Source organism: Carassius carassius, chromosome 37, assembly GCF_963082965.1.
Source record: "Carassius carassius chromosome 37, fCarCar2.1, whole genome shotgun sequence".
Taxonomy (NCBI): Eukaryota; Metazoa; Chordata; class Actinopteri; order Cypriniformes; family Cyprinidae; genus Carassius; species Carassius carassius.
Genome location: NC_081791.1, coordinates 535,909 through 606,511, shown reverse-complemented (window position 1 = coordinate 606,511; position 70,603 = coordinate 535,909). Strand labels below are relative to the sequence as shown.

The 70,603-nt window shown below is 51.2% G+C and overlaps 2 protein-coding genes and 5 non-coding genes across 7 annotated transcripts; 6 read left to right on the top strand and 1 right to left on the bottom strand.

Moving 5' to 3' along the window:
- The first annotated feature begins 53,256 nt into the window (after nt 1-53,256).
- LOC132118807 (U2 spliceosomal RNA) lies at nt 53,257-53,447 on the top strand. Its single transcript, XR_009426026.1, has one exon. It is a non-coding gene; the product is annotated as a U2 spliceosomal RNA (small nuclear RNA).
- Nucleotides 53,448-53,799: 352 nt separating this feature from the next.
- Nucleotides 53,800-53,963, top strand: LOC132118717 (U1 spliceosomal RNA). Its single transcript, XR_009425945.1, has one exon. It is a non-coding gene; the product is annotated as a U1 spliceosomal RNA (small nuclear RNA).
- Nucleotides 53,964-55,431: 1,468 nt separating this feature from the next.
- On the top strand, nt 55,432-55,622 carry LOC132118798 (U2 spliceosomal RNA). Its single transcript, XR_009426018.1, has one exon. It is a non-coding gene; the product is annotated as a U2 spliceosomal RNA (small nuclear RNA).
- Nucleotides 55,623-55,974: 352 nt separating this feature from the next.
- On the top strand, nt 55,975-56,136 carry LOC132118754 (U1 spliceosomal RNA). Its single transcript, XR_009425981.1, has one exon. It is a non-coding gene; the product is annotated as a U1 spliceosomal RNA (small nuclear RNA).
- A 5,340-nt stretch (nt 56,137-61,476) lies between these two features.
- LOC132117823 (putative uncharacterized protein DDB_G0287113) lies at nt 61,477-62,842 on the top strand. The gene is made up of 2 exons (XM_059527128.1): nt 61,477-62,339; nt 62,702-62,842. The coding sequence occupies exons 1-2, from the start codon at nt 62,071-62,073 to the stop codon at nt 62,706-62,708; spliced, it is 276 nt and encodes a 91-aa protein (XP_059383111.1). The 5' UTR covers nt 61,477-62,070; the 3' UTR covers nt 62,709-62,842.
- Nucleotides 62,430-63,486, bottom strand: LOC132117822 (uncharacterized). The gene is made up of 4 exons (XM_059527127.1): nt 63,333-63,486; nt 62,894-63,257; nt 62,688-62,814; nt 62,430-62,570 (listed from the first exon to the last, which is right to left on the bottom strand). Exons 1-4 carry the CDS (start codon nt 63,359-63,361, stop codon nt 62,461-62,463), a joined length of 630 nt encoding a protein of 209 aa, XP_059383110.1. The 5' UTR covers nt 63,362-63,486; the 3' UTR covers nt 62,430-62,460.
- A 1,695-nt stretch (nt 63,487-65,181) lies between these two features.
- On the top strand, nt 65,182-65,346 carry LOC132118765 (U1 spliceosomal RNA). The gene has a single exon (XR_009425987.1). It is a non-coding gene; the product is annotated as a U1 spliceosomal RNA (small nuclear RNA).
- The last annotated feature ends 5,257 nt before the right edge of the window (nt 65,347-70,603 follow it).

The following is a 70,603-nucleotide window of genomic DNA, read 5'->3' as shown; positions in this document are numbered from 1 at the left end:
CTTTTACACCTGACCGCTGACTGAGCCCCTGCACAGGTGTGCCGATTTGGGTGAAGGGATCTCACTCCTTCCTGGAGTTATAGCCATTTGAGCCACCTCGGCCACACCACCTTGGCACGTTTTGAGGTCCCCTCGCCAAGGTGAATGGAAATTTCCACTTTTTTTGGATGATTATTGACAGTCAGACTCCAGAGAAGCATTCTGTGCTGATCTGGGTGGGACTGGGCCAAATACCTGCCGCTAGTTTGCAAAAGAAGGTTTTCGACAAAATCCCAAATACCCGAAAATTTCGTCAGAGCGACGAGCCAATCTGAGACCTGCATCTCGTTCGGCTCGAGCCAAGGATTCCGATGACATAAGGCACGTGGCTCTGCGACGAACCGTTTGGGAGTTACGAGCGATGCCGTACTCTCTGTCGCCGCAGAGCCAGCGTCAGGCTGATCGGGGCGAGGCCCGGTGACGTTGCAGACAGGGGAGGGTACTACCATCACACAGCGTTTCAGGTGTTTCCATCTTTGTTTGATGGTCCTTTTACATTTCATTTTTCTTATTTTTACGCTTACAGCGCCACCTAGTGGCCTGTCGCAGCGCCCTTTTACACCTGACCGCTGACTGAGCCCCTGCACAGGTGTGCCGATTTGGGTGAAGGGATCTCACTCCTTCCTGGAGTTATAGCCATTTGAGTCACCTCGGCCACACCACCTTGGCACGTTTTGAGGTCCCCTCGCCAAGGTGAATGGAAATTTCCACTTTTTTTGGATGATTATTGACAGTCAGACTCCAGAGAAGCATTCTGTGCTGATCTGGGTGGGACTGGGCCAAATACCTGCCGCTAGTTTGCAAAAGAAGGTTTTCGACAAAATCCCAAATACCCGAAAATTTCGTAAGAGCGACGAGCCAAGCTGAGACCTGCATCTCGTTCGGCTCGAGCCAAGGATTCTGATGACATAAGGCACGTGGCTCTGCGACGAACCGTTTGGGAGTTACGAGCAATGCCGTACTCTCTGTCGCCGCAGAGCCAGCGTCAGGCTGATCGGGGTGAGGCCCGGTGACGTTGCAGACAGGGGAGGGTACTACCATCACACAGCGTTTCAGGTGTTTCCATCTTTGTTTGATGGTCCTTTTACATTTCATTTTTCTTATTTTTACGCTTACAGCGCCACCTAGTGGCCTGTCGCAGCGCCCTTTTACACCTGACCGCTGACTGAGCCCCTGCACAGGTGTGCCGATTTGGGTGAAGGGATCTCACTCCTTCCTGGAGTTATAGCCATTTGAGCCACCTCGGCCACACCACCTTGGCACGTTTTGAGGTCCCCTCGCCAAGGTGAATGGAAATTTCCACTTTTTTTGGATGATTATTGACAGTCAGACTCCAGAGAAGCATTCTGTGCTGATCTGGGTGGGACTGGGCCAAATACCTGCCGCTAGTTTGCAAAAGAAGGTTTTCGACAAAATCCCAAATACCCGAAAATTTCGTCAGAGCGACGAGCCAATCTGAGACCTGCATCTCGTTCGGCTCGAGCCAAGGATTCCGATGACATAAGGCACGTGGCTCTGCGACGAACCGTTTGGGAGTTACGAGCGATGCCGTACTCTCTGTCGCCGCAGAGCCAGCGTCAGGCTGATCGGGGCGAGGCCCGGTGACGTTGCAGACAGGGGAGGGTACTACCATCACACAGCGTTTCAGGTGTTTCCATCTTTGTTTGATGGTCCTTTTACATTTCATTTTTCTTATTTTTACGCTTACAGCGCCACCTAGTGGCCTGTCGCAGCGCCCTTTTACACCTGACCGCTGACTGAGCCCCTGCACAGGTGTGCCGATTTGGGTGAAGGGATCTCACTCCTTCCTGGAGTTATAGCCATTTGAGCCACCTCGGCCACACCACCTTGGCACGTTTTGAGGTCCCCTCGCCAAGGTGAATGGAAATTTCCACTTTTTTTGGATGATTATTGACAGTCAGACTCCAGAGAAGCATTCTGTGCTGATCTGGGTGGGACTGGGCCAAATACCTGCCGCTAGTTTGCAAAAGAAGGTTTTCGACAAAATCCCAAATACCCGAAAATTTCGTCAGAGCGACGAGCCAATCTGAGACCTGCATCTCGTTCGGCTCGAGTCAAGGATTCCGATGACATAAGGCACGTGGCTCTGCGACGAACCGTTTGGGAGTTACGAGCCATGCCGTACTCTCTGTCGCCGCAGAGCCAGCGTCAGGCCGATCGGGGCGAGGCCCGGTGACGTTGCAGACAGGGGAGGGTACTACCATCACACAGCGTTTCAGGTGTTTCCATCTTTGTTTGATGGTCCTTTTACATTTCATTTTTCTTATTTTTCCGCTTACAGCGCCACCTAGTGGCCTGTCGCAGCGCCCTTTTACACCTGACCGCTGACTGAGCCCCTGCACAGGTGTGCCGATTTGGGTGAAGGGATCTCACTCCTTCCTGGAGTTATAGCCATTTGAGCCACCTCGGCCACACCACCTTGGCACGTTTTGAGGTCCCCTCGCCAAGGTGAATGGAAATTTCCACTTTTTTTGGATGATTATTGACAGTCAGACTCCAGAGAAGCATTCTGTGCTGATCTGGGTGGGACTGGGCCAAATACCTGCCGCTAGTTTGCAAAAGAAGGTTTTCGACAAAATCCCAAATACCCGAAAATTTCGTCAGAGCGACGAGCCAATCTGAGACCTGCATCTCGTTCGGCTCGAGTCAAGGATTCCGATGACATAAGGCATGTGGCTCTGCGACGAACCGTTTGGGAGTTACGAGCGATTTCGTACTCTCTGTCGCCGCAGAGCCAGCGTCAGGCCGATCGGGGCGAGGCCCGGTGACGTTGCAGACAGGGGAGGGTACTACCATCACACAGCGTTTCAGGTGTTTCCATCTTTGTTTGATGGTCCTTTTACATTTCATTTTTCTTATTTTTCCGCTTACAGCGCCACCTAGTGGCCTGTCGCAGCGCCCTTTTACACCTGACCGCTGACTGAGCCCCTGCACAGGTGTGCCGATTTGGGTGAAGGGATCTCACTCCTTCCTGGAGTTATAGCCATTTGAGCCACCTCGGCCACACCACCTTGGCACGTTTTGAGGTCCCCTCGCCAAGGTGAATGGAAATTTCCACTTTTTTTGGATGATAATTGACAGTCAGACTCCAGAGAAGCATTCTGTGCTGATTTGGGTGGGACTGGGCCAAATACCTGCCGCTAGTTTGCAAAAGAAGGTTTTCGACAAAATCCCAAATACCCGAAAATTTCGTAAGAGCGACGAGCCAATCTGAGACCTGCATCTCGTTCGGCTCGAGCCAAGGATTCCGATGACATAAGGCACGTGGCTCTGCGACGAACCGTTTGGGAGTTACGAGCGATGCCGTACTCTCTGTCGCCGCAGAGCCAGCGTCAGGCTGATCGGGGCGAGGCCCGGTGACGTTGCAGACAGGGGAGGGTACTACCATCACACAGCGTTTCAGGTGTTTCCATCTTTGTTTGATGGTCCTTTTACATTTCATTTTTCTTATTTTTACGCTTACAGCGCCACCTAGTGGCCTGTCGCAGCGCCCTTTTACACCTGACCGCTGACTGAGCCCCTGCACAGGTGTGCCGATTTGGGTGAAGGGATCTCACTCCTTCCTGGAGTTATAGCCATTTGAGCCACCTCGGCCACACCACCTTGGCACGTTTTGAGGTCCCCTCGCCAAGGTGAATGGAAATTTCCACTTTTTTTGGATGATTATTGACAGTCAGACTCCAGAGAAGCATTCTGTGCTGATCTGGGTGGGACTGGGCCAAATACCTGCCGCTAGTTTGCAAAAGAAGGTTTTCGACAAAATCCCAAATACTCGAAAATTTCGTCAGAGCGACGAGCCAATCTGAGACCTGCATCTCGTTCGGCTCGAGTCAAGGATTCCGATGACATAAGGCACGTGGCTCTGCGACGAACCGTTTGGGAGTTACGAGCGATGCCGTACTCTCTGTCGCCGCAGAGCCAGCGTCAGGCTGATCGGGGTGAGGCCCGGTGACGTTGCAGACAGGGGAGGGTACTACCATCACACAGCGTTTCAGGTGTTTCCATCTTTGTTTGATGGTCCTTTTACATTTCATTTTTCTTATTTTTACGCTTACAGCGCCACCTAGTGGCCTGTCGCAGCGCCCTTTTACACCTGACCGCTGACTGAGCCCCTGCACAGGTGTGCCGATTTGGGTGAAGGGATCTCACTCCTTCCTGGAGTTATAGCCATTTGAGCCACCTCGGCCACACCACCTTGGCACGTTTTGAGGTCCCCTCGCCAAGGTGAATGGAAATTTCCACTTTTTTTGGATGATTATTGACAGTCAGACTCCAGAGAAGCATTCTGTGCTGATCTGGGTGGGACTGGGCCAAATACCTGCCGCTAGTTTGCAAAAGAAGGTTTTCGACAAAATCCCAAATACCCGAAAATTTCGTCAGAGCGACGAGCCAATCTGAGACCTGCATCTCGTTCGGCTCGAGCCAAGGATTCCGATGACATAAGGCACGTGGCTCTGCGACGAACCGTTTGGGAGTTACGAGCGATGCCGTACTCTCTGTCGCCGCAGAGCCAGCGTCAGGCTGATCGGGGCGAGGCCCGGTGACGTTGCAGACAGGGGAGGGTACTACCATCACACAGCGTTTCAGGTGTTTCCATCTTTGTTTGATGGTCCTTTTACATTTCATTTTTCTTATTTTTACGCTTACAGCGCCACCTAGTGGCCTGTCGCAGCGCCCTTTTACACCTGACCGCTGACTGAGCCCCTGCACAGGTGTGCCGATTTGGGTGAAGGGATCTCACTCCTTCCTGGAGTTATAGCCATTTGAGCCACCTCGGCCACACCACCTTGGCACGTTTTGAGGTCCCCTCGCCAAGGTGAATGGAAATTTCCACTTTTTTTGGATGATTATTGACAGTCAGACTCCAGAGAAGCATTCTGTGCTGATCTGGGTGGGACTGGGCCAAATACCTGCCGCTAGTTTGCAAAAGAAGGTTTTCGACAAAATCCCAAATACCCGAAAATTTCGTCAGAGCGACGAGCCAATCTGAGACCTGCATCTCGTTCGGCTCGAGTCAAGGATTCCGATGACATAAGGCACGTGGCTCTGCGACGAACCGTTTGGGAGTTACGAGCCATGCCGTACTCTCTGTCGCCGCAGAGCCAGCGTCAGGCCGATCGGGGCGAGGCCCGGTGACGTTGCAGACAGGGGAGGGTACTACCATCACACAGCGTTTCAGGTGTTTCCATCTTTGTTTGATGGTCCTTTTACATTTCATTTTTCTTATTTTTCCGCTTACAGCGCCACCTAGTGGCCTGTCGCAGCGCCCTTTTACACCTGACCGCTGACTGAGCCCCTGCACAGGTGTGCCGATTTGGGTGAAGGGATCTCACTCCTTCCTGGAGTTATAGCCATTTGAGCCACCTCGGCCACACCACCTTGGCACGTTTTGAGGTCCCCTCGCCAAGGTGAATGGAAATTTCCACTTTTTTTGGATGATTATTGACAGTCAGACTCCAGAGAAGCATTCTGTGCTGATCTGGGTGGGACTGGGCCAAATACCTGCCGCTAGTTTGCAAAAGAAGGTTTTCGACAAAATCCCAAATACCCGAAAATTTCGTCAGAGCGACGAGCCAATCTGAGACCTGCATCTCGTTCGGCTCGAGTCAAGGATTCCGATGACATAAGGCATGTGGCTCTGCGACGAACCGTTTGGGAGTTACGAGCGATTTCGTACTCTCTGTCGCCGCAGAGCCAGCGTCAGGCCGATCGGGGCGAGGCCCGGTGACGTTGCAGACAGGGGAGGGTACTACCATCACACAGCGTTTCAGGTGTTTCCATCTTTGTTTGATGGTCCTTTTACATTTCATTTTTCTTATTTTTCCGCTTACAGCGCCACCTAGTGGCCTGTCGCAGCGCCCTTTTACACCTGACCGCTGACTGAGCCCCTGCACAGGTGTGCCGATTTGGGTGAAGGGATCTCACTCCTTCCTGGAGTTATAGCCATTTGAGCCACCTCGGCCACACCACCTTGGCACGTTTTGAGGTCCCCTCGCCAAGGTGAATGGAAATTTCCACTTTTTTTGGATGATTATTGACAGTCAGACTCCAGAGAAGCATTCTGTGCTGATCTGGGTGGGACTGGGCCAAATACCTGCCGCTAGTTTGCAAAAGAAGGTTTTCGACAAAATCCCAAATACCCGAAAATTTCGTAAGAGCGACGAGCCAATCTGAGACCTGCATCTCGTTCGGCTCGAGTCAAGGATTCCGATGACATAAGGCACGTGGCTCTGCGACGAACCGTTTGGGAGTTACGAGCGATGCCGTACTCTCTGTCGCCGCAGAGCCAGCGTCAGGCTGATCGGGGCGAGGCCCGGTGACGTTGCAGACAGGGGAGGGTACTACCATCACACAGCGTTTCAGGTGTTTCCATCTTTGTTTGATGGTCCTTTTACATTTCATTTTTCTTATTTTTACGCTTACAGCGCCACCTAGTGGCCTGTCGCAGCGCCCTTTTACACCTGACCGCTGACTGAGCCCCTGCACAGGTGTGCCGATTTGGGTGAAGGGATCTCACTCCTTCCTGGAGTTATAGCCATTTGAGCCACCTCGGCCACACCACCTTGGCACGTTTTGAGGTCCCCTCGCCAAGGTGAATGGAAATTTCCACTTTTTTTGGATGATTATTGACAGTCAGACTCCAGAGAAGCATTCTGTGCTGATCTGGGTGGGACTGGGCCAAATACCTGCCGCTAGTTTGCAAAAGAAGGTTTTCGACAAAATCCCAAATACTCGAAAATTTCGTCAGAGCGACGAGCCAATCTGAGACCTGCATCTCGTTCGGCTCGAGTCAAGGATTCCGATGACATAAGGCACGTGGCTCTGCGACGAACCGTTTGGGAGTTACGAGCGATGCCGTACTCTCTGTCGCCGCAGAGCCAGCGTCAGGCTGATCGGGGCGAGGCCCGGTGACGTTGCAGACAGGGGAGGGTACTACCATCACACAGCGTTTCAGGTGTTTCCATCTTTGTTTGATGGTCCTTTTACATTTCATTTTTCTTATTTTTACGCTTACAGCGCCACCTAGTGGCCTGTCGCAGCGCCCTTTTACACCTGACCGCTGACTGAGCCCCTGCACAGGTGTGCCGATTTGGGTGAAGGGATCTCACTCCTTCCTGGAGTTATAGCCATTTGAGCCACCTCGGCCACACCACCTTGGCACGTTTTGAGGTCCCCTCGCCAAGGTGAATGGAAATTTCCACTTTTTTTGGATGATTATTGACAGTCAGACTCCAGAGAAGCATTCTGTGCTGATCTGGGTGGGACTGGGCCAAATACCTGCCGCTAGTTTGCAAAAGAAGGTTTTCGACAAAATCCCAAATACCCGAAAATTTCGTCAGAGCGACGAGCCAATCTGAGACCTGCATCTCGTTCGGCTCGAGCCAAGGATTCCGATGACATAAGGCACGTGGCTCTGCGACGAACCGTTTGGGAGTTACGAGCGATTTCGTACTCTCTGTCGCCGCAGAGCCAGCGTCAGGCCGATCGGGGCGAGGCCCGGTGACGTTGCAGACGGGGGAGGGTACTACCATCACACAGCGTTTCAGGTGTTTCCATCTTTGTTTGATGGTCCTTTTACATTTCATTTTTCTTATTTTTCCGCTTACAGCGCCACCTAGTGGCCTGTCGCAGCGCCCTTTTACACCTGACCGCTGACTGAGCCCCTGCACAGGTGTGCCGATTTGGGTGAAGGGATCTCACTCCTTCCTGGAGTTATAGCCATTTGAGCCACCACGGCCACACCACCTTGGCACGTTTTGAGGTCCCCTCGCCAAGGTGAATGGAAATTTCCACTTTTTTTGGATGATTATTGACAGTCAGACTCCAGAGAAGCATTCTGTGCTGATCTGGGTGGGACTGGGCCAAATACCTGCCGCTAGTTTGCAAAAGAAGGTTTTCGACAAAATCCCAAATACCCGAAAATTTCGTAAGAGCGACGAGCCAATCTGAGACCTGCATCTCGTTCGGCTCGAGCCAAGGATTCCGATGACATAAGGCACGTGGCTCTGCGACGAACCGTTTGGGAGTTACGAGCAATGCCGTACTCTCTGTCGCCGCAGAGCCAGCGTCAGGCTGATCGGGGCGAGGCCCGGTGACGTTGCAGACAGGGGAGGGTACTACCATCACACAGCGTTTCAGGTGTTTCCATCTTTGTTTGATGGTCCTTTTACATTTCATTTTTCTTATTTTTACGCTTACAGCGCCACCTAGTGGCCTGTCGCAGCGCCCTTTTACACCTGACCGCTGACTGAGCCCCTGCACAGGTGTGCCGATTTGGGTGAAGGGATCTCACTCCTTCCTGGAGTTATAGCCATTTGAGCCACCTCGGCCACACCACCTTGGCACGTTTTGAGGTCCCCTCGCCAAGGTGAATGGAAATTTCCACTTTTTTTGGATGATTATTGACAGTCAGACTCCAGAGAAGCATTCTGTGCTGATCTGGGTGGGACTGGGCCAAATACCTGCCGCTAGTTTGCAAAAGAAGGTTTTCGACAAAATCCCAAATACCCGAAAATTTCGTAAGAGCGACGAGCCAATCTGAGACCTGCATCTCGTTCGGCTCGAGCCAAGGATTCCGATGACATAAGGCACGTGGCTCTGCGACGAACCGTTTGGGAGTTACGAGCGATGCCGTACTCTCTGTCGCCGCAGAGCCAGCGTCAGGCTGATCGGGGCGAGGCCCGGTGACGTTGCAGACAGGGGAGGGTACTACCATCACACAGCGTTTCAGGTGTTTCCATCTTTGTTTGATGGTCCTTTTACATTTCATTTTTCTTATTTTTACGCTTACAGCGCCACCTAGTGGCCTGTCGCAGCGCCCTTTTACACCTGACCGCTGACTGAGCCCCTGCACAGGTGTGCCGATTTGGGTGAAGGGATCTCACTCCTTCCTGGAGTTATAGCCATTTGAGCCACCTCGGCCACACCACCTTGGCACGTTTTGAGGTCCCCTCGCCAAGGTGAATGGAAATTTCCACTTTTTTTGGATGATTATTGACAGTCAGACTCCAGAGAAGCATTCTGTGCTGATCTGGGTGGGACTGGGCCAAATACCTGCCGCTAGTTTGCAAAAGAAGGTTTTCGACAAAATCCCAAATACCCGAAAATTTCGTAAGAGCGACGAGCCAATCTGAGACCTTCATCTCGTTCGGCTCGAGCCAAGGATTCCGATGACATAAGGCACGTGGCTCTGCGACGAACCGTTTGGGAGTTACGAGCGATGCCGTACTCTCTGTCGCCGCAGAGCCAGCGTCAGGCTGATCGGGGCGAGGCCCGGTGACGTTGCAGACAGGGGAGGGTACTACCATCACACAGCGTTTCAGGTGTTTTCATCTTTGTTTGATGGTCCTTTTACATTTCATTTTTCTTATTTTTACGCTTACAGCGCCACCTAGTGGCCTGTCGCAGCGCCCTTTTACACCTGACCGCTGACTGAGCCCCTGCACAGGTGTGCCGATTTGGGTGAAGGGATCTCACTCCTTCCTGGAGTTATAGCCATTTGAGCCACCTCGGCCACACCACCTTGGCACGTTTTGAGGTCCCCTCGCCAAGGTGAATGGAAATTTCCACTTTTTTTGGATGATTATTGACAGTCAGACTCCAGAGAAGCATTCTGTGCTGATCTGGGTGGGACTGGGCCAAATACCTGCCGCTAGTTTGCAAAAGAAGGTTTTCGACAAAATCCCAAATACCCGAAAATTTCGTAAGAGCGACGAGCCAATCTGAGACCTTCATCTCGTTCGGCTCGAGCCAAGGATTCCGATGACATAAGGCACGTGGCTCTGCGACGAACCGTTTGGGAGTTACGAGCGATGCCGTACTCTCTGTCGCCGCAGAGCCAGCGTCAGGCTGATCGGGGCGAGGCCCGGTGACGTTGCAGACAGGGGAGGGTACTACCATCACACAGCGTTTCAGGTGTTTTCATCTTTGTTTGATGGTCCTTTTACATTTCATTTTTCTTATTTTTACGCTTACAGCGCCACCTAGTGGCCTGTCGCAGCGCCCTTTTACACCTGACCGCTGACTGAGCCCCTGCACAGGTGTGCCGATTTGGGTGAAGGGATCTCACTCCTTCCTGGAGTTATAGCCATTTGAGCCACCTCGGCCACACCACCTTGGCACGTTTTGAGGTCCCCTCGCCAAGGTGAATGGAAATTTCCACTTTTTTTGGATGATTATTGACAGTCAGACTCCAGAGAAGCATTCTGTGCTGATCTGGGTGGGACTGGGCCAAATACCTGCCGCTAGTTTGCAAAAGAAGGTTTTCGACAAAATCCCAAATACCCGAAAATTTCGTCAGAGCGACGAGCCAATCTGAGACCTGCATCTCGTTCGGCTCGAGCCAAGGATTCCGATGACATAAGGCACGTGGCTCTGCGACGAACCGTTTGGGAGTTACGAGCGATTTCGTACTCTCTGTCGCCGCAGAGCCAGCGTCAGGCCGATCGGGGCGAGGCCCGGTGACGTTGCAGACAGGGGAGGGTACTACCATCACACAGCGTTTCAGGTGTTTCCATCTTTGTTTGATGGTCCTTTTACATTTCATTTTTCTTATTTTTCCGCTTACAGCGCCACCTAGTGGCCTGTCGCAGCGCCCTTTTACACCTGACCGCTGACTGAGCCCCTGCACAGGTATGCCGATTTGGGTGAAGGGATCTCACTCCTTCCTGGAGTTATAGCCATTTGAGCCACCTCGGCCACACCACCTTGGCACGTTTTGAGGTCCCCTCGCCAAGGTGAATGGAAATTTCCACTTTTTTTGGATGATTATTGACAGTCAGACTCCAGAGAAGCATTCTGTGCTGATCTGGGTGGGACTGGGCCAAATACCTGCCGCTAGTTTGCAAAAGAAGGTTTTCGACAAAATCCCAAATACCCGAAAATTTCGTAAGAGCGACGAGCCAATCTGAGACCTTCATCTCGTTCGGCTCGAGCCAAGGATTCCGATGACATAAGGCACGTGGCTCTGCGACGAACCGTTTGGGAGTTACGAGCGATGCCGTACTCTCTGTCGCCGCAGAGCCAGCGTCAGGCTGATCGGGGCGAGGCCCAGTGACGTTGCAGACAGGGGAGGGTACTACCATCACACAGCGTTTCAGGTGTTTTCATCTTTGTTTGATGGTCCTTTTACATTTCATTTTTCTTATTTTTACGCTTACAGCGCCACCTAGTGGCCTGTCGCAGGGCCCTTTCACACCTGACCGCTGACTGAGCCCCTGCACAGGTGTGCCGATTTGGGTGAAGGGATCTCACTCCTTCCTGGAGTTATAGCCATTTGAGCCACCTCGGCCACACCACCTTGGCACGTTTTGAGGTCCCCTCGCCAAGGTGAATGGAAATTTCCACTTTTTTTGGATGATTATTGACAGTCAGACTCCAGAGAAGCATTCTGTGCTGATCTGGGTGGGACTGGGCCAAATACCTGCCGCTAGTTTGCAAAAGAAGGTTTTCGACAAAATCCCAAATACCCGAAAATTTCGTCAGAGCGACGAGCCAATCTGAGACCTGCATCTCGTTCGGCTCGAGCCAAGGATTCCGATGACATAAGGCACGTGGCTCTGCGACGAACCGTTTGGGAGTTACGAGCGATTTCGTACTCTCTGTCGCCGCAGAGCCAGCGTCAGGCCGATCGGGGCGAGGCCCGGTGACGTTGCAGACAGGGGAGGGTACTACCATCACACAGCGTTTCAGGTGTTTCCATCTTTGTTTGATGGTCCTTTTACATTTCATTTTTCTTATTTTTCCGCTTACAGCGCCACCTAGTGGCCTGTCGCAGCGCCCTTTTACACCTGACCGCTGACTGAGCCCCTGCACAGGTGTGCCGATTTGGGTGAAGGGATCTCACTCCTTCCTGGAGTTATAGCCATTTGAGCCACCTCGGCCACACCACCTTGGCACGTTTTGAGGTCCCCTCGCCAAGGTGAATGGAAATTTCCACTTTTTTTGGATGATAATTGACAGTCAGACTCCAGAGAAGCATTCTGTGCTGATCTGGGTGGGACTGGGCCAAATACCTGCCGCTAGTTTGCAAAAGAAGGTTTTCGACAAAATCCCAAATACCCGAAAATTTCGTAAGAGCGACGAGCCAATCTGAGACCTGCATCTCGTTCGGCTCGAGCCAAGGATTCCGATGACATAAGGCACGTGGCTCTGCGACGAACCGTTTGGGAGTTACGAGCGATGCCGTACTCTCTGTCGCCGCAGAGACAGCGTCAGGCTGATCGGGGCGAGGCCCGGTGACGTTGCAGACAGGGGAGGGTACTACCATCACACAGCGTTTCAGGTGTTTCCATCTTTGTTTGATGGTCCTTTTACATTTCATTTTTCTTATTTTTACGCTTACAGCGCCACCTAGTGGCCTGTCGCAGCGCCCTTTTACACCTGACCGCTGACTGAGCCCCTGCACAGGTGTGCCGATTTGGGTGAAGGGATCTCACTCCTTCCTGGAGTTATAGCCATTTGAGCCACCTCGGCCACACCACCTTGGCACGTTTTGAGGTCCCCTCGCCAAGGTGAATGGAAATTTCCACTTTTTTTGGATGATTATTGACAGTCAGACTCCAGAGAAGCATTCTGTGCTGATCTGGGTGGGACTGGGCCAAATACCTGCCGCTAGTTTGCAAAAGAAGGTTTTCGACAAAATCCCAAATACCCGAAAATTTCGTCAGAGCGACGAGCCAATCTGAGACCTGCATCTCGTTCGGCTCGAGCCAAGGATTCCGATGACATAAGGCACGTGGCTCTGCGACGAACCGTTTGGGAGTTACGAGCGATTTCGTACTCTCTGTCGCCGCAGAGCCAGCGTCAGGCCGATCGGGGCGAGGCCCGGTGACGTTGCAGACAGGGGAGGGTACTACCATCACACAGCGTTTCAGGTGTTTCCATCTTTGTTTGATGGTCCTTTTACATTTCATTTTTCTTATTTTTCCGCTTACAGCGCCACCTAGTGGCCTGTCGCAGCGCCCTTTTACACCTGACCGCTGACTGAGACCCTGCACAGGTGTGCCGATTTGGGTGAAGGGATCTCACTCCTTCCTGGAGTTATAGCCATTTGAGCCACCTCGGCCACACCACCTTGGCACGTTTTGAGGTCCCCTCGCCAAGGTGAATGGAAATTTCCACTTTTTTTGGATGATAATTGACAGTCAGACTCCAGAGAAGCATTCTGTGCTGATCTGGGTGGGACTGGGCCAAATACCTGCCGCTAGTTTGCAAAAGAAGGTTTTCGACAAAATCCCAAATACCCGAAAATTTCGTCAGAGCGACGAGCCAATCTGAGACCTGCATCTCGTTCGGCTCGAGCCAAGGATTCCGATGACATAAGGCACGTGGCTCTGCGACGAACCGTTTGGGAGTTACGAGCGATGCCGTACTCTCTGTCGCCGCAGAGACAGCGTCAGGCTGATCGGGGCGAGGCCCGGTGACGTTGCAGACAGGGGAGGGTACTACCATCACACAGCGTTTCAGGTGTTTCCATCTTTGTTTGATGGTCCTTTTACATTTCATTTTTCTTATTTTTACGCTTACAGCGCCACCTAGTGGCCTGTCGCAGCGCCCTTTTACACCTGACCGCTGACTGAGCCCCTGCACAGGTGTGCCGATTTGGGTGAAGGGATCTCACTCCTTCCTGGAGTTATAGCCATTTGAGCCACCTCGGCCACACCACCTTGGCACGTTTTGAGGTCCCCTCGCCAAGGTGAATGGAAATTTCCACTTTTTTTGGATGATAATTGACAGTCAGACTCCAGAGAAGCATTCTGTGCTGATCTGGGTGGGACTGGGCCAAATACCTGCCGCTAGTTTGCAAAAGAAGGTTTTCGACAAAATCCCAAATACCCGAAAATTTCGTCAGAGCGACGAGCCAATCTGAGACCTGCATCTCGTTCGGCTCGAGCCAAGGATTCCGATGACATAAGGCACGTGGCTCTGCGACGAACCGTTTGGGAGTTACGAGCGATGCCGTACTCTCTGTCGCCGCAGAGACAGCGTCAGGCTGATCGGGGCGAGGCCCGGTGACGTTGCAGACAGGGGAGGGTACTACCATCACACAGCGTTTCAGGTGTTTCCATCTTTGTTTGATGGTCCTTTTACATTTCATTTTTCTTATTTTTACGCTTACAGCGCCACCTAGTGGCCTGTCGCAGCGCCCTTTTACACCTGACCGCTGACTGAGCCCCTGCACAGGTGTGCCGATTTGGGTGAAGGGATCTCACTCCTTCCTGGAGTTATAGCCATTTGAGCCACCTCGGCCACACCACCTTGGCACGTTTTGAGGTCCCCTCGCCAAGGTGAATGGAAATTTCCACTTTTTTTGGATGATTATTGACAGTCAGACTCCAGAGAAGCATTCTGTGCTGATCTGGGTGGGACTGGGCCAAATACCTGCCGCTAGTTTGCAAAAGAAGGTTTTCGACAAAATCCCAAATACCCGAAAATTTCGTCAGAGCGACGAGCCAATCTGAGACCTGCATCTCGTTCGGCTCGAGTCAAGGATTCCGATGACATAAGGCACGTGGCTCTGCGACGAACCGTTTGGGAGTTACGAGCCATGCCGTACTCTCTGTCGCCGCAGAGCCAGCGTCAGGCCGATCGGGGCGAGGCCCGGTGACGTTGCAGACGGGGGAGGGTACTACCATCACACAGCGTTTCAGGTGTTTCCATCTTTGTTTGATGGTCCTTTTACATTTCATTTTTCTTATTTTTCCGCTTACAGCGCCACCTAGTGGCCTGTCGCAGCGCCCTTTTACACCTGACCGCTGACTGAGCCCCTGCACAGGTGTGCCGATTTGGGTGAAGGGATCTCACTCCTTCCTAGAGTTATAGCCATTTGAGCCACCTCGGCCACACCACCTTGGCACGTTTTGAGGTCCCCTCGCCAAGGTGAATGGAAATTTCCACTTTTTTTGGATGATTATTGACAGTCAGACTCCAGAGAAGCATTCTGTGCTGATCTGGGTGGGACTGGGCCAAATACCTGCCGCTAGTTTGCAAAAGAAGGTTTTCGACAAAATCCCAAATACCCGAAAATTTCGTCAGAGCGACGAGCCAATCTGAGACCTGCATCTCGTTCGGCTCGAGTCAAGGATTCCGATGACATAAGGCACGTGGCTCTGCGACGAACCGTTTGGGAGTTACGAGCGATTTCGTACTCTCTGTCGCCGCAGAGCCAGCGTCAGGCCGATCGGGGCGAGGCCCGGTGACGTTGCAGACAGGGGAGGGTACTACCATCACACAGCGTTTCAGGTGTTTCCATCTTTGTTTGATGGTCCTTTTACATTTCATTTTTCTTATTTTTCCGCTTACAGTGCCACCTAGTGGCCTGTCGCAGCGCCCTTTTACACCTGACCGCTGACTGAGCCCCTGCACAGGTGTGCCGATTTGGGTGAAGGGATCTCACTCCTTCCTGGAGTTATAGCCATTTGAGCCACCTCGGCCACACCACCTTGGCACGTTTTGAGGTCCCCTCGCCAAGGTGAATGGAAATTTCCACTTTTTTTGGATGATAATTGACAGTCAGACTCCAGAGAAGCATTCTGTGCTGATCTGGGTGGGACTGGGCCAAATACCTGCCGCTAGTTTGCAAAAGAAGGTTTTCGACAAAATCCCAAATACCCGAAAATTTCGTAAGAGCGACGAGCCAATCTGAGACCTGCATCTCGTTCGGCTCGAGCCAAGGATTCCGATGACATAAGGCACGTGGCTCTGCGACGAACCGTTTGTGAGTTACGAGCGATGCCGTACTCTCTGTCGCCGCAGAGCCAGCGTCAGGCCGATCGGGGCGAGGCCCGGTGACGTTGCAGACGGGGGAGGGTACTACCATCACACAGCGTTTCAGGTGTTTCCATCTTTGTTTGATGGTCCTTTTACATTTCATTTTTCTTATTTTTCCGCTTAAAGCGCCACCTAGTGGCCTGTCGCAGCGCCCTTTTACACCTGACCGCTGACTGAGCCCCTGCACAGGTGTGCCGATTTGGGTGAAGGGATCTCACTCCTTCCTGGAGTTATAGCCATTTGAGCCACCTCGGCCACACCACCTTGGCACGTTTTGAGGTCCCCTCGCCAAGGTGAATGGAAATTTCCACTTTTTTTGGATGATTATTGACAGTCAGAATCCAGAGAAGCATTCTGTGCTGATCTGGGTGGGACTGGGCCAAATACCTGCCGCTAGTTTGCAAAAGAAGGTTTTCGACAAAATCCCAAATACCCGAAAATTTCGTCAGAGCGACGAGCCAATCTGAGACCTGCATCTCGTTCGGCTCGAGCCAAGGATTCCGATGACATAAGGCACGTGGCTCTGCGACGAACCGTTTGGGAGTTACGAGCGATGCCGTACTCTCTGTCGCCGCAGAGCCAGCGTCAGGCCGATCGGGGCGAGGCCCGGTGACGTTGCAGACGGGGGAGGGTACTACCATCACACAGCGTTTCAGGTGTTTCCATCTTTGTTTGATGGTCCTTTTACATTTCATTTTTCTTATTTTACCGCTTACAGCGCCACCTAGTGGCCTGTCGCAGCGCCCTTTTACACCTGACCGCTGACTGAGCCCCTGCACAGGTGTGCCGATTTGGGTGAAGGGATCTCACTCCTTCCTGGAGTTATAGCCATTTGAGCCACCTCGGCCACACCACCTTGGCACGTTTTGAGGTCCCCTCGCCAAGGTGAATGGAAATTTCCACTTTTTTTGGATGATTATTGACAGTCAGACTCCAGAGAAGCATTCTGTGCTGATCTGGGTGGGACTGGGCCAAATACCTGCCGCTAGTTTGCAAAAGAAGGTTTTCGACAAAATCCCAAATACCCGAAAATTTCGTTAGAGCGACGAGCCAATCTGAGACCTGCATCTCGTTCGGCTCGAGCCAAGGATTCCGATGACATAAGGCACGTGGCTCTGCGACGAACCGTTTGGGAGTTACGAGCGATGCCGTACTCTCTGTCGCCGCAGAGCCAGCATCAGGCCGATCGGGGCGAGGCCCGGTGACGTTGCAGAAGGGGGAGGGTACTACCATCACACAGCGTTTCAGGTGTTTCCATCTTTGTTTGATGGTCCTTTTACATTTCATTTTTCTTATTTTCCGCTTACAGCGCCACCTAGTGGCCTGTCGCAGCGCCCTTTTACACCTGACCGCTGACTGAGCCCCTGCACAGGTGTGCCGATTTGGGTGAAGGGATCTCACTCCTTCCTGGAGTTATAGCCATTTGAGCCACCTCGAACACCACCTTGGCACGTTTTGAGGTCCCCTCGCCAAGGTGAATGGAAATTTCCACTTTTTTTGGATGATTATTGACAGTCAGACTCCAGAGAAGCATTCTGTGCTGATCTGGGTGGGACTGGGCCAAATACCTGCCGCTAGTTTGCAAAAGAAGGTTTTCGACATAATCCCAAATACCCGAAAATTTCGTCAGAGCGACGAGCCAATCTGAGACCTGCATCTCGTTCGGCTCGAGCCAAGGATTCCGATGACATAAGGCACGTGGCTCTGCGACGAACCGTTTGGGAGTTACGAGCGATGCCGTACTCTCTGTCGCCGCAGAGCCAGCGTCAGGCCGATCGGGGCGAGGCCCAGTGACGTTGCAGACGGGGGAGGGTACTACCATCACACAGCGTTTCAGTTGTTTCCATCTTTGTTTGATGGTCCTTTTACATTTCATTTTTCTTATTTTACCGCTTACAGCGCCACCTAGTGGCCTGTCGCAGCGCCCTTTTACACCTGACCGCTGACTGAGCCCCTGCACAGGTGTGCCGATTTGGGTGAAGGGATCTCACTCCTTCCTGGAGTTATAGCCATTTGAGCCACCTCGGCCACACCACCTTGGCACGTTTTGAGGTCCCCTCGCCAAGGTGAATGGAAATTTCCACTTCTTTTGGATGATTATTGACAGTCAGAATCCAGAGAAGCATTCTGTGCTGATCTGGGTGGGACTGGGCCAAATACCTGCCGCTAGTTTGCAAAAGAAGGTTTTCGACATAATCCCAAATACCCGAAAATTTCGTCAGAGCGACGAGCCAATCTGAGACCTGCATCTCGTTCGGCTCGAGCCAAGGATTCCGATGACATAAGGCACGTGGCTCTGCGACGAACCGTTTGGGAGTTACGAGCGATGCCGTACTCTCTGTCGCCGCAGAGCCAGCGTCAGGCCGATCGGGGCGAGGCCCAGTGACGTTGCAGACGGGGGAGGGTACTACCATCACACAGCGTTTCAGTTGTTTCCATCTTTGTTTGATGGTCCTTTTACATTTCATTTTTCTTATTTTACCGCTTACAGCGCCACCTAGTGGCCTGTCGCAGCGCCCTTTTACACCTGACCGCTGACTGAGCCCCTGCACAGGTGTGCCGATTTGTGTGAAGGGATCTCACTCCTTCCTGGAGTTATAGCCATTTGAGCCACCTCGGCCACACCACCTTGGCACGTTTTGAGGTCCCCTCGCCAAGGTGAATGGAAATTTCCACTTCTTTTGGATGATTATTGACAGTCAGACTCCAGAGAAGCATTCTGTGCTGATCTGGGTGGGACTGGGCCAAATACCTGCCGCTAGTTTGCAAAAGAAGGTTTTCGACAAAATCCCAAATACCCGAAAATTTCGTCAGAGCGACGAGCCAATCTGAGACCTGCATCTCGTTCGGCTCGAGTCAAGGATTCCGATGACATAAGGCACGTGGCTCTGCGACGAACCGTTTGGGAGTTACGAGCCATGCCGTACTCTCTGTCGCCGCAGAGCCAGCGTCAGGCCGATCGGGGCGAGGCCCGGTGACGTTGCAGACGGGGGAGGGTACTACCATCACACAGCGTTTCAGGTGTTTCCATCTTTGTTTGATGGTCCTTTTACATTTCATTTTTCTTATTTTTCCGCTTACAGCGCCACCTAGTGGCCTGTCGCAGCGCCCTTTTACACCTGACCGCTGACTGAGCCCCTGCACAGGTGTGCCGATTTGGGTGAAGGGATCTCACTCCTTCCTGGAGTTATAGCCATTTGAGCCACCTCGGCCACACCACCTTGGCACGTTTTGAGGTCCCCTCGCCAAGGTGAATGGAAATTTCCACTTTTTTTGGATGATTATTGACAGTCAGACTCCAGAGAAGCATTCTGTGCTGATCTGGGTGGGACTGGGCCAAATACCTGCCGCTAGTTTGCAAAAGAAGGTTTTCGACAAAATCCCAAATACCCGAAAATTTCGTCAGAGCGACGAGCCAATCTGAGACCTGCATCTCGTTCGGCTCGAGCCAAGGATTCCGATGACATAAGGCACGTGGCTCTGCGACGAACCGTTTGGGAGTTACGAGCGATGCCGTACTCTCTGTCGCCGCAGAGCCAGCGTCAGGCCGATCGGGGCGAGGCCCGGTGACGTTGCAGACGGGGGAGGGTACTACCATCACACAGCGTTTCAGGTGTTTCCATCTTTGTTTGATGGTCCTTTTACATTTCATTTTTCTTATTTTTACGCTTACAGCGCCACCTAGTGGCCTGTCGCAGCGCCCTTTTACACCTGACCGCTGACTGAGCCCCTGCACAGGTGTGCCGATTTGGGTGAAGGGATCTCACTCCTTCCTGGAATTATAGCCATTTGAGCCACCTCGGCCACACCACCTTGGCACGTTTTGAGGTCCCCTCGCCAAGGTGAATGGAAATTTCCACTTTTTTTGGATGATTATTGACAGTCAGACTCCAGAGAAGCATTCTGTGCTGATCTGGGTGGGACTGGGCCAAATACCTGCCGCTAGTTTGCAAAAGAAGGTTTTCGACAAAATCCCAAATACCCGAAAATTTCGTCAGAGCGACGAGCCAATCTGAGACCTGCATCTCGTTCGGCTCGAGCCAAGGATTCCGATGACATAAGGCACGTGGCTCTGCGACGAACCGTTTGGGAGTTACGAGCGATTTCGTACTCTCTGTCGCCGCAGAGCCAGCGTCAGGCCGATCGGGGCGAGGCCCGGTGACGTTGCAGACAGGGGAGGGTACTACCATCACACAGCGTTTCAGGTGTTTCCATCTTTGTTTGATGGTCCTTTTACATTTCATTTTTCTTATTTTTCCGCTTACAGCGCCACCTAGTGGCCTGTCGCAGCGCCCTTTTACACCTGACCGCTGACTGAGACCCTGCACAGGTGTGCCGATTTGGGTGAAGGGATCTCACTCCTTCCTGGAGTTATAGCCATTTGAGCCACCTCGGCCACACCACCTTGGCACGTTTTGAGGTCCCCTCGCCAAGGTGAATGGAAATTTCCACTTTTTTTGGATGATAATTGACAGTCAGACTCCAGAGAAGCATTCTGTGCTGATCTGGGTGGGACTGGGCCAAATACCTGCCGCTAGTTTGCAAAAGAAGGTTTTCGACAAAATCCCAAATACCCGAAAATTTCGTCAGAGCGACGAGCCAATCTGAGACCTGCATCTCGTTCGGCTCGAGTCAAGGATTCCGATGACATAAGGCACGTGGCTCTGCGACGAACCGTTTGGGAGTTACGAGCCATGCCGTACTCTCTGTCGCCGCAGAGACAGCGTCAGGCTGATCGGGGCGAGGCCCGGTGACGTTGCAGACAGGGGAGGGTACTACCATCACACAGCGTTTCAGGTGTTTCCATATTTGTTTGATGGTCCTTTTACATTTCATTTTTCTTATTTTTACGCTTACAGCGCCACCTAGTGGCCTGTCGCAGCGCCCTTTTACACCTGACCGCTGACTGAGCCCCTGCACAGGTGTGCCGATTTGGGTGAAGGGATCTCACTCCTTCCTGGAGTTATAGCCATTTGAGCCACCTCGGCCACACCACCTTGGCACGTTTTGAGGTCCCCTCGCCAAGGTGAATGGAAATTTCCACTTTTTTTGGATGATTATTGACAGTCAGACTCCAGAGAAGCATTCTGTGCTGATCTGGGTGGGACTGGGCCAAATACCTGCCGCTAGTTTGCAAAAGAAGGTTTTCGACAAAATCCCAAATACCCGAAAATTTCGTCAGAGCGACGAGCCAATCTGAGACCTGCATCTCGTTCGGCTCGAGTCAAGGATTCCGATGACATAAGGCACGTGGCTCTGCGACGAACCGTTTGGGAGTTACGAGCCATGCCGTACTCTCTGTCGCCGCAGAGCCAGCGTCAGGCCGATCGGGGCGAGGCCCGGTGACGTTGCAGACGGGGGAGGGTACTACCATCACACAGCGTTTCAGGTGTTTCCATCTTTGTTTGATGGTCCTTTTACATTTCATTTTTCTTATTTTTCCGCTTACAGCGCCACCTAGTGGCCTGTCGCAGCGCCCTTTTACACCTGACCGCTGACTGAGCCCCTGCACAGGTGTGCCGATTTGGGTGAAGGGATCTCACTCCTTCCTAGAGTTATAGCCATTTGAGCCACCTCGGCCACACCACCTTGGCACGTTTTGAGGTCCCCTCGCCAAGGTGAATGGAAATTTCCACTTTTTTTGGATGATTATTGACAGTCAGACTCCAGAGAAGCATTCTGTGCTGATCTGGGTGGGACTGGGCCAAATACCTGCCGCTAGTTTGCAAAAGAAGGTTTTCGACAAAATCCCAAATACCCGAAAATTTCGTCAGAGCGACGAGCCAATCTGAGACCTGCATCTCGTTCGGCTCGAGTCAAGGATTCCGATGACATAAGGCACGTGGCTCTGCGACGAACCGTTTGGGAGTTACGAGCGATTTCGTACTCTCTGTCGCCGCAGAGCCAGCGTCAGGCCGATCGGGGCGAGGCCCGGTGACGTTGCAGACAGGGGAGGGTACTACCATCACACAGCGTTTCAGGTGTTTCCATCTTTGTTTGATGGTCCTTTTACATTTCATTTTTCTTATTTTTCCGCTTACAGTGCCACCTAGTGGCCTGTCGCAGCGCCCTTTTACACCTGACCGCTGACTGAGACCCTGCACAGGTGTGCCGATTTGGGTGAAGGGATCTCACTCCTTCCTGGAGTTATAGCCATTTGAGCCACCTCGGCCACACCACCTTGGCACGTTTTGAGGTCCCCTCGCCAAGGTGAATGGAAATTTCCACTTTTTTTGGATGATAATTGACAGTCAGACTCCAGAGAAGCATTCTGTGCTGATCTGGGTGGGACTGGGCCAAATACCTGCCGCTAGTTTGCAAAAGAAGGTTTTCGACAAAATCCCAAATACCCGAAAATTTCGTCAGAGCGACGAGCCAATCTGAGACCTGCATCTCGTTCGGCTCGAGTCAAGGATTCCGATGACATAAGGCACGTGGCTCTGCGACGAACCGTTTGGGAGTTACGAGCGATTTCGTACTCTCTGTCGCCGCAGAGCCAGCGTCAGGCCGATCGGGGCGAGGCCCGGTGACGTTGCAGACAGGGGAGGGTACTACCATCACACAGCGTTTCAGGTGTTTCCATCTTTGTTTGATGGTCCTTTTACATTTCATTTTTCTTATTTTTCCGCTTACAGTGCCACCTAGTGGCCTGTCGCAGCGCCCTTTTACACCTGACCGCTGACTGAGCCCCTGCACAGGTGTGCCGATTTGGGTGAAGGGATCTCACTCCTTCCTGGAGTTATAGCCATTTGAGCCACCTCGGCCACACCACCTTGGCACGTTTTGAGGTCCCCTCGCCAAGGTGAATGGAAATTTCCACTTTTTTTGGATGATAATTGACAGTCAGACTCCAGAGAAGCATTCTGTGCTGATCTGGGTGGGACTGGGCCAAATACCTGCCGCTAGTTTGCAAAAGAAGGTTTTCGACAAAATCCCAAATACCCGAAAATTTCGTAAGAGCGACGAGCCAATCTGAGACCTGCATCTCGTTCGGCTCGAGCCAAGGATTCCGATGACATAAGGCACGTGGCTCTGCGACGAACCGTTTGGGAGTTACGAGCGATGCCGTACTCTCTGTCGCCGCAGAGCCAGCGTCAGGCCGATCGGGGCGAGGCCCGGTGACGTTGCAGACGGGGGAGGGTACTACCATCACACAGCGTTTCAGGTGTTTCCATCTTTGTTTGATGGTCCTTTTACATTTCATTTCTCTTATTTTTCCGCTTACAGCGCCACCTAGTGGCCTGTCGCAGCGCCCTTTTACACCTGACCGCTGACTGAGCCCCTGCACAGGTGTGCCGATTTGGGTGAAGGGATCTCACTCCTTCCTGGAGTTATAGCCATTTGAGCCACCTCGGCCACACCACCTTGGCACGTTTTGAGGTCCCCTCGCCAAGGTGAATGGAAATTTCCACTTTTTTTGGATGATTATTGACAGTCAGACTCCAGAGAAGCATTCTGTGCTGATCTGGGTGGGACTGGGCCAAATACCTGCCGCTAGTTTGCAAAAGAAGGTTTTCGACAAAATCCCAAATACCCGAAAATTTCGTTAGAGCGACGAGCCAATCTGAGACCTGCATCTCGTTCGGCTCGAGCCAAGGATTCCGATGACATAAGGCACGTGGCTCTGCGACGAACCGTTTGGGAGTTACGAGCGATGCCGTACTCTCTGTCGCCGCAGAGCCAGCGTCAGGCTGATCGGGGCGAGGCCCGGTGACGTTGCAGACAGGGGAGGGTACTACCATCACACAGCGTTTCAGGTGTTTTCATCTTTGTTTGATGGTCCTTTTACATTTCATTTTTCTTATTTTTACGCTTACAGCGCCACCTAGTGGCCTGTCGCAGCGCCCTTTTACACCTGACCGCTGACTGAGCCCCTGCACAGGTGTGCCGATTTGGGTGAAGGGATCTCACTCCTTCCTGGAGTTATAGCCATTTGAGCCACCTCGGCCACACCACCTTGGCACGTTTTGAGGTCCCCTCGCCAAGGTGAATGGAAATTTCCACTTTTTTTGGATGATTATTGACAGTCAGACTCCAGAGAAGCATTCTGTGCTGATCTGGGTGGGACTGGGCCAAATACCTGCCGCTAGTTTGCAAAAGAAGGTTTTCGACAAAATCCCAAATACCCGAAAATTTCGTCAGAGCGACGAGCCAATCTGAGACCTGCATCTCGTTCGGCTCGAGCCAAGGATTCCGATGACATAAGGCACGTGGCTCTGCGACGAACCGTTTGGGAGTTACGAGCGATGCCGTACTCTCTGTCGCCGCAGAGCCAGCGTCAGGCCGATCGGGGCGAGACCCGGTGACGTTGCAGACGGGGGAGGGTACTACCATCACACAGCGTTTCAGGTGTTTCCATCTTTGTTTGATGGTCCTTTTACATTTCATTTTTCATATTTTTCCGCTTACAGCGCCACCTAGTGGCCTGTCGCAGCGCCCTTTTACACCTGACCGCTGACTGAGCCCCTGCACAGGTGTGCCGATTTGGGTGAAGGGATCTCACTCCTTCCTGGAGTTATAGCCATTTGAGCCACCTCGGCCACACCACCTTGGCACGTTTTGAGGTCCCCTCGCCAAGGTGAATGGAAATTTCCACTTTTTTTGGATGATTATTGACAGTCAGACTCCAGAGAAGCATTCTGTGCTGATCTGGGTGGGACTTGGCCAAATACCTGCCGCTAGTTTGCAAAAGAAGGTTTTCGACAAAATCCCAAATACCCGAAAATTTCGTCAGAGCGACGAGCCAATCTGAGACCTGCATCTCGTTCGGCTCGAGCCAAGGATTCCGATGACATAAGGCACGTGGCTCTGCGACGAACCGTTTGGGAGTTACGAGGGATGCCGTACTCTCTGTCGCCGCAGAGCCAGCGTCAGGCCGATCGGGGCGAGGCCCGGTGACGTTGCAGACGGGGGAGGGTACTACCATCACACAGCGTTTCAGGTGTTTCCATCTTTGTTTGATGGTCCTTTTACATTTCATTTTTCTTATTTTTCCGCTTACAGCGCCACCTAGTGGCCTGTCGCAGCGCCCTTTTACACCTGACCGCTGACTGAGCCCCTGCACAGGTGTGCCGATTTGGGTGAAGGGATCTCACTCCTTCCTGGAGTTATAGCCATTTGAGCCACCTCGGCCACACCACCTTGGCACGTTTTGAGGTCCCCTCGCCAAGGTGAATGGAAATTTCCACTTTTTTTGGATGATTATTGACAGTCAGACTCCAGAGAAGCATTCTGTGCTGATCTGGGTGGGACTTGGCCAAATACCTGCCGCTAGTTTGCAAAAGAAGGTTTTCGACAAAATCCCAAATACCCGAAAATTTCGTCAGAGCGACGAGCCAATCTGAGACCTGCATCTCGTTCGGCTCGAGCCAAGGATTCCGATGACATAAGGCACGTGGCTCTGCGACGAACCGTTTGGGAGTTACGAGGGATGCCGTACTCTCTGTCGCCGCAGAGCCAGCGTCAGGCCGATCGGGGCGAGGCCCGGTGACGTTGCAGACGGGGGAGGGTACTACCATCACACAGCGTTTCAGGTGTTTCCATCTTTGTTTGATGGTCCTTTTACATTTCATTTTTCTTATTTTTCCGCTTACAGCGCCAACTAGTGGCCTGTCGCAGCGCCCTTTTACACCTGACCGCTGACTGAGCCCCTGCACAGGTGTGCCGATTTGGGTGAAGGGATCTCACTCCTTCCTGGAGTTATAGCCATTTGAGCCACCTCGGCCACACCACCTTGGCACGTTTTGAGGTCCCCTCGCCAAGGTGAATGGAAATTTCCACTTTTTTTGGATGATTATTGACAGTCAGACTCCAGAGAAGCATTCTGTGCTGATCTGGGTGGGACTGGGCCAAATACCTGCCGCTAGTTTGCAAAAGAAGGTTTTCGACAAAATCCCAAATACCCGAAAATTTCGTCAGAGCGACGAGCCAATCTGAGACCTGCATCTCGTTCGGCTCGAGCCAAGGATTCCGATGACATAAGGCACGTGGCTCTGCGACGAACCGTTTGGGAGTTACGAGCGATGCCGTACTCTCTGTCGCCGCAGAGCCAGCGTCAGGCCGATCGGGGCGAGGCCCGGTGACGTTGCAGACGGGGGAGGGTACTACCATCACACAGCGTTTCAGGTGTTTCCATCTTTGTTTGATGGTCCTTTTACATTTCATTTTTCTTATTTTTCCGCTTACAGCGCCACCTAGTGGCCTGTCGCAGCGCCCTTTTACACCTGACCGCTGACTGAGCCCCTGCACAGGTGTGCCGATTTGGGTGAAGGGATCTCACTCCTTCCTGGAGTTATAGCCATTTGAGCCACCTCGGCCACACCACCTTGGCACGTTTTGAGGTCCCCTCGCCAAGGTGAATGGAAATTTCCACTTTTTTTGGATGATTATTGACAGTCAGACTCCAGAGAAGCATTCTGTGCTGATCTGGGTGGGACTGGGCCAAATACCTGCCGCTAGTTTGCAAAAGAAGGTTTTCGACAAAATCCCAAATACCCGAAAATTTCGTCAGAGCGACGAGCCAATCTGAGACCTGCATCTCGTTCGGCTCGAGCCAAGGATTCCGATGACATAAGGCACGTGGCTCTGCGACGAACCGTTTGGGAGTTACGAGGGATGCCGTACTCTCTGTCGCCGCAGAGCCAGCGTCAGGCCGATCGGGGCGAGGCCCGGTGACGTTGCAGACGGGGGAGGGTACTACCATCACACAGCGTTTCAGGTGTTTCCATCTTTGTTTGATGGTCCTTTTACATTTCATTTTTCTTATTTTTCCGCTTACAGCGCCACCTAGTGGCCTGTCGCAGCGCCCTTTTACACCTGACCGCTGACTGAGCCCCTGCACAGGTGTGCCGATTTGGGTGAAGGGATCTCACTCCTTCCTGGAGTTATAGCCATTTGAGCCACCTCGGCCACACCACCTTGGCACGTTTTGAGGTCCCCTCGCCAAGGTGAATGGAAATTTCCACTTTTTTGGATGATTATTGACAGTCAGACTCCAGAGAAGCATTCTGTGCTGATCTGGGTGGGACTGGGCCAAATACCTGCCGCTAGTTTGCAAAAGAAGGTTTTCGACAAAATCCCAAATACCCGAAAATTTCGTCAGAGCGACGAGCCAATCTGAGACCTGCATCTCGTTCGGCTCGAGCCAAGGATTCCGATGACATAAGGCACGTGGCTCTGCGACGAACCGTTTGGGAGTTACGAGCGATGCCGTACTCTCTGTCGCCGCAGAGCCAGCGTCAGGCCGATCGGGGCGAGGCCCGGTGACGTTGCAGACGGGGGAGGGTACTACCATCACACAGCGTTTCAGGTGTTTCCATCTTTGTTTGATGGTCCTTTTACATTTCAATTTTCTTATTTTTCCGCTTACAGCGCCACCTAGTGGCCTGTCGCAGCGCCCTTTTACACCTGACCGCTGACTGAGCCCCTGCACAGGTGTGCCGATTTGGGTGAAGGGATCTCACTCCTTCCTGGAGTTATAGCCATTTGAGCCACCTCGGCCACACCACCTTGGCACGTTTTGAGGTCCCCTCGCCAAGGTGAATGGAAATTTCCACTTTTTTTGGATGATTATTGACAGTCAGACTCCAGAGAAGCATTCTGTGCTGATCTGGGTGGGACTGGGCCAAATACCTGCCGCTAGTTTGCAAAAGAAGGTTTTCGACAAAATCCCAAATACCCGAAAATTTCGTCAGAGCGACGAGCCAATCTGAGACCTGCATCTCGTTCGGCTCGAGCCAAGGATTCCGATGACATAAGGCACGTGGCTCTGCGACGAACCGTTTGGGAGTTACGAGCGATGCCGTACTCTCTGTTGCCGCAGAGCCAGCGTCAGGCCGATCGGGGCGAGGCCCGGTGACGTTGCAGACGGGGGAGGGTACTACCATCACACAGCGTTTCAGGTGTTTCCATCTTTGTTTGATGGTCCTTTTACATTTCATTTTTCTTATTTTTTCGCTTACAGCGCCACCTAGTGGCCTGTCGCAGCGCCCTTTTACACCTGACCGCTGACTGAGCCCCTGCACAGGTGTGCCGATTTGGGTGAAGGGATCTCACTCCTTCCTGGAGTTATAGCCATTTGAGCCACCTCGGCCACACCACCTTGGCACGTTTTGAGGTCCCCTCGCCAAGGTGAATGGAAATTTCCACTTTTTTTGGATGATTATTGACAGTCAGACTCCAGAGAAGCATTCTGTGCTGATCTGGGTGGGACTGGGCCAAATACCTGCCGCTAGTTTGCAAAAGAAGGTTTTCGACAAAATCCCAAATACCCGAAAATTTCGTCAGAGCGACGAGCCAATCTGAGACCTGCATCTCGTTCGGCTCGAGCCAAGGATTCCGATGACATAAGGCACGTGGCTCTGCGACGAACCGTTTGGGAGTTACGAGCGATGCCGTACTCTCTGTTGCCGCAGAGCCAGCGTCAGGCCGATCGGGGCGAGGCCCGGTGACGTTGCAGACGGGGGAGGGTACTACCATCACACAGCGTTTCAGGTGTTTCCATCTTTGTTTGATGGTCCTTTTACATTTCAATTTTCTTATTTTTCCGCTTACAGCGCCACCTAGTGGCCTGTCGCAGCGCCCTTTTACACCTGACCGCTGACTGAGCCCCTGCACAGGTGTGCCGATTTGGGTGAAGGGATCTCACTCCTTCCTGGAGTTATAGCCATTTGAGCCACCTCGGCCACACCACCTTGGCACGTTTTGAGGTCCCCTCGCCAAGGTGAATGGAAATTTCCACTTTTTTTGGATGATTATTGACAGTCAGACTCCAGAGAAGCATTCTGTGCTGATCTGGGTGGGACTGGGCCAAATACCTGCCGCTAGTTTGCAAAAGAAGGTTTTCGACAAAATCCCAAATACCCGAAAATTTCGTCAGAGCGACGAGCCAATCTGAGACCTGCATCTCGTTCGGCTCGAGCCAAGGATTCCGATGACATAAGGCACGTGGCTCTGCGACGAACCGTTTGGGAGTTACGAGCGATGCCGTACTCTCTGTCGCCGCAGAGCCAGCGTCAGGCCGATCGGGGCGAGGCCCGGTGACGTTGCAGACGGGGGAGGGTACTACCATCACACAGCGTTTCAGGTGTTTCCATCTTTGTTTGATGGTCCTTTTACATTTCAATTTTCTTATTTTTCCGCTTACAGCGCCACCTAGTGGCCTGTCGCAGCGCCCTTTTACACCTGACCGCTGACTGAGCCCCTGCACAGGTGTGCCGATTTGGGTGAAGGGATCTCACTCCTTCCTGGAGTTATAGCCATTTGAGCCACCTCGGCCACACCACCTTGGCACGTTTTGAGGTCCCCTCGCCAAGGTGAATGGAAATTTCCACTTTTTTGGATGATTATTGACAGTCAGACTCCAGAGAAGCATTCTGTGCTGATCTGGGTGGGACTGGGCCAAATACCTGCCGCTAGTTTGCAAAAGAAGGTTTTCGACAAAATCCCAAATACCCGAAAATTTCGTCAGAGCGACGAGCCAATCTGAGACCTGCATCTCGTTCGGCTCGAGCCAAGGATTCCGATGACATAAGGCACGTGGCTCTGCGACGAACCGTTTGGGAGTTACGAGCGATGCCGTACTCTCTGTCGCCGCAGAGCCAGCGTCAGGCCGATCGGGGCGAGGCCCGGTGACGTTGCAGACGGGTGAGGGTACTACCATCACACAGCGTTTCGGGTGTTTCCATCTTTGTTTGATGGTCCTTTTACATTTCAATTTTCTTATTTTTCCGCTTACAGCGCCACCTAGTGGCCTGTCGCAGCGCCCTTTTACACCTGACCGCTGACTGAGCCCCTGCACAGGTGTGCCGATTTGGGTGAAGGGATCTCACTCCTTCCTGGAGTTATAGCCATTTGAGCCACCTCGGCCACACCACCTTGGCACGTTTTGAGGTCCCCTCGCCAAGGTGAATGGAAATTTCCACTTTTTTTGGATGATTATTGACAGTCAGACTCCAGAGAAGCATTCTGTGCTGATCTGGGTGGGACTGGGCCAAATACCTGCCGCTAGTTTGCAAAAGAAGGTTTTCGACAAAATCCCAAATACCCGAAAATTTCGTCAGAGCGACGAGCCAATCTGAGACCTGCATCTCGTTCGGCTCGAGCCAAGGATTCCGATGACATAAGGCACGTGGCTCTGCGACGAACCGTTTGGGAGTTACGAGCGATGCCGTACTCTCTGTTGCCGCAGAGCCAGCGTCAGGCCGATCGGGGCGAGGCCCGGTGACGTTGCAGACGGGGGAGGGTACTACCATCACACAGCGTTTCAGGTGTTTCCATCTTTGTTTGATGGTCCTTTTACATTTCAATTTTCTTATTTTTCCGCTTACAGCGCCACCTAGTGGCCTGTCGCAGCGCCCTTTTACACCTGACCGCTGACTGAGCCCCTGCACAGGTGTGCCGATTTGGGTGAAGGGATCTCACTCCTTCCTGGAGTTATAGCCATTTGAGCCACCTCGGCCACACCACCTTGGCACGTTTTGAGGTCCCCTCGCCAAGGTGAATGGAAATTTCCACTTTTTTGGATGATTATTGACAGTCAGACTCCAGAGAAGCATTCTGTGCTGATCTGGGTGGGACTGGGCCAAATACCTGCCGCTAGTTTGCAAAAGAAGGTTTTCGACAAAATCCCAAATACCCGAAAATTTCGTCAGAGCGACGAGCCAATCTGAGACCTGCATCTCGTTCGGCTCGAGCCAAGGATTCCGATGACATAAGGCACGTGGCTCTGCGACGAACCGTTTGGGAGTTACGAGCGATGCCGTACTCTCTGTCGCCGCAGAGCCAGCGTCAGGCCGATCGGGGCGAGGCCCGGTGACGTTGCAGACGGGTGAGGGTACTACCATCACACAGCGTTTCGGGTGTTTCCATCTTTGTTTGATGGTCCTTTTACATTTCAATTTTCTTATTTTTCCGCTTACAGCGCCACCTAGTGGCCTGTCGCAGCGCCCTTTTACACCTGACCGCTGACTGAGCCCCTGCACAGGTGTGCCGATTTGGGTGAAGGGATCTCACTCCTTCCTGGAGTTATAGCCATTTGAGCCACCTCGGCCACACCACCTTGGCACGTTTTGAGGTCCCCTCGCCAAGGTGAATGGAAATTTCCACTTTTTTTGGATGATTATTGACAGTCAGACTCCAGAGAAGCATTCTGTGCTGATCTGGGTGGGACTGGGCCAAATACCTGCCGCTAGTTTGCAAAAGAAGGTTTTCGACAAAATCCCAAATACCCGAAAATTTCGTCAGAGCGACGAGCCAATCTGAGACCTGCATCTCGTTCGGCTCGAGCCAAGGATTCCGATGACATAAGGCACGTGGCTCTGCGACGAACCGTTTGGGAGTTACGAGCGATGCCGTACTCTCTGTTGCCGCAGAGCCAGCGTCAGGCCGATCGGGGCGAGGCCCGGTGACGTTGCAGACGGGGGAGGGTACTACCATCACACAGCGTTTCAGGTGTTTCCATCTTTGTTTGATGGTCCTTTTACATTTCAATTTTCTTATTTTTCCGCTTACAGCGCCACCTAGTGGCCTGTCGCAGCGCCCTTTTACACCTGACCGCTGACTGAGCCCCTGCACAGGTGTGCCGATTTGGGTGAAGGGATCTCACTCCTTCCTGGAGTTATAGCCATTTGAGCCACCTCGGCCACACCACCTTGGCACGTTTTGAGGTCCCCTCGCCAAGGTGAATGGAAATTTCCACTTTTTTTGGATGATTATTGACAGTCAGACTCCAGAGAAGCATTCTGTGCTGATCTGGGTGGGACTGGGCCAAATACCTGCCGCTAGTTTGCAAAAGAAGGTTTTCGACAAAATCCCAAATACCCGAAAATTTCGTCAGAGCGACGAGCCAATCTGTGACCTGCATCTCGTTCGGCTCGAGCCAAGGATTCCGATGACATAAGGCACGTGGCTCTGCGACGAACCGTTTGGGAGTTACGAGGGATGCCGTACTCTCTGTCGCCGCAGAGCCAGCGTCAGGCCGATCGGGGCGAGGCCCGGTGACGTTGCAGACGGGGGAGGGTACTACCATCACACAGCGTTTCAGGTGTTTCCATCTTTGTTTGATGGTCCTTTTACATTTCATTTTTCTTATTTTTCCGCTTACAGCGCCACCTAGTGGCCTGTCGCAGCGCCCTTTTACACCTGACCGCTGACTGAGCCCCTGCACAGGTGTGCCGATTTGGGTGAAGGGATCTCACTCCTTCCTGGAGTTATAGCCATTTGAGCCACCTCGGCCACACCACCTTGGCACGTTTTGAGGTCCCCTCGCCAAGGTGAATGGAAATTTCCACTTTTTTTGGATGATTATTGACAGTCAGACTCCAGAGAAGCATTCTGTGCTGATCTGGGTGGGACTGGGCCAAATACCTGCCGCTAGTTTGCAAAAGAAGGTTTTCGACAAAATCCCAAATACCCGAAAATTTCGTCAGAGCGACGAGCCAATCTGAGACCTGCATCTCGTTCGGCTCGAGCCAAGGATTCCGATGACATAAGGCACGTGGCTCTGCGACGAACCGTTTGGGAGTTACGAGCGATGCCGTACTCTCTGTTGCCGCAGAGCCAGCGTCAGGCCGATCGGGGCGAGGCCCGGTGACGTTGCAGACGGGGGAGGGTACTACCATCACACAGCGTTTCAGGTGTTTCCATCTTTGTTTGATGGTCCTTTTACATTTCAATTTTCTTATTTTTCCGCTTACAGCGCCACCTAGTGGCCTGTCGCAGCGCCCTTTTACACCTGACCGCTGACTGAGCCCCTGCACAGGTGTGCCGATTTGGGTGAAGGGATCTCACTCCTTCCTGGAGTTATAGCCATTTGAGCCACCTCGGCCACACCACCTTGGCACGTTTTGAGGTCCCCTCGCCAAGGTGAATGGAAATTTCCACTTTTTTTGGATGATTATTGACAGTCAGACTCCAGAGAAGCATTCTGTGCTGATCTGGGTGGGACTGGGCCAAATACCTGCCGCTAGTTTGCAAAAGAAGGTTTTCGACAAAATCCCAAATACCCGAAAATTTCGTCAGACCGACGAGCCAATCTGAGACCTGCATCTCGTTCGGCTCGAGCCAAGGATTCCGATGACATAAGGCACGTGGCTCTGCGACGAACCGTTTGGGAGTTACGAGGGATGCCGTACTCTCTGTCGCCGCAGAGCCAGCGTCAGGCCGATCGGGGCGAGGCCCGGTGACGTTGCAGACGGGGGAGGGTACTACCATCACACAGCGTTTCAGGTGTTTCCATCTTTGTTTGATGGTCCTTTTACATTTCATTTTTCTTATTTTTCCGCTTACAGCGCCACCTAGTGGCCTGTCGCAGCGCCCTTTTACACCTGACCGCTGACTGAGCCCCTGCACAGGTGTGCCGATTTGGGTGAAGGGATCTCACTCCTTCCTGGAGTTATAGCCATTTGAGCCACCTCGGCCACACCACCTTGGCACGTTTTGAGGTCCCCTCGCCAAGGTGAATGGAAATTTCCACTTTTTTTGGATGATTATTGACAGTCAGACTCCAGAGAAGCATTCTGTGCTGATCTGGGTGGGACTGGGCCAAATACCTGCCGCTAGTTTGCAAAAGAAGGTTTTCGACAAAATCCCAAATACCCGAAAATTTCGTCAGAGCGACGAGCCAATCTGTGACCTGCATCTCGTTCGGCTCGAGCCAAGGATTCCGATGACATAAGGCACGTGGCTCTGCGACGAACCGTTTGGGAGTTACGAGCGATGCCGTACTCTCTGTTGCCGCAGAGCCAGCGTCAGGCCGATCGGGGCGAGGCCCGGTGACGTTGCAGACGGGGGAGGGTACTACCATCACACAGCGTTTCAGGTGTTTCCATCTTTGTTTGATGGTCCTTTTACATTTCAATTTTCTTATTTTTCCGCTTACAGCGCCACCTAGTGGCCTGTCGCAGCGCCCTTTTACACCTGACCGCTGACTGAGCCCCTGCACAGGTGTGCCGATTTGGGTGAAGGGATCTCACTCCTTCCTGGAGTTATAGCCATTTGAGCCACCTCGGCCACACCACCTTGGCACGTTTTGAGGTCCCCTCGCCAAGGTGAATGGAAATTTCCACTTTTTTTGGATGATTATTGACAGTCAGACTCCAGAGAAGCATTCTGTGCTGATCTGGGTGGGACTGGGCCAAATACCTGCCGCTAGTTTGCAAAAGAAGGTTTTCGACAAAATCCCAAATACCCGAAAATTTCGTCAGAGCGACGAGCCAATCTGTGACCTGCATCTCGTTCGGCTCGAGCCAAGGATTCCGATGACATAAGGCACGTGGCTCTGCGACGAACCGTTTGGGAGTTACGAGCGATGCCGTACTCTCTGTTGCCGCAGAGCCAGCGTCAGGCCGATCGGGGCGAGGCCCGGTGACGTTGCAGACGGGGGAGGGTACTACCATCACACAGCGTTTCAGGTGTTTCCATCTTTGTTTGATGGTCCTTTTACATTTCAATTTTCTTATTTTTCCGCTTACAGCGCCACCTAGTGGCCTGTCGCAGCGCCCTTTTACACCTGACCGCTGACTGAGCCCCTGCACAGGTGTGCCGATTTGGGTGAAGGGATCTCACTCCTTCCTGGAGTTATAGCCATTTGAGCCACCTCGGCCACACCACCTTGGCACGTTTTGAGGTCCCCTCGCCAAGGTGAATGGAAATTTCCACTTTTTTTGGATGATTATTGACAGTCAGACTCCAGAGAAGCATTCTGTGCTGATCTGGGTGGGACTGGGCCAAATACCTGCCGCTAGTTTGCAAAAGAAGGTTTTCGACAAAATCCCAAATACCCGAAAATTTCGTCAGAGCGACGAGCCAATCTGTGACCTGCATCTCGTTCGGCTCGAGCCAAGGATTCCGATGACATAAGGCACGTGGCTCTGCGACGAACCGTTTGGGAGTTACGAGGGATGCCGTACTCTCTGTCGCCGCAGAGCCAGCGTCAGGCCGATCGGGGCGAGGCCCGGTGACGTTGCAGACGGGGGAGGGTACTACCATCACACAGCGTTTCAGGTGTTTCCATCTTTGTTTGATGGTCCTTTTACATTTCATTTTTCTTATTTTTCCGCTTACAGCGCCACCTAGTGGCCTGTCGCAGCGCCCTTTTACACCTGACCGCTGACTGAGCCCCTGCACAGGTGTGCCGATTTGGGTGAAGGGATCTCACTCCTTCCTGGAGTTATAGCCATTTGAGCCACCTCGGCCACACCACCTTGGCACGTTTTGAGGTCCCCTCGCCAAGGTGAATGGAAATTTCCACTTTTTTTGGATGATTATTGACAGTCAGACTCCAGAGAAGCATTCTGTGCTGATCTGGGTGGGACTGGGCCAAATACCTGCCGCTAGTTTGCAAAAGAAGGTTTTCGACAAAATCCCAAATACCCGAAAATTTCGTCAGAGCGACGAGCCAATCTGAGACCTGCATCTCGTTCGGCTCGAGCCAAGGATTCCGATGACATAAGGCACGTGGCTCTGCGACGAACCGTTTGGGAGTTACGAGCGATGCCGTACTCTCTGTTGCCGCAGAGCCAGCGTCAGGCCGATCGGGGCGAGGCCCGGTGACGTTGCAGACGGGGGAGGGTACTACCATCACACAGCGTTTCAGGTGTTTCCATCTTTGTTTGATGGTCCTTTTACATTTCAATTTTCTTATTTTTCCGCTTACAGCGCCACCTAGTGGCCTGTCGCAGCGCCCTTTTACACCTCACCGCTGACTGAGCCCCTGCACAGGTGTGCCGATTTGGGTGAAGGGATCTCACTCCTTCCTGGAGTTATAGCCATTTGAGCCACCTCGGCCACACCACCTTGGCACGTTTTGAGGTCCCCTCGCCAAGGTGAATGGAAATTTCCACTTTTTTTGGATGATTATTGACAGTCAGACTCCAGAGAAGCATTCTGTGCTGATCTGGGTGGGACTGGGCCAAATACCTGCCGCTAGTTTGCAAAAGAAGGTTTTCGACAAAATCCCAAATACCCGAAAATTTCGTCAGACCGACGAGCCAATCTGAGACCTGCATCTCGTTCGGCTCGAGCCAAGGATTCCGATGACATAAGGCACGTGGCTCTGCGACGAACCGTTTGGGAGTTACGAGGGATGCCGTACTCTCTGTCGCCGCAGAGCCAGCGTCAGGCCGATCGGGGCGAGGCCCGGTGACGTTGCAGACGGGGGAGGGTACTACCATCACACAGCGTTTCAGGTGTTTCCATCTTTGTTTGATGGTCCTTTTACATTTCATTTTTCTTATTTTTCCGCTTACAGCGCCACCTAGTGGCCTGTCGCAGCGCCCTTTTACACCTGACCGCTGACTGAGCCCCTGCACAGGTGTGCCGATTTGGGTGAAGGGATCTCACTCCTTCCTGGAGTTATAGCCATTTGAGCCACCTCGGCCACACCACCTTGGCACGTTTTGAGGTCCCCTCGCCAAGGTGAATGGAAATTTCCACTTTTTTTGGATGATTATTGACAGTCAGACTCCAGAGAAGCATTCTGTGCTGATCTGGGTGGGACTGGGCCAAATACCTGCCGCTAGTTTGCAAAAGAAGGTTTTCGACAAAATCCCAAATACCCGAAAATTTCGTCAGAGCGACGAGCCAATCTGAGACCTGCATCTCGTTCGGCTCGAGCCAAGGATTCCGATGACATAAGGCACGTGGCTCTGCGACGAACCGTTTGGGAGTTACGAGGGATGCCGTACTCTCTGTCGCCGCAGAGCCAGCGTCAGGCCGATCGGGGCGAGGCCCGGTGACGTTGCAGACGGGGGAGGGTACTACCATCACACAGCGTTTCAGGTGTTTCCATCTTTGTTTGATGGTCCTTTTACATTTCATTTTTCTTATTTTTCCGCTTACAGCGCCACCTAGTGGCCTGTCGCAGCGCCCTTTTACACCTGACCGCTGACTGAGCCCCTGCACAGGTGTGCCGATTTGGGTGAAGGGATCTCACTCCTTCCTGGAGTTATAGCCATTTGAGCCACCTCGGCCACACCACCTTGGCACGTTTTGAGGTCCCCTCGCCAAGGTGAATGGAAATTTCCACTTTTTTTGGATGATTATTGACAGTCAGACTCCAGAGAAGCATTCTGTGCTGATCTGGGTGGGACTGGGCCAAATACCTGCCGCTAGTTTGCAAAAGAAGGTTTTCGACAAAATTCCAAATACCCGAAAATTTCGTCAGAGCGACGAGCCAATCTGAGACCTGCATCTCGTTCGGCTCGAGCCAAGGATTCCGATGACATAAGGCACGTGGCTCTGCGACGAACCGTTTGGGAGTTACGAGCGATGCCGTACTCTCTGTCGCCGCAGAGCCAGCGTCAGGCCGATCGGGGCGAGGCCCGGTGACGTTGCAGACGGGTGAGGGTACTACCATCACACAGCGTTTCAGGTGTTTCCATCTTTGTTTGATGGTCCTTTTACATTTCAATTTTCTTATTTTTCCGCTTACAGCGCCACCTAGTGGCCTGTCGCAGCGCCCTTTTACACCTGACCGCTGACTGAGCCCCTGCACAGGTGTGCCGATTTGGGTGAAGGGATCTCACTCCTTCCTGGAGTTATAGCCATTTGAGCCACCTCGGCCACACCACCTTGGCACGTTTTGAGGTCCCCTCGCCAAGGTGAATGGAAATTTCCACTTTTTTTGGATGATTATTGACAGTCAGACTCCAGAGAAGCATTCTGTGCTGATCTGGGTGGGACTGGGCCAAATACCTGCCGCTAGTTTGCAAAAGAAGGTTTTCGACAAAATCCCAAATACCCGAAAATTTCGTCAGAGCGACGAGCCAATCTGAGACCTGCATCTCGTTCGGCTCGAGCCAAGGATTCCGATGACATAAGGCACGTGGCTCTGCGACGAACCGTTTGGGAGTTACGAGCGATGCCGTACTCTCTGTTGCCGCAGAGCCAGCGTCAGGCCGATCGGGGCGAGGCCCGGTGACGTTGCAGACGGGGGAGGGTACTACCATCACACAGCGTTTCAGGTGTTTCCATCTTTGTTTGATGGTCCTTTTACATTTCAATTTTCTTATTTTTCCGCTTACAGCGCCACCTAGTGGCCTGTCGCAGCGCCCTTTTACACCTGACCGCTGACTGAGCCCCTGCACAGGTGTGCCGATTTGGGTGAAGGGATCTCACTCCTTCCTGGAGTTATAGCCATTTGAGCCACCTCGGCCACACCACCTTGGCACGTTTTGAGGTCCCCTCGCCAAGGTGAATGGAAATTTCCACTTTTTTTGGATGATTATTGACAGTCAGACTCCAGAGAAGCATTCTGTGCTGATCTGGGTGGGACTGGGCCAAATACCTGCCGCTAGTTTGCAAAAGAAGGTTTTCGACAAAATCCCAAATACCCGAAAATTTCGTCAGAGCGACGAGCCAATCTGAGACCTGCATCTCGTTCGGCTCGAGCCAAGGATTCCGATGACATAAGGCACGTGGCTCTGCGACGAACCGTTTGGGAGTTACGAGGGATGCCGTACTCTCTGTCGCCGCAGAGCCAGCGTCAGGCCGATCGGGGCGAGGCCCGGTGACGTTGCAGACGGGGGAGGGTACTACCATCACACAGCGTTTCAGGTGTTTCCATCTTTGTTTGATGGTCCTTTTACATTTCATTTTTCTTATTTTTCCGCTTACAGCGCCACCTAGTGGCCTGTCGCAGCGCCCTTTTACACCTGACCGCTGACTGAGCCCCTGCACAGGTGTGCCGATTTGGGTGAAGGGATCTCACTCCTTCCTGGAGTTATAGCCATTTGAGCCACCTCGGCCACACCACCTTGGCACGTTTTGAGGTCCCCTCGCCAAGGTGAATGGAAATTTCCACTTTTTTTGGATGATTATTGACAGTCAGACTCCAGAGAAGCATTCTGTGCTGATCTGGGTGGGACTGGGCCAAATACCTGCCGCTAGTTTGCAAAAGAAGGTTTTCGACAAAATCCCAAATACCCGAAAATTTCGTCAGAGCGACGAGCCAATCTGAGACCTGCATCTCGTTCGGCTCGAGCCAAGGATTCCGATGACATAAGGCACGTGGCTCTGCGACGAACCGTTTGGGAGTTACGAGGGATGCCGTACTCTCTGTCGCCGCAGAGCCAGCGTCAGGCCGATCGGGGCGAGGCCCGGTGACGTTGCAGACGGGGGAGGGTACTACCATCACACAGCGTTTCAGGTGTTTCCATCTTTGTTTGATGGTCCTTTTACATTTCATTTTTCTTATTTTTCCGCTTACAGCGCCACCTAGTGGCCTGTCGCAGCGCCCTTTTACACCTGACCGCTGACTGAGCCCCTGCACAGGTGTGCCGATTTGGGTGAAGGGATCTCACTCCTTCCTGGAGTTATAGCCATTTGAGCCACCTCGGCCACACCACCTTGGCACGTTTTGAGGTCCCCTCGCCAAGGTGAATGGAAATTTCCACTTTTTTTGGATGATTATTGACAGTCAGACTCCAGAGAAGCATTCTGTGCTGATCTGGGTGGGACTGGGCCAAATACCTGCCGCTAGTTTGCAAAAGAAGGTTTTCGACAAAATCCCAAATACCCGAAAATTTCGTCAGAGCGACGAGCCAATCTGAGACCTGCATCTCGTTCGGCTCGAGCCAAGGATTCCGATGACATAAGGCACGTGGCTCTGCGACGAACCGTTTGGGAGTTACGAGGGATGCCGTACTCTCTGTCGCCGCAGAGCCAGCGTCAGGCCGATCGGGGCGAGGCCCGGTGACGTTGCAGACGGGGGAGGGTACTACCATCACACAGCGTTTCAGGTGTTTCCATCTTTGTTTGATGGTCCTTTTACATTTCATTTTTCTTATTTTTCCGCTTACAGCGCCACCTAGTGGCCTGTCGCAGCGCCCTTTTACACCTGACCGCTGACTGAGCCCCTGCACAGGTGTGCCGATTTGGGTGAAGGGATCTCACTCCTTCCTGGAGTTATAGCCATTTGAGCCACCTCGGCCACACCACCTTGGCACGTTTTGAGGTCCCCTCGCCAAGGTGAATGGAAATTTCCACTTTTTTTGGATGATTATTGACAGTCAGACTCCAGAGAAGCATTCTGTGCTGATCTGGGTGGGACTGGGCCAAATACCTGCCGCTAGTTTGCAAAAGAAGGTTTTCGACAAAATTCCAAATACCCGAAAATTTCGTCAGAGCGACGAGCCAATCTGAGACCTGCATCTCGTTCGGCTCGAGCCAAGGATTCCGATGACATAAGGCACGTGGCTCTGCGACGAACCGTTTGGGAGTTACGAGCGATGCCGTACTCTCTGTCGCCGCAGAGCCAGCGTCAGGCCGATCGGGGCGAGGCCCGGTGACGTTGCAGACGGGGGAGGGTACTACCATCACACAGCGTTTCAGGTGTTTCCATCTTTGTTTGATGGTCCTTTTACATTTCAATTTTCTTATTTTTCCGCTTACAGCGCCACCTAGTGGCCTGTCGCAGCGCCCTTTTACACCTGACCGCTGACTGAGCCCCTGCACAGGTGTGCCGATTTGGGTGAAGGGATCTCACTCCTTCCTGGAGTTATAGCCATTTGAGCCACCTCGGCCACACCACCTTGGCACGTTTTGAGGTCCCCTCGCCAAGGTGAATGGAAATTTCCACTTTTTTTGGATGATTATTGACAGTCAGACTCCAGAGAAGCATTCTGTGCTGATCTGGGTGGGACTGGGCCAAATACCTGCCGCTAGTTTGCAAAAGAAGGTTTTCGACAAAATCCCAAATACCCGAAAATTTCGTCAGACCGACGAGCCAATCTGAGACCTGCATCTCGTTCGGCTCGAGCCAAGGATTCCGATGACATAAGGCACGTGGCTCTGCGACGAACCGTTTGGGAGTTACGAGGGATGCCGTACTCTCTGTCGCCGCAGAGCCAGCGTCAGGCCGATCGGGGCGAGGCCCGGTGACGTTGCAGACGGGGGAGGGTACTACCATCACACAGCGTTTCAGGTGTTTCCATCTTTGTTTGATGGTCCTTTTACATTTCATTTTTCTTATTTTTCCGCTTACAGCGCCACCTAGTGGCCTGTCGCAGCGCCCTTTTACACCTGACCGCTGACTGAGCCCCTGCACAGGTGTGCCGATTTGGGTGAAGGGATCTCACTCCTTCCTGGAGTTATAGCCATTTGAGCCACCTCGGCCACACCACCTTGGCACGTTTTGAGGTCCCCTCGCCAAGGTGAATGGAAATTTCCACTTTTTTTGGATGATTATTGACAGTCAGACTCCAGAGAAGCATTCTGTGCTGATCTGGGTGGGACTGGGCCAAATACCTGCCGCTAGTTTGCAAAAGAAGGTTTTCGACAAAATCCCAAATACCCGAAAATTTCGTCAGAGCGACGAGCCAATCTGAGACCTGCATCTCGTTCGGCTCGAGCCAAGGATTCCGATGACATAAGGCACGTGGCTCTGCGACGAACCGTTTGGGAGTTACGAGGGATGCCGTACTCTCTGTCGCCGCAGAGCCAGCGTCAGGCCGATCGGGGCGAGGCCCGGTGACGTTGCAGACGGGGGAGGGTACTACCATCACACAGCGTTTCAGGTGTTTCCATCTTTGTTTGATGGTCCTTTTACATTTCATTTTTCTTATTTTTCCGCTTACAGCGCCACCTAGTGGCCTGTCGCAGCGCCCTTTTACACCTGACCGCTGACTGAGCCCCTGCACAGGTGTGCCGATTTGGGTGAAGGGATCTCACTCCTTCCTGGAGTTATAGCCATTTGAGCCACCTCGGCCACACCACCTTGGCACGTTTTGAGGTCCCCTCGCCAAGGTGAATGGAAATTTCCACTTTTTTTGGATGATTATTGACAGTCAGACTCCAGAGAAGCATTCTGTGCTGATCTGGGTGGGACTGGGCCAAATACCTGCCGCTAGTTTGCAAAAGAAGGTTTTCGACAAAATTCCAAATACCCGAAAATTTCGTCAGAGCGACGAGCCAATCTGAGACCTGCATCTCGTTCGGCTCGAGCCAAGGATTCCGATGACATAAGGCACGTGGCTCTGCGACGAACCGTTTGGGAGTTACGAGCGATGCCGTACTCTCTGTCGCCGCAGAGCCAGCGTCAGGCCGATCGGGGCGAGGCCCGGTGACGTTGCAGACGGGGGAGGGTACTACCATCACACAGCGTTTCAGGTGTTTCCATCTTTGTTTGATGGTCCTTTTACATTTCAATTTTCTTATTTTTCCGCTTACAGCGCCACCTAGTGGCCTGTCGCAGCGCCCTTTTACACCTGACCGCTGACTGAGCCCCTGCACAGGTGTGCCGATTTGGGTGAAGGGATCTCACTCCTTCCTGGAGTTATAGCCATTTGAGCCACCTCGGCCACACCACCTTGGCACGTTTTGAGGTCCCCTCGCCAAGGTGAATGGAAATTTCCACTTTTTTTGGATGATTATTGACAGTCAGACTCCAGAGAAGCATTCTGTGCTGATCTGGGTGGGACTGGGCCAAATACCTGCCGCTAGTTTGCAAAAGAAGGTTTTCGACAAAATCCCAAATACCCGAAAATTTCGTCAGACCGACGAGCCAATCTGAGACCTGCATCTCGTTCGGCTCGAGCCAAGGATTCCGATGACATAAGGCACGTGGCTCTGCGACGAACCGTTTGGGAGTTACGAGGGATGCCGTACTCTCTGTCGCCGCAGAGCCAGCGTCAGGCCGATCGGGGCGAGGCCCGGTGACGTTGCAGACGGGGGAGGGTACTACCATCACACAGCGTTTCAGGTGTTTCCATCTTTGTTTGATGGTCCTTTTACATTTCATTTTTCTTATTTTTCCGCTTACAGCGCCACCTAGTGGCCTGTCGCAGCGCCCTTTTACACCTGACCGCTGACTGAGCCCCTGCACAGGTGTGCCGATTTGGGTGAAGGGATCTCACTCCTTCCTGGAGTTATAGCCATTTGAGCCACCTCGGCCACACCACCTTGGCACGTTTTGAGGTCCCCTCGCCAAGGTGAATGGAAATTTCCACTTTTTTTGGATGATTATTGACAGTCAGACTCCAGAGAAGCATTCTGTGCTGATCTGGGTGGGACTGGGCCAAATACCTGCCGCTAGTTTGCAAAAGAAGGTTTTCGACAAAATCCCAAATACCCGAAAATTTCGTCAGAGCGACGAGCCAATCTGAGACCTGCATCTCGTTCGGCTCGAGCCAAGGATTCCGATGACATAAGGCACGTGGCTCTGCGACGAACCGTTTGGGAGTTACGAGGGATGCCGTACTCTCTGTCGCCGCAGAGCCAGCGTCAGGCCGATCGGGGCGAGGCCCGGTGACGTTGCAGACGGGGGAGGGTACTACCATCACACAGCGTTTCAGGTGTTTCCATCTTTGTTTGATGGTCCTTTTACATTTCATTTTTCTTATTTTTCCGCTTACAGCGCCACCTAGTGGCCTGTCGCAGCGCCCTTTTACACCTGACCGCTGACTGAGCCCCTGCACAGGTGTGCCGATTTGGGTGAAGGGATCTCACTCCTTCCTGGAGTTATAGCCATTTGAGCCACCTCGGCCACACCACCTTGGCACGTTTTGAGGTCCCCTCGCCAAGGTGAATGGAAATTTCCACTTTTTTTGGATGATTATTGACAGTCAGACTCCAGAGAAGCATTCTGTGCTGATCTGGGTGGGACTGGGCCAAATACCTGCCGCTAGTTTGCAAAAGAAGGTTTTCGACAAAATTCCAAATACCCGAAAATTTCGTCAGAGCGACGAGCCAATCTGAGACCTGCATCTCGTTCGGCTCGAGCCAAGGATTCCGATGACATAAGGCACGTGGCTCTGCGACGAACCGTTTGGGAGTTACGAGCGATGCCGTACTCTCTGTCGCCGCAGAGCCAGCGTCAGGCCGATCGGGGCGAGGCCCGGTGACGTTGCAGACGGGGGAGGGTACTACCATCACACAGCGTTTCAGGTGTTTCCATCTTTGTTTGATGGTCCTTTTACATTTCAATTTTCTTATTTTTCCGCTTACAGCGCCACCTAGTGGCCTGTCGCAGCGCCCTTTTACACCTGACCGCTGACTGAGCCCCTGCACAGGTGTGCCGATTTGGGTGAAGGGATCTCACTCCTTCCTGGAGTTATAGCCATTTGAGCCACCTCGGCCACACCACCTTGGCACGTTTTGAGGTCCCCTCGCCAAGGTGAATGGAAATTTCCACTTTTTTTGGATGATTATTGACAGTCAGACTCCAGAGAAGCATTCTGTGCTGATCTGGGTGGGACTGGGCCAAATACCTGCCGCTAGTTTGCAAAAGAAGGTTTTCGACAAAATCCCAAATACCCGAAAATTTCGTCAGACCGACGAGCCAATCTGAGACCTGCATCTCGTTCGGCTCGAGCCAAGGATTCCGATGACATAAGGCACGTGGCTCTGCGACGAACCGTTTGGGAGTTACGAGGGATGCCGTACTCTCTGTCGCCGCAGAGCCAGCGTCAGGCCGATCGGGGCGAGGCCCGGTGACGTTGCAGACGGGGGAGGGTACTACCATCACACAGCGTTTCAGGTGTTTCCATCTTTGTTTGATGGTCCTTTTACATTTCATTTTTCTTATTTTTCCGCTTACAGCGCCACCTAGTGGCCTGTCGCAGCGCCCTTTTACACCTGACCGCTGACTGAGCCCCTGCACAGGTGTGCCGATTTGGGTGAAGGGATCTCACTCCTTCCTGGAGTTATAGCCATTTGAGCCACCTCGGCCACACCACCTTGGCACGTTTTGAGGTCCCCTCGCCAAGGTGAATGGAAATTTCCACTTTTTTTGGATGATTATTGACAGTCAGACTCCAGAGAAGCATTCTGTGCTGATCTGGGTGGGACTGGGCCAAATACCTGCCGCTAGTTTGCAAAAGAAGGTTTTCGACAAAATCCCAAATACCCGAAAATTTCGTCAGAGCGACGAGCCAATCTGAGACCTGCATCTCGTTCGGCTCGAGCCAAGGATTCCGATGACATAAGGCACGTGGCTCTGCGACGAACCGTTTGGGAGTTACGAGGGATGCCGTACTCTCTGTCGCCGCAGAGCCAGCGTCAGGCCGATCGGGGCGAGGCCCGGTGACGTTGCAGACGGGGGAGGGTACTACCATCACACAGCGTTTCAGGTGTTTCCATCTTTGTTTGATGGTCCTTTTACATTTCATTTTTCTTATTTTTCCGCTTACAGCGCCACCTAGTGGCCTGTCGCAGCGCCCTTTTACACCTGACCGCTGACTGAGCCCCTGCACAGGTGTGCCGATTTGGGTGAAGGGATCTCACTCCTTCCTGGAGTTATAGCCATTTGAGCCACCTCGGCCACACCACCTTGGCACGTTTTGAGGTCCCCTCGCCAAGGTGAATGGAAATTTCCACTTTTTTTGGATGATTATTGACAGTCAGACTCCAGAGAAGCATTCTGTGCTGATCTGGGTGGGACTGGGCCAAATACCTGCCACTAGTTTGCAAAAGAAGGTTTTCGACAAAATTCCAAATACCCGAAAATTTCGTCAGAGCGACGAGCCAATCTGAGACCTGCATCTCGTTCGGCTCGAGCCAAGGATTCCGATGACATAAGGCACGTGGCTCTGCGACGAACCGTTTGGGAGTTACGAGCGATGCCGTACTCTCTGTCGCCGCAGAGCCAGCGTCAGGCCGATCGGGGCGAGGCCCGGTGACGTTGCAGACGGGTGAGGGTACTACCATCACACAGCGTTTCAGGTGTTTCCATCTTTGTTTGATGGTCCTTTTACATTTCAATTTTCTTATTTTTCCGCTTACAGCGCCACCTAGTGGCCTGTCGCAGCGCCCTTTTACACCTGACCGCTGACTGAGCCCCTGCACAGGTGTGCCGATTTGGGTGAAGGGATCTCACTCCTTCCTGGAGTTATAGCCATTTGAGCCACCTCGGCCACACCACCTTGGCACGTTTTGAGGTCCCCTCGCCAAGGTGAATGGAAATTTCCACTTTTTTTGGATGATTATTGACAGTCAGACTCCAGAGAAGCATTCTGTGCTGATCTGGGTGGGACTGGGCCAAATACCTGCCGCTAGTTTGCAAAAGAAGGTTTTCGACAAAATCCCAAATACCCGAAAATTTCGTCAGAGCGACGAGCCAATCTGAGACCTGCATCTCGTTCGGCTCGAGCCAAGGATTCCGATGACATAAGGCACGTGGCTCTGCGACGAACCGTTTGGGAGTTACGAGGGATGCCGTACTCTCTGTCGCCGCAGAGCCAGCGTCAGGCCGATCGGGGCGAGGCCCGGTGACGTTGCAGACGGGGGAGGGTACTACCATCACACAGCGTTTCAGGTGTTTCCATCTTTGTTTGATGGTCCTTTTACATTTCATTTTTCTTATTTTTCCGCTTACAGCGCCACCTAGTGGCCTGTCGCAGCGCCCTTTTACACCTGACCGCTGACTGAGCCCCTGCACAGGTGTGCCGATTTGGGTGAAGGGATCTCACTCCTTCCTGGAGTTATAGCCATTTGAGCCACCTCGGCCACACCACCTTGGCACGTTTTGAGGTCCCCTCGCCAAGGTGAATGGAAATTTCCACTTTTTTTGGATGATTATTGACAGTCAGACTCCAGAGAAGCATTCTGTGCTGATCTGGGTGGGACTGGGCCAAATACCTGCCGCTAGTTTGCAAAAGAAGGTTTTCGACAAAATCCCAAATACCCGAAAATTTCGTCAGAGCGACGAGCCAATCTGAGACCTGCATCTCGTTCGGCTCGAGCCAAGGATTCCGATGACATAAGGCACGTGGCTCTGCGACGAACCGTTTGGGAGTTACGAGCGATGCCGTACTCTCTGTTGCCGCAGAGCCAGCGTCAGGCCGATCGGGGCGAGGCCCGGTGACGTTGCAGACGGGGGAGGGTACTACCATCACACAGCGTTTCAGGTGTTTCCATCTTTGTTTGATGGTCCTTTTACATTTCAATTTTCTTATTTTTCCGCTTACAGCGCCACCTAGTGGCCTGTCGCAGCGCCCTTTTACACCTGACCGCTGACTGAGCCCCTGCACAGGTGTGCCGATTTGGGTGAAGGGATCTCACTCCTTCCTGGAGTTATAGCCATTTGAGCCACCTCGGCCACACCACCTTGGCACGTTTTGAGGTCCCCTCGCCAAGGTGAATGGAAATTTCCACTTTTTTTGGATGATTATTGACAGTCAGACTCCAGAGAAGCATTCTGTGCTGATCTGGGTGGGACTGGGCCAAATACCTGCCACTAGTTTGCAAAAGAAGGTTTTCGACAAAATTCCAAATACCCGAAAATTTCGTCAGAGCGACGAGCCAATCTGAGACCTGCATCTCGTTCGGCTCGAGCCAAGGATTCCGATGACATAAGGCACGTGGCTCTGCGACGAACCGTTTGGGAGTTACGAGCGATGCCGTACTCTCTGTCGCCGCAGAGCCAGCGTCAGGCCGATCGGGGCGAGGCCCGGTGACGTTGCAGACGGGTGAGGGTACTACCATCACACAGCGTTTCAGGTGTTTCCATCTTTGTTTGATGGTCCTTTTACATTTCAATTTTCTTATTTTTCCGCTTACAGCGCCACCTAGTGGCCTGTCGCAGCGCCCTTTTACACCTGACCGCTGACTGAGCCCCTGCACAGGTGTGCCGATTTGGGTGAAGGGATCTCACTCCTTCCTGGAGTTATAGCCATTTGAGCCACCTCGGCCACACCACCTTGGCACGTTTTGAGGTCCCCTCGCCAAGGTGAATGGAAATTTCCACTTTTTTTGGATGATTATTGACAGTCAGACTCCAGAGAAGCATTCTGTGCTGATCTGGGTGGGACTGGGCCAAATACCTGCCGCTAGTTTGCAAAAGAAGGTTTTCGACAAAATCCCAAATACCCGAAAATTTCGTCAGAGCGACGAGCCAATCTGAGACCTGCATCTCGTTCGGCTCGAGCCAAGGATTCCGATGACATAAGGCACGTGGCTCTGCGACGAACCGTTTGGGAGTTACGAGGGATGCCGTACTCTCTGTCGCCGCAGAGCCAGCGTCAGGCCGATCGGGGCGAGGCCCGGTGACGTTGCAGACGGGGGAGGGTACTACCATCACACAGCGTTTCAGGTGTTTCCATCTTTGTTTGATGGTCCTTTTACATTTCATTTTTCTTATTTTTCCGCTTACAGCGCCACCTAGTGGCCTGTCGCAGCGCCCTTTTACACCTGACCGCTGACTGAGCCCCTGCACAGGTGTGCCGATTTGGGTGAAGGGATCTCACTCCTTCCTGGAGTTATAGCCATTTGAGCCACCTCGGCCACACCACCTTGGCACGTTTTGAGGTCCCCTCGCCAAGGTGAATGGAAATTTCCACTTTTTTTGGATGATTATTGACAGTCAGACTCCAGAGAAGCATTCTGTGCTGATCTGGGTGGGACTGGGCCAAATACCTGCCGCTAGTTTGCAAAAGAAGGTTTTCGACAAAATCCCAAATACCCGAAAATTTCGTCAGAGCGACGAGCCAATCTGAGACCTGCATCTCGTTCGGCTCGAGCCAAGGATTCCGATGACATAAGGCACGTGGCTCTGCGACGAACCGTTTGGGAGTTACGAGCGATGCCGTACTCTCTGTTGCCGCAGAGCCAGCGTCAGGCCGATCGGGGCGAGGCCCGGTGACGTTGCAGACGGGGGAGGGTACTACCATCACACAGCGTTTCAGGTGTTTCCATCTTTGTTTGATGGTCCTTTTACATTTCATTTTTCTTATTTTTCCGCTTACAGCGCCACCTAGTGGCCTGTCGCAGCGCCCTTTTACACCTGACCGCTGACTGAGCCCCTGCACAGGTGTGCCGATTTGGGTGAAGGGATCTCACTCCTTCCTGGAGTTATAGCCATTTGAGCCACCTCGGCCACACCACCTTGGCACGTTTTGAGGTCCCCTCGCCAAGGTGAATGGAAATTTCCACTTTTTTTGGATGATTATTGACAGTCAGACTCCAGAGAAGCATTCTGTGCTGATCTGGGTGGGACTGGGCCAAATACCTGCCGCTAGTTTGCAAAAGAAGGTTTTCGACAAAATCCCAAATACCCGAAAATTTCGTCAGAGCGACGAGCCAATCTGAGACCTGCATCTCGTTCGGCTCGAGCCAAGGATTCCGATGACATAAGGCACGTGGCTCTGCGACGAACCGTTTGGGAGTTACGAGCGATGCCGTACTCTCTGTTGCCGCAGAGCCAGCGTCAGGCCGATCGGGGCGAGGCCCGGTGACGTTGCAGACGGGGGAGGGTACTACCATCACACAGCGTTTCAGGTGTTTCCATCTTTGTTTGATGGTCCTTTTACATTTCAATTTTCTTATTTTTCCGCTTACAGCGCCACCTAGTGGCCTGTCGCAGCGCCCTTTTACACCTGACCGCTGACTGAGCCCCTGCACAGGTGTGCCGATTTGGGTGAAGGGATCTCACTCCTTCCTGGAGTTATAGCCATTTGAGCCACCTCGGCCACACCACCTTGGCACGTTTTGAGGTCCCCTCGCCAAGGTGAATGGAAATTTCCACTTTTTTTGGATGATTATTGACAGTCAGACTCCAGAGAAGCATTCTGTGCTGATCTGGGTGGGACTGGGCCAAATACCTGCCACTAGTTTGCAAAAGAAGGTTTTCGACAAAATTCCAAATACCCGAAAATTTCGTCAGAGCGACGAGCCAATCTGAGACCTGCATCTCGTTCGGCTCGAGCCAAGGATTCCGATGACATAAGGCACGTGGCTCTGCGACGAACCGTTTGGGAGTTACGAGCGATGCCGTACTCTCTGTCGCCGCAGAGCCAGCGTCAGGCCGATCGGGGCGAGGCCCGGTGACGTTGCAGACGGGTGAGGGTACTACCATCACACAGCGTTTCAGGTGTTTCCATCTTTGTTTGATGGTCCTTTTACATTTCAATTTTCTTATTTTTCCGCTTACAGCGCCACCTAGTGGCCTGTCGCAGCGCCCTTTTACACCTGACCGCTGACTGAGCCCCTGCACAGGTGTGCCGATTTGGGTGAAGGGATCTCACTCCTTCCTGGAGTTATAGCCATTTGAGCCACCTCGGCCACACCACCTTGGCACGTTTTGAGGTCCCCTCGCCAAGGTGAATGGAAATTTCCACTTTTTTTGGATGATTATTGACAGTCAGACTCCAGAGAAGCATTCTGTGCTGATCTGGGTGGGACTGGGCCAAATACCTGCCGCTAGTTTGCAAAAGAAGGTTTTCGACAAAATCCCAAATACCCGAAAATTTCGTCAGAGCGACGAGCCAATCTGAGACCTGCATCTCGTTCGGCTCGAGCCAAGGATTCCGATGACATAAGGCACGTGGCTCTGCGACGAACCGTTTGGGAGTTACGAGGGATGCCGTACTCTCTGTCGCCGCAGAGCCAGCGTCAGGCCGATCGGGGCGAGGCCCGGTGACGTTGCAGACGGGGGAGGGTACTACCATCACACAGCGTTTCAGGTGTTTCCATCTTTGTTTGATGGTCCTTTTACATTTCATTTTTCTTATTTTTCCGCTTACAGCGCCACCTAGTGGCCTGTCGCAGCGCCCTTTTACACCTGACCGCTGACTGAGCCCCTGCACAGGTGTGCCGATTTGGGTGAAGGGATCTCACTCCTTCCTGGAGTTATAGCCATTTGAGCCACCTCGGCCACACCACCTTGGCACGTTTTGAGGTCCCCTCGCCAAGGTGAATGGAAATTTCCACTTTTTTTGGATGATTATTGACAGTCAGACTCCAGAGAAGCATTCTGTGCTGATCTGGGTGGGACTGGGCCAAATACCTGCCGCTAGTTTGCAAAAGAAGGTTTTCGACAAAATCCCAAATACCCGAAAATTTCGTCAGAGCGACGAGCCAATCTGAGACCTGCATCTCGTTCGGCTCGAGCCAAGGATTCCGATGACATAAGGCACGTGGCTCTGCGACGAACCGTTTGGGAGTTACGAGCGATGCCGTACTCTCTGTTGCCGCAGAGCCAGCGTCAGGCCGATCGGGGCGAGGCCCGGTGACGTTGCAGACGGGGGAGGGTACTACCATCACACAGCGTTTCAGGTGTTTCCATCTTTGTTTGATGGTCCTTTTACATTTCAATTTTCTTATTTTTCCGCTTACAGCGCCACCTAGTGGCCTGTCGCAGCGCCCTTTTACACCTGACCGCTGACTGAGCCCCTGCACAGGTGTGCCGATTTGGGTGAAGGGATCTCACTCCTTCCTGGAGTTATAGCCATTTGAGCCACCTCGGCCACACCACCTTGGCACGTTTTGAGGTCCCCTCGCCAAGGTGAATGGAAATTTCCACTTTTTTTGGATGATTATTGACAGTCAGACTCCAGAGAAGCATTCTGTGCTGATCTGGGTGGGACTGGGCCAAATACCTGCCGCTAGTTTGCAAAAGAAGGTTTTCGACAAAATCCCAAATACCCGAAAATTTCGTCAGAGCGACGAGCCAATCTGAGACCTGCATCTCGTTCGGCTCGAGCCAAGGATTCCGATGACATAAGGCACGTGGCTCTGCGACGAACCGTTTGGGAGTTACGAGGGATGCCGTACTCTCTGTCGCCGCAGAGCCAGCGTCAGGCCGATCGGGGCGAGGCCCGGTGACGTTGCAGACGGGGGAGGGTACTACCATCACACAGCGTTTCAGGTGTTTCCATCTTTGTTTGATGGTCCTTTTACATTTCATTTTTCTTATTTTTCCGCTTACAGCGCCACCTAGTGGCCTGTCGCAGCGCCCTTTTACACCTGACCGCTGACTGAGCCCCTGCACAGGTGTGCCGATTTGGGTGAAGGGATCTCACTCCTTCCTGGAGTTATAGCCATTTGAGCCACCTCGGCCACACCACCTTGGCACGTTTTGAGGTCCCCTCGCCAAGGTGAATGGAAATTTCCACTTTTTTTGGATGATTATTGACAGTCAGACTCCAGAGAAGCATTCTGTGCTGATCTGGGTGGGACTGGGCCAAATACCTGCCGCTAGTTTGCAAAAGAAGGTTTTCGACAAAATCCCAAATACCCGAAAATTTCGTCAGAGCGACGAGCCAATCTGAGACCTGCATCTCGTTCGGCTCGAGCCAAGGATTCCGATGACATAAGGCACGTGGCTCTGCGACGAACCGTTTGGGAGTTACGAGGGATGCCGTACTCTCTGTCGCCGCAGAGCCAGCGTCAGGCCGATCGGGGCGAGGCCCGGTGACGTTGCAGACGGGGGAGGGTACTACCATCACACAGCGTTTCAGGTGTTTCCATCTTTGTTTGATGGTCCTTTTACATTTCATTTTTCTTATTTTTCCGCTTACAGCGCCACCTAGTGGCCTGTCGCAGCGCCCTTTTACACCTGACCGCTGACTGAGCCCCTGCACAGGTGTGCCGATTTGGGTGAAGGGATCTCACTCCTTCCTGGAGTTATAGCCATTTGAGCCACCTCGGCCACACCACCTTGGCACGTTTTGAGGTCCCCTCGCCAAGGTGAATGGAAATTTCCACTTTTTTTGGATGATTATTGACAGTCAGACTCCAGAGAAGCATTCTGTGCTGATCTGGGTGGGACTGGGCCAAATACCTGCCGCTAGTTTGCAAAAGAAGGTTTTCGACAAAATCCCAAATACCCGAAAATTTCGTCAGAGCGACGAGCCAATCTGAGACCTGCATCTCGTTCGGCTCGAGCCAAGGATTCCGATGACATAAGGCACGTGGCTCTGCGACGAACCGTTTGGGAGTTACGAGGGATGCCGTACTCTCTGTCGCCGCAGAGCCAGCGTCAGGCCGATCGGGGCGAGGCCCGGTGACGTTGCAGACGGGGGAGGGTACTACCATCACACAGCGTTTCAGGTGTTTCCATCTTTGTTTGATGGTCCTTTTACATTTCATTTTTCTTATTTTTCCGCTTACAGCGCCACCTAGTGGCCTGTCGCAGCGCCCTTTTACACCTGACCGCTGACTGAGCCCCTGCACAGGTGTGCCGATTTGGGTGAAGGGATCTCACTCCTTCCTGGAGTTATAGCCATTTGAGCCACCTCGGCCACACCACCTTGGCACGTTTTGAGGTCCCCTCGCCAAGGTGAATGGAAATTTCCACTTTTTTTGGATGATTATTGACAGTCAGACTCCAGAGAAGCATTCTGTGCTGATCTGGGTGGGACTGGGCCAAATACCTGCCGCTAGTTTGCAAAAGAAGGTTTTCGACAAAATTCCAAATACCCGAAAATTTCGTCAGAGCGACGAGCCAATCTGAGACCTGCATCTCGTTCGGCTCGAGCCAAGGATTCCGATGACATAAGGCACGTGGCTCTGCGACGAACCGTTTGGGAGTTACGAGCGATGCCGTACTCTCTGTCGCCGCAGAGCCAGCGTCAGGCCGATCGGGGCGAGGCCCGGTGACGTTGCAGACGGGGGAGGGTACTACCATCACACAGCGTTTCAGGTCTCCAAGACTTACCAAAGCCGAGATGGGCATCGTCGTGTCCGGCTTCTTCCCCGCTGCATCAAATCAACATCGCTTCTCGGCCTTTTGGCTAAGATCAAGTGTAGTATCTGTTCTTATCAGTTTAATATCTGATACATCCCCCATCCGGGGACTACATATTAAATGGATTTTTAGATCACGGAGCTGGAGCCGGGGCTTGCTCCGTCCATTCCACGCATCGGCCTGGTATTGCAGTGTCCCCAGGAACGGTGTGCTTTCCCATTTTTGGGAATGCCATTTATTGTGACGAATAGCAGAGCAAGTAATGAGGTCTGCCTTTGCAGGTCCTGTGGTTTATTGCGGACTCTCTTCTGAGGCACCCCCCTGAGGTGTTGGACTCTTCCACTAACGATGCTCCCACCTGAGGTCTCGGAGTCTTTCACTGACGAGGTGATGTATCGAATTCGGTGTGTTTGGTTAAAGGGAGTCAACTAAAACCAGCGTTGGGAAGCAGTTTCCAGGCCAGTAATGGAAGTCGCCCATCCTTCCTTTGTTGGGGTTTACGGAGGGCTAACCGTTGGTGAGGATGGTAGAGATGCAAATTGTACCTCTGGCTGGCCGCCTGGGTCTTCATACTTACCTGGCAGGGGAGACACCATGATCAAGAAGGCGGTTCACCCAGGGCGAGGCTTGTCCATTGCACTACGGCCATGCTGACCCCTGCGAATTCCCCAAATGTGGGAATCTCGACTGCATAATTTATGGTAGTGGGGGACTGCGTTCGCGCTCTCCCCTGAATTAACTGGTGAAACAAAGCAGGAAGATCTATCTCAGTTACTTTTTAGTTTCAGAATGATGAGTCCTGCCACATGCTGGGTATGTGTTTTGAGCTCATGAAACAAAATCACTTACGCTCTTGAAATATCGGTCCCTGGTGTGTGGTTTAGTTCGAATTTTGCACAGACCTCACTTTGCAAGTCAATTGGATTGACTGCAGCCTAGCTGTAGCTGTCTCCATGTTTGTTTTTCGTTGTGCTTTTTCAAATCATATTAGTTCTTTTCCGCTTACAGCGCCACCTAGTGGCCTGTCGCAGCGCCCTTTTACACCTGACCGCTGACTGAGCCCCTGCACAAGTGTGCCGATTTGGGTGAAGGGATCTCACTCCTTTCTGGAGTTATAGCCATTTGAGCCACCTCAGCCACACCACCTTGGCACGTTTTGAGGTCCCCTCGCCAAGGTGAATGGAAATTTCCACTTTTTTTGGATGATTATTGACAGTCAGACTCCAGAGAAGCATTCTGTGCTGATCTGGGTGGGACTGGGCCAAATACCTGCCGCTAGTTTGCAAAAGAAGGTTTTCGACAAAATCCCAAATACCCGAAAATTTCGTCAGAGCGACGAGCCAATCTGAGACCTGCATCTCGTTCGGCTCGAGCCAAGGATTCCGATGACATAAGGCACGTGGCTCTGCGACGAACCGTTTGGGAGTTACGAGCGATGCCGTACTCTCTGTCGCCGCAGAGCCAGCGTCAGGCCAATCGGGGCGAGGCCCGGTGACGTTGCAGACGGGGGAGGGTACTACCATCACACAGCGTTTCAGGTGTTTCCATCTTTGTTTGATGGTCCTTTTACATTTCAATTTTCTTATTTTTCTGCTTACAGCGCCACCTAGTGGCCTGTCGCAGCGCCCTTTTACACCTGACCGCTGACTGAGCCCCTGCACAGGTGTGCCGATTTGGGTGAAGGGATCTCACTCCTTCCTGGAGTTATAGCCATTTGAGCCACCTCGGCCACACCACCTTGGCACGTTTTGAGGTCCCCTCGCCAAGGTGAATGGAAATTTCCACTTTTTTTGGATGATTATTGACAGTCAGACTCCAGAGAAGCATTCTGTGCTGATCTGGGTGGGACTGGGCCAAATACCTGCCGCTAGTTTGCAAAAGAAGGTTTTCGACAAAATCCCAAATACCCGAAAATTTCGTCAGAGCCACGAGCCAATCTGAGACATGCATCTCGTTCGGCTCGAGCCAAGGATTCCGATGACATAAAGCACGTGGCTTTGCGACGAACCGTTTGGGAGTTACGAGCGATGCCGTACTCTCTGTCGCCGCAGAGCCAGCGTCAGGCCGATCGGGGCGAGGCCCGGTGACGTTGCAGACGGGGGAGGGTACTACCATCACACAGCGTTTCAGGTCTCCAAGACTTACCAAAGCCGAGATGGGCATCGTCGTGTCCGGCTTCTTCCCCGCTGCATCAAATCAACATCGCTTCTCGGCCTTTTGGCTAAGATCAAGTGTAGTATCTGTTCTTATCAGTTTAATATCTGATACGTCCCCCATCTGGGGACTACATATTAAATGGATTTTTAGATCACGGAGCTGGAGCCGGGGCTTGCTCCGTCCATTCCACGCATCGGCCTGGTATTGCAGTGTCCCCAGGAACGGTGTGCTTTCCCTTTTTTGGGAATGCCATTTATTGTGACGAATAGCAGAGCAAGTAATGAGGTCTGCCTTTGCAGGTCCTGTGGTTTATTGCGGACTCTCTTCTGAGGCACCCCCCTGAGGTGTTGGACTCTTCCACTAACGATGCTCCCACCTGAGGTCTCAGAGTCTTTCACTGACGAGGTGATGTATCGAATTCGGTGTGTTTGGTTAAAGGGAGTCAACTAAAACCAGCGTTGGGAAGCAGTTTCCAGGCCAGTAATGGAAGTCGCCCATCCTTCCTTTGTTGGGGTTTACGGAGGGCTAACCGTTGGTGAGGATGGTAGAGACGCAAATTGTACCTCTGGCTGGCCGCCTGGGTCTTCATACTTACCTGGCAGGGGAGACACCATGATCAAGAAGGCGGTTCACCCAGGGCGAGGCTTGTCCATTGCACTACGGCCATGCTGACCCCTGCGAATTCCCCAAATGTGGGAATCTCGACTGCATAATTTATGGTAGCTCTCCCCTGAATTAACTGGTGAAACAAAGCAGAAAGATCTATCTCAGTTACTTTTTAGTTTCAGAATGATGAGTCCTGCCACATGCTGGGTATGTGTTTTGAGCTCATGAAACAAAATCACTTACGCTCTTGAAATATCGGTCCCTGGTGTGTGGTTTAGTTCGAATTTTGCACAGACCTCACTTTGCAAGTCAATTGGATTGACTGCAGCCTAGGGCCCTGGGACCGTACGAAGTGCAAATTTTCATCTGGACATTTAGACACACATGGGACGGGATTGGTGGAATGGCTACAGCCAAATTATGAATGAAGTGAGGTCACACGCGTAGGTCCTCCCACACCCTTTTGTGCTTACCTCATCAAAACAACCATCGTAGAGTGATTGTTAGTGCTTTCTAAACACTTTCTTTGTTTTGGGGCCAAAAATAGTTCATGATGAGTGATGATCATATGTTAGTAAACCTAGTTTACAAACCCCATCCCAAAAAAAAGTTTGGACACTGTACAGAGAATTTTGGGGAAAAAATCTGTCACTTTTGTGGCTTTACAGCTTGTAATATGATCTACCACACCCCAATTTGTAAGTGATACATATGCAAACAATGTATATAGTTTTTTTGTTGTTGTTTTTTTTTTTTTTACTCCATAATAACCAAGTGTTATGTGTGTGTTGCAGGTGGAGCTTGATTGTTGAGTGCGGTTGTGGGAGAAATCCAATGGCATCCCTTTTGACAACATTAGGACAAAGGTGTCTTTGACGACACTGCATGCAGGCTTGGAACAATGCACAGGAGCCAAGTCAGAAGCCATTGACGTTTCAACCACCTGTGCCAGACTTACTGGGGGACATTATTATAAAAATGGACTGCATATTATTGTCATGGATTTTGATGATGTGTGGCTGAATTAAAATAAAGATCAGAGGAAGTCAGAAAATACAAGTTGTACAAGTTAATTTATTAGTCATTCCCACATTTAGAAAAACAAACATCACACTGTTCTCAATTATCTGAACTCACTTTGTTAAAAGTGCAAAGGAAAAAGGTTCTGAACGTGTTGTTTGACCTGCTCGAAACAAAAGCTTACACAATAGTTTGTAATCAATATCTCCATATTATCAAAAGTTATATTAATATAGATGCTAGTAACAGTTAGAGTAATGGTGATCTATTTATAATAAACATTATGCCAGGTCAAGTATTCCAGGTCAGTCATTCAAGTAAAAAAAAAACCTTGAAACATACTTTTTACCCTTAAAATAAAATAAAAGACATCAGTATTATAAAACAAGTAAAGTGCTGTAAACCATTATTAAACGGCAATTAACTGTAAAACTGTCACAACCACAACATAAACAGTAAAACAATCAACTATGTAACATTTGATAAAAAAAAAAAAATAACACTGATAAAAGTCGAGTGGTATGTAGAGCAAAAAGCACTTGGCTTAGACAAACTCTGAAGCCTGAGATTGAGAGCCCAGGAGAATGTCCACTGCTTTTTTAAAGTCTTCAAAATTCTCAAAAGTTTGTCCAGCAAGGTCTTTGGACGTGGATGCTTTAGAACTTTCACAATAGGTCTTTTTCCTGTATTTTTTGTGGCCTTGAGTGGGTTGGCCACACATTGCACAGATGTATACTTTTACAGTGGCTGGATGTTCCATGCCACTGCGCTCTGCTTTCTTTCTCTTGTAGAACGTCGATCTTGATGCCGACGGTGGCGGAATGGATGCCTGCGGCAGGGAAACTGCAGGAGGTCCTGTTAGGGGTGCACCCATCAGCTGAGTTGGCGTGGATATGCGCATGGTCTGGACTGGTGCAGGTAACAGCTGAGGGGGAGGAGCGGGGGCCAGAGAGGAGACATGTGGTAGTCTTGGTTTAAGCTTTCTGGTCCCTGCCAAAGATTCAGTGGCCTGATACTGTACTGTAGGTCGGCTGGTGTGTGGTCTTTCGTCAGGAAGCTCGATCGCTGGGGGCTGGCTGGTGCTAGAAACACTCTGATGACGACGGAGGACAGCCAAACCTTGATCCGTCACATTTGTGGCTGACAAGGCCTCCTGCCTCCTGATGAACTCGCTAACACATTTTGAATTTATTTTTAGTATTGGAATGCCAAGTTTGCTGAGTTCAGCGTCATCCACAGTCACTCTCTGCTGCACACGCTGGTACATTTTTGTGATGTGATGCTTCAGTGGTGACCCCTGACCCTTTCCTCCAGAACCAGGATGAAGCCATAGCTGTTTAATAAGGCAGTACATCAGGCGGTTCTTTCTGGAGTCAACCAAGTGGGCGGCCGAGTAACGCTTGCTGAACTTCAGCTTTTGCACCAAAGATGCCTCAGATGGATCTCCACTTGTTCGGCCGAACAGAGCATTGCCCCAGCGTGCCGAGTAAAGGCTGTCAAACTGCTGGATGCTGCGATCGTGGAGGTCAAGTTTGTTCCAGGCCCTGATGACCCTCTGCCTGTTAGAGTCACTCATCGCAAGCTTTCCCTCCTCCAAGGCGATCTCTACAAGGACATTGCACAGATCCTCTACGTGTTGGTATCCAGGGAGATGATTGGGACCGCACACATCCTCCACACAGGGATCAAACTCCGCAGCCGCTACCTGGTCAGTGAGGCACAGACTGTTCCTCAGAGGAGTAAGACGATCACCCTCACTGTCGGAGTTGTATCCCACATCATCCTCCTCCTCCTCCTCCTCTGCCGCAGCAACAGAGACCTCATCCTCTTCATCCTCACCCGCTCGAAGTGTCTCTCTGGTCTGAGCGTAATGGTCTGGAGCACTGAAAGGCTCTGATGACTGAGAGAACAGATACTCCAAACCGATCCGCTCATCCCCTGCGGGAACTGGAGGCCTGTAGTTTGCCTCCTCCACCTCCCCAAACAGTTCCTGACACCTTTCATTCAGCCTATGCACCAGAGGGGAGACGTACACCATGTGCTTTCTCCCTTTTTGGCCTTTGACGCTGGCTGACTCCCTGTCTGAGTTCCAGCGTGCAATGCCAGCCAGGAGATACACCTGGAAGGGGACAGCAGCACAGTGGGGCCCAGGGATCATGCTGGGCAAAAAAGAATGAAAGCCTTCCAGGCTGTTGCTCCCTCTCACTGTGCTGTATCGTGGGAGACGCACACCGTTACGGGTCACATACTTTGTGATGGTGTACATGTTTCTCCCCGGCGGATCCTGGATGCATTCGAGGTGCTTCTGCTGGTTCTCCCATATGTGGTCAATGGCCGCAGCGTCCTTGAACAGGTGGACCTGGTTCTCATCCATACCAGCTGCTCCCTTCAAGATGCCGATGGCACTCTGGACACGTGCACAGGTTTCCTGGGCACCCAACGTGATCCTCCTGACATGATGGCTGAGGTCTGACTTGCTTACATGTAGTTCAACGATCTGGCTGTCAGTCAGGGAAGCATAGCATGTTGGGTGACCGGCACGTGTCGCCTGTACCAGGAGAGCCACATCGTCCTTGTTGTAGGCGAAGACCGCAGCGGATAGGGCGGACTTAAACAGGGCGTACTTCGGATGGTGATCCGTCCGTAAGGCTGCATCAAATCGATGGATCCAATGAAAGATGTCCAGCCGTACCAGCATACCCCTGTCAGTCCACTCGCTGAAGAGCTGCTCCACAGAAGACACGCCGTGGATGCGACAGCAGCCGCGATCCACATACATGAGCTCGGGAGGTGCCTCGTCAGCTCTTCTGTACCTCTCCATGAGGCCATCAGCCATTGGCCGCATTTTGTCCAGCGACTCCTCACAAGTCAGGACTGACGTGAGGATCTGGCCCAGCTCGTTGGCCACGTTGGTGCACCATTCCGCCGTGCCCTTTCCATCCCCGGAAAGTTTCTTGCAGATCTGATAACGAAAAAACAAAGAGATTCAAACATCCGTTATTATTTTTCATTCATTCCTCGTTTTTTTCAGTGTTGGGTTATTAGTTTCGTCAGGGGCCAGTTGTTCATAAGTGATCTGATCAGATTTTTTCCATCAGAGTGGAACAAATCTTGAAAATGGGCTGCCAAAAAGAAAAGGATTCTGAATTCGGATTAGATAAAAAAAATCCAATCTTGGTTTTGATCTGGATTAAGTCTTCAATTTGTGTTTAAAATGTTTTCATAAAATTTGATTACTTTTGTTCCAAAAAAAAACTGGATTATTCTGATCCCAGCACAGAAAGTTATAGAACTTTAAGACTGGTCCCAAAAATACATCCTATGTAACATGCAATATTTCTCCAAACAGCCATCAATATCAAACCAAAATATTATATTTAAAGTGAAAAAGTGAAAGTGACGTGACATTCAGCCAATATGGTGACCCATACTCAGAATTCGTGCTCTGCATTTAACCCATCCATAGTGCACACACAAACAGAGCAGTGAACAGTGAACCGAGACTCGAACTCACAACCCTTCGATTGCGACTCTCTAACCATTAGGCCACGACATTCCCCCATACTAGTTATTACTACGATTTATTGACTCAAATTTCCCATTGATGTAAAAATGGACAATCCTGTATGTTTACAATCAGACTGCTGTTTGTTTGTTTGCATTTGTCAGACTGTGTTTAATTTACCTTTTTGGTGGAGTCGTACTTGGGGACTTTGCCAAAAGTAGACATAATCTGTGTGCGGTAGTCCTCGATGTTATCTGCTTCTGCGATGAGAAAGGCCTTTCTCAACAGCTTTGGACATGGCAGCTCTCTCCTCGCTGGTGGTCGCTGGAATTGTTGGCAAAAATTCCCTAAAAGCAGAAAAAACACACAGATGCAGACTTCATTATTGGTGGTGAAAACAAACAAACCTTAAGAGTTGGATGGAGGGGAGATTTGTTCCTATTATAGTGAGGTCTCCTGCTGTGCTGAAGTCAGATGGAAATCTGCAGTAATATGCGACACGAAAACAATTAGCTCTTAACTTACGTGTGATCTTCCCAGGTTTTTTGTACTGGCTGAGGAGGGTGGTGTACAAGTCCTTTCTTTGGAGGTACTCCTCGCAGTGGCTCTCCAGGACCTGCCTCCATACCTTGGCCATGGTGTTGCCCTCGGTGCGATCCCTCATCAGGCGGATAACCTGCTTGTCCACGCCACGCCTAAAATTATAGCACAGTGTTTGGATTCCTGTAAATCTCAGAATTTCATTTTTTAGGGTTAGGTTTAAATCATTGTGGAATTATGCAGAGAACTCACCGTAATGTCAAGACAGCAGGGAACACCGCTCTGTGTGCTGGACTGAGCTGGTTAAGGATGCACGCATCCCATGAGAGGAACCGACCGATGGAGTGTTCCTCAGACTCCTTTGCAGCCTTTCTGCAAGCGTTGCATGCCAGGACTTCTGTCAGCATGGAGTACCAGCCAGACATGTGGCAGATCTGCCTGACAGTTTTTGAATACCCACAACGGTAGAGAAAGGCCTTCTGACTAGGACGTGCCGGGCAGCCAGACCTTGGGCATCGAAGACTGTACCGCCACACTCCGACTGGTCTCCAGAAGAAAACGGAGCCATGAAAAAAGGAGTCTGCTGAGGGGACTTTCCCTTCCACCACTCCAGGAAATTCAGGAGGGTGAAACCACATTCTGTTGTCCTTCAGGACTTTCCTCCACCTCGTGCTGCCGTGCTTGTCTTTATAAGACATTGCCCTCTGAAAAAGTCCCCTTTCAGCATCCTCCTTCAGCCATGTTATGTCTGCGCTGGTGAGCCCATAAGGACCAGACTCCCACATTTTGTGCCAACCCTCAAGCGTCACCTGGTAGTATAACAGAGACAAATTCTTATGTAATAAACACCTAAACAGTTTCCTTGTCTAACAACCACTGACTACTTAGACCGTTACCTCAGGATGTGCTGTGTCTGCTGGAGGAGCTGCTGGAGGAGCTGATGCATGAGCTGCTGTAGGAGCTGCTGGAGGAGCAGATGCAGGAGCTGCTGTAGGAGCTGCTGGAGGAGCAGATGCAGGAGCAGATGCAGGAGCTGCTGGAGGAGCTGCTGGAGGAGCTGCTGGAGGAGCAGATGCAGGAGCAGATGCAGGAGCTGCTGGAGGAGCTGCTGGAGGAGCAGATGCAGGAGCTGCTGGAGGAGCTGCTGGAGGAGCAGATGCAGGAGCAGATGCAGGAGCTGCTGGAGGAGCTGCTGGAGGAGCAGATGCAGGAGCAGATGCAGGAGCTGCTGGAGGAGCTGATGCAGGAGCAGATGCAGGAGCTGCTGCAGGAGCCTTTAACGTAAGTGTATTAGTGAAAACCTTTTTCATTTACCTAAGCATACTTTTGCATGCCCCTACCCATTTATGGTGTCCCACCTGGAATCAGGGAGGTAACAGGTAATTGTGATGTACAGTACAAACTAGGGACTTACAGCATACGGTGAAATGTAGCCTGTGGATGGCTTCTTTGGAGGATCCGGATGGGTCTCTTTTTCAGGAGACCTTTTTCTACCCACAGCTTCCCCAGCTGCTAAATGTGGACAGTTGTCGTCATCAGCACACACAGTGTTTTTGGACTTTGCATTAATTAATACAAGGTTCATGACATGACATGAATAATTCAAGACATTAATAAAGCGATATAAACCTTGTCTTTCAAAGGAGGTGAGAGCTTCCACCAGCAGAGCGTCATCCGCCCAGCCACTATCACCTTTGGACCCTGATGAGCTGGAGCTGGCAGCTGCTGCGGGAGGGTCCCTGTCCTGTGGAGGTTTCTGTGATGTACGGGTGGGTGACATTTGCATTAAATGTTGTGGCTTGTTTTTTCTTAAAGGCACCATAAAAAAAGCCTACCTCTTTGTCGAGAATGTACTGCCTGAAGCGCTTCAGTGACTTGGTGGTGATGTCCTCCACCTTCATCACCAGCCACTGCTGCACAGAGCAGTGTGCCTCCTTTGCCATTTTCCTTTCGTGGTCGGTCCCGGCTTGTGGGTCAGCCTGAAGAGACTTGTGCAGGCTGTACCACTGCCACATCTCCTGGAATGTGAATGACCTGAAGCGGCCCTGCCCATAAATGGCCCTGTCCACATTAATCTCGAGGTGGCAGGAGACCTGTGGAAACAGCTGCACATACCTCAGCAGGAGATCCTTTACCCACTCGTCAGGGCTTGCTTTTCTTTCATGATGGCGACGTTCTTTTATGTGCATATCAAGCAGACTAAAACATCACATAATTAATTGGTTATTATTGGTTATTCATTAACGTTATTTCTGTTAAGTACAGCATACTTACTACTTAATGTAGCCAACATCGTTCTCCATCAGCCATTTAAAACTTTGGCCGTTGTATTTTCCAAATGTAATCTGGAGCTGACCAAGGTACTGCACCTCTGATGGAGTCAAGGTAAGGGGCTGACATCTCTTTTTGGCTGAAGACAGATAAATTGTAATGACTTTTTTTTTTTAATGATAGGCTCAAAAAAACAGTTTATGCTGCAGTGTAAACATAGGGTGGAAACACATCGATTGCATATTACCTTCCTCACAAGCTGTCTTTTTATCCTGGCCTGTCTTTCTATTATAGCATGTGTTGCGAGATGCCAGTGCCTTGGCCTCCTTTGAAGCCTTAAGAAGGCATTGTTGCCTATTTTGTGGCACACTTGTGTCTAAAATGCACAAGGTGGGAAACAAGGGATCCATGTCTAACACACCTGTAGGAAACAGTCTCTTATAATCACCATGATGATACAGGGAAAAATTTGTCCACAAGCAAGTATTGAATAAATTTGAAGGTGTTCAATACTTCGTTTCCTTTCCATTTTTTTACACTCCTCTTTATTAATGGACTTAGATTTTTTTCATGTCTTCATGTACATTACACTTTACTGTTCATTACTTTGAGTACGAAATGTGCTATATAAATAAACTTGCCTTGCCTTACACAACGATATATATGGGTCATTCTACAGAAACATCCACTTTTGGAATGGCAAAAAGTGTTAAAATGCATTTATTTTTCTAACACTTAAACTTAGACAAGATTATAAGATTACCTGTTGACTTTATGAATGCATATAAATGACAGCTTAATTATTTGTCTTTTTAGCTTTTTTGTGCAATTATTTCAAGACCACATGTACCATTTTTGTCTTTTTTTTCTGAATATGTATTCAGAGTCAGAAAAATAATGAAAATGCAAGAAATCAGGAGATTGTTTTATTTATTTTGTGTGAAAGACGAAAACAAGGTAACACCAGTGACAATTTTCATTAAAAAATGCATTTTACAAATGTCTGAATTTCTGATAACTGAATATGAATACATTATTGTATTTTAAAGGTAGAAAAACTGGTTTGTACTTAAAAATAAAGCAATTTCCCTCTGTACATGGCTGTGGGGGCAAGCAGTTTTGTGATGCTTGGAATTATTTATAATTAGTTAAAAACACAGTGCTACATTGATGGCGCAAGAAGGTCTTTTATTTTGTTTTATTTTTAAATATTAAAAACAAATTGTAATATTCCTGTAAAGGCTAGGGACATAAAAATACAAATTTCTGTAGAATGACACATTCACACATAATACATTTACACACACACACACACACACACATATATATATATATATATATAAATATAAATACACACGCACACGTCTATGTGTATAATGACAATCATGCGTTTGGCAGACGCTTTTATATAAAACAAGTGACTTAAAGTGCATTCATTTTTTTCTATCAGTATTTTTGGCAAAATGATCTAACAACTACTAATACTAATCATCGCGATAAATATAATTATATATAAAAGAGTATGTATTTATTTATTAGCATTGCTAATTGTAAAGGAAATAAGGTTTTTTTTCCCCAAAATCGACCTTCACAACGGACACGAGCGGCACGACACCACCCCAAACGCGATCATATTTCTGACTTGATGTGAATAAAACCAACTTTGCGTGGATATTCTAACATTATAATAACTTACCAAACAAACTAACTTCGGATGACGGACGAGGAGCGCTAGCGCAACATCCCCAAGCTTTAGACAGCCCGGCCTTCCGATTGGCTCGCGCCGTTGAACTTTAGACAGTGCGGCCTTCTGAATGGCTCGCGCCGTCTGAACTTTAGACAGCGCGGCCCTCTGATTGGCTCACTGTGGACTCGCGACCAATCGGCAGGCCGCGCTGTCTAAAGTCTAAAGCGGCCATTGCACGGCGCTCGGGCTCGCGTCTGCGAATTCCCCAAATGTGGGAATCTCGACTGCATAATTTATGGTAGTGGGGGACTGCGTTCGCGCTCTCCCCTGAATTAACTGGTGAAACAAAGCAGAAAGATCTATCTCAGTTACTTTTTAGTTTCAGAATGATGAGTCCTGCCACATGCTGGGTATGTGTTTTGAGCTCATGAAACAAAATCACTTACGCTCTTGAAATATCGGTCCCTGGTGTGTGGTTTAGTTCGAATTTTGCACAGACCTCACTTTGCAAGTCGATTGGATTGACTGCAGCCTAGCTGTAGCTGTCTCCATGTTTGTTTTTCGTTGTGCTTTTTCAAATCATATTAGTTCTTTTCCGCTTACAGCGCCACCTAGTGGCCTGTCGCAGCGCCCTTTTACACCTGACCGCTGACTGAGCCCCTGCACAGGTGTGCCGATTTGGGTGAAGGGATCTCACTCCTTCCTGGAGTTATAGCCATTTGAGCCACCTCGGCCACACCACCTTGGCACGTTTTGAGGTCCCCTCGCCAAGGTGAATGGAAATTTCCACTTTTTTTGGATGATTATTGACAGTCAGACTCCAGAGAAGCATTCTGTGCTGATCTGGGTGGGACTGGGCCAAATACCTGCCGCTAGTTTGCAAAAGAAGGTTTTCGACAAAATCCCAAATACCCGAAAATTTCGTCAGAGCAACGAGCCAATCTGAGACCTGCATCTCGTTCGGCTCGAGCCAAGGATTCCGATGACATAAGGCACGTGGCTTTGCGACGAACCGTTTGGGAGTTACGAGCGATGCCGTACTCTCTGTCGCTGCAGAGCCAGCGTCAGGCCGATCGAGGCGAGGCCCGGTGACGTTGCAGACGGGGGAGGGTACTACCATCACACAGCGTTTCAGGTGTTTCCATCTTTGTTTGATGGTCCTTTTACATTTCATTTTTCTTATTTTTCCGCTTACAGCGCCACCTAGTGGCCTGTCGCAGCGCCCTTTTACACCTGACCGCTGACTGAGCCCCTGCACAGGTGTGCCGATTTGGGTGAAGGGATCTCACTCCTTCCTGGAGTTATAGCCATTTGAGCCACCTCGGCCACACCACCTTGGCACGTTTTGAGGTCCCCTCGCCAAGGTGAATGGAAATTTCCACTTTTTTTGGATGATTATTGACAGTCAGACTCCAGAGAAGCATTCTGTGCTGATCTGGGTGGGACTGGGCCAAATACCTGCCGCTAGTTTGCAAAAGAAGGTTTTCGACAAAATCCCAAATACCCGAAAATTTCGTCAGAGCAACGAGCCAATCTGAGACCTGCATCTCGTTCGGCTCGAGCCAAGGATTCCGATGACATAAGGCACGTGGCTTTGCGACGAACCGTTTGGGAGTTACGAGCGATGCCGTACTCTCTGTCGCTGCAGAGCCAGCGTCAGGCCGATCGAGGCGAGGCCCGGTGACGTTGCAGACGGGGGAGGGTACTACCATCACACAGCGTTTCAGGTGTTTCCATCTTTGTTTGATGGTCCTTTTACATTTCATTTTTCTTATTTTTCCGCTTACAGCGCCACCTAGTGGCCTGTCGCAGCGCCCTTTTACACCTGACCGCTGACTGAGCCCCTGCACAGGTGTGCCGATTTGGGTGAAGGGATCTCACTCCTTCCTGGAGTTATAGCCATTTGAGCCACCTCGGCCACACCACCTTGGCACGTTTTGAGGTCCCCTCGCCAAGGTGAATGGAAATTTCCACTTTTTTTGGATGATTATTGACAGTCAGACTCCAGAGAAGCATTCTGTGCTGATCTGGGTGGCACTGGGCCAAATACCTGCCGCTAGTTTGCAAAAGAAGGTTTTCGACAAAATCCCAAATACCCGAAAATTTCGTCAGAGCAACGAGCCAATCTGAGACCTGCATCTCGTTCGGCTCGAGCCAAGGATTCCGATGACATAAGGCACGTGGCTTTGCGACGAACCGTTTGGGAGTTACGAGCGATGCCGTACTCTCTGTCGCTGCAGAGCCAGCGTCAGGCCGATCGAGGCGAGGCCCGGTGACGTTGCAGACGGGGGAGGGTACTACCATCACACAGCGTTTCAGGTGTTTCCATCTTTGTTTGATGGTCCTTTTACATTTCATTTTTCTTATTTTTCCGCTTACAGCGCCACCTAGTGGCCTGTCGCAGCGCCCTTTTACACCTGACCGCTGACTGAGCCCCTGCACAGGTGTGCCGATTTGGGTGAAGGGATCTCACACCTTCCTGGAGTTATAGCCATTTGAGCCACCTCGGCCACACCACCATGGCACGTTTTGAGGTCCCCTCGCCAAGGTGAATGGAATTTCCACTTTTTTTGGATGATTATTGACAGTCAGACTCCAGAGAAGCATTCTGTGCTGATCTGGGCGGGACTGGGCCAAATACCTGCCGCTAGTTTGCAAAAGAAGGTTTTCGACAAAATGCCAAATACCCGAAAATTTCGTCAGAGCGACGAGCCAATCTGAGACCTGCATCTCGTTCGGCTCGAGCCAAGGATTCCGATGACATAAAGCACGTGGCTTTGCGACGAACCGTTTGGGAGTTACGAGCGATGCCGTACTCTCTGTCGCCGCAGAGCCAGCGTCAGGCCGATCGGGGCGAGGCCCGGTGACGTTGCAGACGGGGGAGGGTACTACCATCACACAGCGTTTCAGGTGTTTCCATCTTTGTTTGATGGTCCTTTTACATTTCATTTTTCTTATTTTTCCGCTTACAGCGCCACCTAGTGGCCTGTCGCAGCGCCCTTTTACACCTGACCGCTGACTGAGCCCCTGCACAGGTGTGCCGATTTGGGTGAAGGGATCTCACACCTTCCTGGAGTTATAGCCATTTGAGCCACCTCGGCCACACCACCATGGCACGTTTTGAGGTCCCCTCGCCAAGGTGAATGGAATTTCCACTTTTTTTGGATGATTATTGACAGTCAGACTCCAGAGAAGCATTCTGTGCTGATCTGGGCGGGACTGGGCCAAATACCTGCCGCTAGTTTGCAAAAGAAGGTTTTCGACAAAATCCCAAATACCCGAAAATTTCGTCAGAGCGACGAGCCAATCTGAGACCTGCATCTCGTTCGGCTCGAGCCAAGGATTCCGATGACATAAAGCACGTGGCTTTGCGACGAACCGTTTGGGAGTTACGAGCGATGCCGTACTCTCTGTCGCCGCAGAGCCAGCGTCAGGCCGATCGGGGCGAGGCCCGGTGACGTTGCAGACGGGGGAGGGTACTACCATCACACAGCGTTTCAGGTGTTTCCATCTTTGTTTGATGGTCCTTTTACATTTCATTTTTCTTATTTTTCCGCTTACAGCGCCACCTAGTGGCCTGTCGCAGCGCCCTTTTACACCTGACCGCTGACTGAGCCCCTGCACAGGTGTGCCGATTTGGGTGAAGGGATCTCACTCCTTCCTGGAGTTATAGCCATTTGAGCCACCTCGGCCACACCACCTTGGCACGTTTTGAGGTCCCCTCGCCAAGGTGAATGGAATTTCCACTTTTTTTGGATGATTATTGACAGTCAGACTCCAGAGAAGCATTCTGTGCTGATCTGGGCGGGACTGGGCCAAATACCTGCCGCTAGTTTGCAAAAGAAGGTTTTCGACAAAATCCCAAATACCCGAAAATTTCGTCTGAGCGACGAGCCAATCTGAGACCTGCATCTCGTTCGGCTCGAGCCAAGGATTCCGATGACATAAAGCACGTGGCTTTGCGACGAACCGTTTGGGAGTTACGAGCGATGCCGTACTCTCTGTCGCCGCAGAGCCAGCGTCAGGCCGATCGGGGCGAGGCCCGGTGACGTTGCAGACGGGGGAGGGTACTACCATCACACAGCGTTTCAGGTGTTTCCATCTTTGTTTGATGGTCCTTTTACATTTCATTTTTCTTATTTTTCCGCTTACAGCGCCACCTAGTGGCCTGTCGCAGCGCCCTTTTACACCTGACCGCTGACTGAGCCCCTGCACAGGTGTTTTTTTTTTTTTTTTTATTTGGTTTTTATCCTATAAATTGGTTTTTATTGTGTTTTATTAATGAAATTGGTTTTATTAACATGCATATGAGGCTTGTTTGCTTTTTTAAATTTGTATTTTACTTTTGAAACCGATCGCACCTTTTAAACACACCTCAAATATGGACTTTTAAAAACAAGCAAAACACTGTGGTTTAATCAATTTTTTTTAACAATGATTGTTTCTTTCATTTTACCATGTGTATTTATTATATATTATATGGCTTGTTTTAATGTGTGCTTGAAAAAAAAAAAAAAAAAAAAAAAAAATGTGTGTGAAAGTAAAAATGCAAATGGAAAAAATGTAAATGGTGACAATAAAACTTTTTCGAAAGAAAAAAAAATCTGTTCTTATCAAAATTGCTTCTCGGCCTTTTGGCTAAGATCAGAGGGGCGTGGTCGCGATCATCTTCTCTGGAAGGAAATAGACTATTACCGGGCGGTGGTTGTAGTCTCTCCGGACAGGGATATATCTTGGACTTCACCTGTGAACAGCATTTTTTTTTCTTCTTTCTTCAGGTTCTTTTTCCAGCTCGCCTAGGAAGAAGAAAAACACTAGCGTTCACAGGTAAAGTGCCCTTTTATTTATTTATTTTGCTGTATTATTATTTAGTGTCCTTTTAAAAGTTTAGTTATTTATTCTATCAGTCTTTTAGACATTTATTGGCTGTTGTACGTATTTTTAAAGGGCTGTTGGTGCCTCCACCATGTCGGCTGCTCGTGCCGGCATGCGGAGGCACCACAGCGTGCGTTTTATGTTTAGAAAAAATGATGATGGAACGTTAATGGGGATGTCCAGACTTGATTTCTCACGGAAACTCGTACAAAAGGTTTTAGGATTTTCAGCAAATGATGTAAATTGCTTATTAACTCTTCCCCAGAACCGTGGTTTTGATTTGAGCTTTAAAAGCGCTGCACTGCTAAATGTTTTCTGGTCTCGTTTTGAAGCGGCAAAAGCCAGTCTTTCCATGTTCACAGTTGAAAAACTGACAGACAATTCCCTGAAAGTGGTAATTGTTCGAATGTTTAATGAAACTGTGAGTGGAGATGACATAGCGATATGGTTGGCGAGATTTTGCTCTGTTCGGGGCCAGCCTGTTAAGGTTTTAGACGAGGACGGCATCTGGAATGGCGCGTGGAGAGTTCCCATTAAACAATGGGAGGATCCACACGGCTTCCAGGGCTTAAGTCAGATTCCTTCTATGATTGTGCTGGGAGAAAACAGAGGCTACATTCATTATCAGGGGATGCCCAAACTGTGCCGTAAATGCAGTCGGTTTGGGCACCTCATAGAGGCATGTCAGGAAACAGTTTGTGGTAAGTGCAAA

Excerpts from the sequence above, each read along its gene's own strand:
- LOC132117823 (XM_059527128.1), top strand. The coding sequence starts at position 62,071 with ATGCAGGAGCAGATGCAGGAGCTGCTGGAGGAGCTGCTGGAGGAGCTG.
- LOC132117822 (XM_059527127.1), bottom strand. The coding sequence starts at position 63,361 with ATGGAGAACGATGTTGGCTACATTAAGTA. Across the intron at positions 63,258-63,332 it reads GATGTTGGCTACATTAAGTA|TCTGCTTGATATGCACATAA; the intron begins GTAAGTATGCTG and ends GTGATGTTTTAG. Across the intron at positions 62,571-62,687 it reads CACCTCCTTTGAAAGACAAG|CAGCTGGGGAAGCTGTGGGT; the intron begins GTTTATATCGCT and ends GTCCACATTTAG.